The following is a 72,089-nucleotide window of genomic DNA, read 5'->3' as shown; positions in this document are numbered from 1 at the left end:
TATATATATATATATATAATTATATATAGTGCTGGGCCGAGCCCAGCACCCCTTGTAGGGTGCAGCCAGAGGAGAGAAGGGAAGGAGGAAGAGGAGAGGAAGAAGAAAGAGAAGAAGAAGAAAGAAGAAGAAAGCGTGAAATGTGATTGATAGGATAGTTGATAGAAAGCGTGAGGATACCCAAGTGGGCACAAGGGTTAGGGCGTGCTTGGAGATGATTGATCGCTCGACATAGTCGCGATCCTGTTGGCCTTACGTCTAAGGTCGTTAGTCTGTGTGCGCAGCAGACATTCGGACACATGCCGTTCGCCAGGGCATATGTGGCGAGTTATCCTCACGAGGTTTCTATCAACTATGTGGGTGCCCGGTCCGGATGGATGTTGATACCCTAGCGGGTGGCGGGGTATGGTTATATTAGAGATACTCTTGCGGGTGGCGAAGTATGCTCTGAGCCTTTGGACATGATGTTGAGATCGGGTACCGGGTATTGATTGTGCACAGTGGGCTAGTATGTTGATATTATACTGAGATGTCGGTGATGATTATGATGTTGAGAAATGCATATGATTTCATTATCATTTGATTACCTGATTATCGAGTGGTCAATATTCATCATATATGATTGCATTTGATATCATAACATGGTCATGGTCGGCATGCATCATGTGTCATATTTGAGAGAGAGTTATGATGATAGTATGATATGAAGATTTGTTTGTTCATTGTCGAGGATTATATATACTTTTATCAGTTATGACATGTTATCTACTTTTCATTTATATATTATTGAGGATACATTCATATACTCATTCATGGCATGATACTCTTTCTGATTCATATTATCCAGTATATGATTTACTCTCTGTTTGGCATCACTGATTCGGGGTAAGGTCTATTCACTGAGTCTTTTACTCATGACTCTCTTTATTTCTTTTCTAACCCCTTAGATTTGTGGTACGTATAGCGACCTGAGATATCTTGAGAAGATATTTTAGAGTGATGGTGAGGTGAGCTATTGATGCGAGATGATATAGAAGATAGTTTAACCAGACATTGAGTTGTATCGTTGTTTGTTATATTTGTGCCTTATTGTATCGAATGATGATTTGTATAGTATATATCAGAATTTATAGCACTCGTGTATCAGTTGTTTAGTTGTATCTTGATAGTTTGTTGTGGCCTGTGTGGGCCCTGCTAGATTATGTAGTGGTCTACTGTATATTATTATGAACTTGGATATTCGTATGTTAACAAGTTTATTTGGTTGATAGTATGATGTATTTGGTGATGGATTATGTGATCATGGATAGGTTAACAGGTTTTATTTGATGATGTCATGATTATATGTGCACAGAAGAGTATCTGTGTGGGACGGGCCCCGCCCGACCTGTCGCGTGCGCCGCACATGCCGTGTGGGCGCGTGGGCGTGCACGTGCCGTGCTGGGCGGGGGCGTTACAAATTCAGTACAAAAAAGGGATGAAAAATAAAGCTGTGGATGCACTATCACGCCAACCCGATACCGCCGAGCTCGCAGCCTTTTCTTCTCCCACTTTTCTTTTCTTGACGAGCGAAGGTATGCATGTACATCCGACCCAGATGTTATGAGGTTGTTAATGAGGTATTGGATGATCCAGAGCGCCATCCAGAGTTGGAGAATCGAGGTGGGTTGCTGCTGAACTATGGGTGCATTCGGATGCCTACAAATGACGAATTGCGACATAAATTGTTAGAGCACTTCCACCAAACTCCAGAGGCTGGTCATGAGGGTGTCTTGAGGACTTATAGGAGGATATCACAGAGCTGCACGTGGTCAGGACTGAGGCGAGATATGAATAGATTTGTCCGTGCTTGTGAAGTCTGTCAAAGGGCGAAGTCAACCACATTGTCCGTGCTTGCGAAGATATTTCTATGGATTTTATAGAAGGTCTTCCACTAGTATGTGGCTGTTCCATTATTTTTATAGTGGTTGACACATTGAGCAAGTATGTGCAGTTTTCTGCAATGTCACATCCATTTTCAAGCAAGATAGTGGCTGAAATTTTTGTGAGAGATATTGCTCAGTTGCATGGCATGCCACGCAGGATTATCTCCGATCGTGATCGTGTATTTATGAGCGACATTTGGATAGACTTTTTCAGATTGCAGGGGACTCGATTAAAGTTTAGTTCGGCCTACCATCCACAGATGGATGTGTTAGGTTTTTAATTGATGGCAATTGTGTACAAAATATTCTAAGTGTATTTTTACATGTATATGAGCTTTATAAAAGTCTAGAAAATCTCTGGTTTGAAGAATTGCAAGATTATTTGAGAAAAGCTGTTGAGTTCACATCGTGTTCACAAACGCCTTCGAATGCGGGTACTTGCGTTCGCACAAACCGAGAGCTGCGTTCACAAACGCGTTCGAACGCGGGTATTGCGTTCACACAGACCGAGAGCTGCGTTCACAAACGCGTTCGAACGCGGGTACTTGCATTCACACAGACCGAGAGCAGTGTTCACAAACGCGTTTGAACGCGGGTACTGCGTTCACACAAACCGAGAGCTACGTTCACAAACGCATTCGAACGCAACCTGAAGAATTCAAGCTGTCGCGTTCGAACGCACTTGGGCCCTTCGAACGCACTTGAGATCAAGTCAGGTCGTTCGAACACACTCGAGCCGCATTCGAACCCACTCGAGCTGCATTCGAACACACCAACGAAGTTTGAAAATCTTGGACTTTCGTGAGTACGGATAAGACTTGGATTTGGCTCTATCTTGGAGATCATATATAAGGATTGTGAAGCCCTAACTCTAGGGTGGTTCAAGAAGTATTATTGAAGGAGACTTCTTGAGGCTACATAGGTTCTTCAACTAACAAGGTTCTACTCATCTACGAAAGTTAATATTTCGTCTTAAGGGCTATCTAGACAAAAGATCAATCTGGAGGGCTACTGAGGTTGGACTTCAATCACGAGAAGCAGTGTATCGTGAGTTCTAGCGAGCAAGACTAAGAAGAACAAAGTCGTTTGGATCGATGGGTTGTTTTGTCAGTCAGTCTTGTAACTGCTACTATTCTAGTAATTTGTTTTGATCCGAGTTTGGATCCGTGGTTTTTTCCCGTTTGGGTTTTTTCATGTTAAAATCTTAGCGTTCATCTCTGCTTTCGTTTTTAATATTTCTTTAGAGTTTTACTTAAGCGAACGAGTGATATCATTGCCTAGTATTTAGATACATACTTGTGTCTAGGGATTTTTTCAATTGGTATCAGAGCAGGTTCTCTCACCCATAGAGAGAGATTAGATAGGCATGGATTTTCATAGAGATGGACCAGCATCTATTAGACCTCCTATTCTAGATGGATCAAATTATGGATATTGGAAAGCTAGGATGAGAGCTTACTTGAAGTCTATAGATGAACGAGTATGATTTGCTGTTGTGAACGGTTGGAGTCTACCAATATACATGGTGAATGAAAAACTTATTGAGAAACCGATTGAGTCATACGATAGGACAGACTATGAAAAAGTCGGCTGGAATAGCAAAGATATAAATGCAATTTTTAATTGTGTTTCATCGAAAGAATTTAGAAGAATTTATACTTATGAGATAGCAAAAGAAGCATGGACGATCTTAGAAACTACTCACGAAGGAACTATGGCTGTAAAACTTTCGAAACTTCAGAGATTGACTACTAGTTTTGAAACTCTACGTATGGAGTTGAATGAGATATTTGATGAGTTCTATGCAAAGCTGAGTGATATAGTCAACTCTAGTTTCAACTTAGGAGAGAAAATTCCTAAAAATAGAATTGTCCATAAGATCCTTAGGTCTCTTCCAGAAAGGTTTCACGTGAAAGTTACAGTTATTGAGGAAAGTAAGGAAATCAATTTTATGAAAGTTGAACAATTGGTAGAAAATCTACAAACATTTGTGTCTAGTCTTTCAAAACCGAGGAAGTCCAAAGGTATGGCCCTATCCACAGTTGAACAAAATTTAGAGGAGTCTGATGATGAAGGTGATTTAGATGTTGAGATGTTGGCTATGTTTGTGAAAAAGTTCAATAAATTCTTTCGAAAGCCAAACAAGTTGAATGGTGAAAAACTTGAGAAAAGCAAAGCCTTTGTGAAAAAGAAGAATACTGTGATTTCGAATACAGGTGTGAGCAATAACAATGTCAAACAAAAAAAATAAGAATTCTGATAATAAAGTTCGATGTTTTGAATGTTCTAGTTTTGGACACATCGCACAAGAATGCCCTAATCGTCTTAAGAGGAAGGGTAAAGCTATTAAAGTTACTTGGGATGACTCAAATGATATTGATGATGACTTTGAAAAAGATGAAGAAAACTTTTTAGCTTTTGGCTCTTCTCTACTTAATACTGACTCTGTTGTTGATACTGATAGTACAAATGATTAGGATACATTACCAGCTGAGGAAGATGAATCTGAAATTCAAAAGGCATATAATGACTACCTGGATAGTTTAAACTCAAGAAAAATAATCTTAGACTACTTCAACAACTCAAGGTAATCGAACCAGAAAGAATTCAATTTGAGAAGAAGTACAAATTGGAACTTGAACGTGTCAAAGACCTTTTTGAACAACTTGACAATGCGAAAAATAAAATGAAGGCTGATGAAATTGAACTAGAGCGATTGTATAAAGAAGTGACATTTCTAAAAAGGAAGAACAAACTTGACGAGATTCCAAAAGCTCAAAACTCTGGAAAAGACAGGTATGGTATTGGATACACTAGTAATTCAAATAATAACAAAACTGTCTTCGTTTCTGCAGGTATACAAAAGGAAGAATATCTGAAGTCATCAACCGCATTTATAAAGCAATCCTGGATGAATGCTTCTAAACTGAAGTTGAATCTACAAACTAGTGAATTTTCAACGGCACCAAAGGTAAACTTTAGTCACACTCCTCGACAAAAGGTGAGTAGAAAAGGGTTTGTTCCGACATGCTATCATTGCGGCATTCTAGGGCATATTCGACCTCATTGCAAATTTTTGCAAAAACCTAGAACTGCTTTCATTTATGGGATGAAAACAAAGGCCATATAGGTCAAGAAAAGTGATTTGAAATGTTATGTTGTGTATACAGCCTTGAAAGCTTTAAATTCTGATTTGTGGTATTTAGACAGTGGCTCTTCAAGACATATGTCGGGTGACAAGTCTTTATATTCTAATCTCGAAAAACATGAAGGGGGAGTTGTGACATTCAGATATGGTAATTCATCCAAGGTAATAGGTATAGAAAAGGTAAGTTCTCCGGGGGTTCCTATTCTTAAAAATGTTCTTTATGTTAAGGGCTTGAAAGCAAATCTTTTAAGCATCAGTCAATTTTGTGATGAAGATTATGAGGTAAAATTCTCCAAAACTGATTGTACTATTCTAGATCATGATGGTAATGTTATATGTTATGGATCTAGAACAATTGATAATTGCTATGTTGTTGGAACTTCACATAAATTGAAATGTAACAGTGCCTCTTTCGACATTGCAGATCTTTGGCATCAACGTCTTGGACATGTGAATCACAAGAAATTATTTACTCTGTCCAAACAAGAAGTGGTAAGAGGAATACCTAAGATGAAAGAAATGTCAAAAAGAGTGTGCGGTTCGTGTCAAATAGGAAAACAAATTCGAATCTCACACAAGAAGGTAAATGCAGCTACCACCCACCGTGTGCTTCAATTAGTTCACATGGACTTGATGAGTCCAACAAAAACGGAAAGTCTTGGAGGTAAACGCTATATATTCTTAATGGTCGATGATTACTCCAAATATACCTGGGTTGTCTTTTTACGTGAAAAGTCTGAAACCTTTGAAGTTTTTAAATCACTATGCTAAAAATTGCAGAATGAAAAATCTACTACCCTAGTTAGGATTCGTTCTGATCATGGTAGAGAATTTGAAAATGAAATTTTTTCCATATTTTGCGATTCTCTTGGTATTCAACATGAATTTTCAGCTTCTATAACTCCACAACAGAATGGGATTGTGGAAAGAAAGAACCGAGTTGTGCTGGAAATGGCTAGGGTTATGTTTCATGCTAAAAAGGTTACTCAAAGGTTTTGAGCAGAGGCATCAATACAGCGGTACATGTGATAAATCGTGTTTATCTAAGACCAGGTATAAAAATGACTGCATATGAAATCTAGAAAGGTAAGAAACCTAGTGTTAATTATCTTTGAGTTTTTTGTAGTAAATGCTATATCTTGCGTGATGGAGAATATTTTACTAAATTTGATACTAGAAGTAGCGAAGGCATCTTCTTAGGGTATTCTAATAATAGTAGAGCCTACATAGTATTTAATCTTGACACTTCTACTGTTATGGAATCTGCTAATGTTATTATAGATGAATCCATGACTGATATAACTGAAGCTAAAGATGACTACAACGTATCAGAACCATCTGCCAGGGTGAAATCAAATCATCCACTGTCACAAGTAATCGGAGACGTGAATGAACCAATTAAGACAAGACGACAAATCCAAAGTGAGGTATCGTTTAATTGTTATACGTTTTCTTTTGAACCTAAAAATGTGAAGGAAGCATTATTAAACGATTCTTGGGTTAATGCTATGCATGAGGACTTAGAGCAATTTTGTAGGAATGATGTTTGGTATTTTAGTTCCTACACCTAAGAATGTGAACGTCATTGGAACGAAATAGATTTACAAGAATAAAAGTAATGAACATGGTAATATAATTCGAAATAAAGCTAGACTAGTAGCACAGGAATATACTCAGGTTGAGGGTATAGATTTTGATGAGACATTTGCTCATGTTGCTAGATTAGAGTCTATTCGTATACTGCTTGCTATTGCTTGTTATTTAAAATTTAAATTGTTTCAAATGGATGTTAAAAGTGCTTTCTTGAATGATACTCTGAATGAAGATGTTTATGTGGAACAACCGAAAGGGTTCGAAGATCAAAAATTTTCTTTTCATGTGTTTAAATTGAAAAAAACCCTCTATGGGCTAAAATAAGCTCCAAGAGCTTGGTATGAGAAGTTAACCACTTTTTTAGTGGATGCGGGGTTCACTCGAGGGGGAGTGGACAAGACATTGTTCATTAGACGATTGAAGAAGAGTTTAGTTGTGGCACAAATATCTGTGGATGACATTGTCTTCGGGGCAACGAGTCAATCTTTAGCTAAGGAGTTTGCAGATCTCATGCATAGTCATTTTGAGATGAGCATGATGGATGAGTTGAAGTTCTTTTTGGGACTTCAAATTACTCAATTGGAAAGAGGGATATTTATTACTCAAACCAAGTATGCTAAGGATCTTGTGACTAAATTCGGTTTAGAAAATGCAAAACATGCTAGAACTCCTATGAGTACAACTACCAAACTAGGTAAGGATATTTCAGAAAAAATGTTGATCAGACACTATATAGGAGAATGATTGGTAGTCTTTTGTATTTAACTGCTAGTAGACCATACATTGCATTTAGTGTCGGTGTGTGTGCTAGGTTTCAGTCTGAACCTAAGGAGATACATTTATTTGCTGTGAAACGTATCATAAAATATGTCGGTGGCACAGTTGACCAGCTGTTTCATCCATAAAATTTCATTTCGTTTCTTTTTAGGTTTTCTTTGACTCTGAAATTTTAGTATCTTCGAGAGTTTTTGTTAATAAAAAAAACTTGATGCACTCCTAGATTCAATAATATACTCTTGACATATTAATATAATTTTTCTCTTGATTATGAGTTATTATAGTCAATTTTGTCATCTTGTGGTATATTGTATCATTTCTAATTTATTCACTCTCTCGAATTCTATGATAATTAAACTAAATTTAATGCACTCATAACGTGTGTATATTCTTGAGTGAGCATGACATCATGAAATTTTTTTAAATAGCTCACAATTGACTTTGATTTGCACAGTTTGACCTCATGCTTAGTCATCACAAATGTGTTCATAAAAGATCAATGAAAAGGGCTACAATGAGTTAGTGTGAAAGATATCTTGTTTAGAGTCCAGTTTGACTCAGTACATTACTTGCAAATTAAATAAATTTTTTTTTTGATATTTGTGAATATCTTTTTGCACATTGTTTGATATGTACTACAAGAAAAGGGCTACCTACTCATGTGTGAAAGCCATCATTGCACCTATATGGTTTAAGTATAAGAAAAAAATTACAGGAAAAATTCCTATTCTGTTATGGAGAATAAGTTGAAAAGTGCAAATTTAAATACTAAGTCGGTTTGACTACTGTGCTGTATCATTGTTTAAATAGGAAAGTTTATTTAAGAAGAATATTTCATGTTATCTATGCTCAACTTGCATATGCATAATGTTATGATCAATCAAGATTAATTTAATTTTGAGTGATGCATTAGAATTAATTATAATATGTTTTTGATGATTTAATTGATCTGTGTATGACTTATTTCATTCGATTGTCATATTCTATATCTTGAATCTATTTTGAATTTCTAGAAGTGCATCTCCAAAAAGATTTTTTTTTCTTAGACTTATTACTTAAAAATAAGGGGCGTTCGAACGCGCAGATTGGTGCGTTCGAACGCACTCGAGGGTTCTTTAAATATTGCATCCGAACCTAAGGGTTTTCATCTTCCATCTTCCAAACCCTAGAAACTCTTCATTTTCTCCCTCTCAAATCTTCAAGATCTTGGTCTTTTTCATCAAATTTCTCACTTCAAATCCTTTTAGAGGGTAGTTCTCCTCCAGATCTAGCGTCTTTCGGTCGAAACTTTTAGTTTTTATTCAATTGAGTCTCGTGATCTTGATTGATTTCGTGCGTTTTCGAGTTTTGATCACGTTAAAGTTAATATCTTGATGTTTCTTGTGCTATTGAACGTGATATCTTAGCATTTTCAGGTGGAAGATGGATTTCATTTAGGGCCTTCATTGTTTCTAGAATTTTTTGGATTTGTTGTTATCTTTTTATATGCTTTGGGCATGTGTTGAATCTTGCAACTTGTTTCTTTCTCAAGAATGCCTAGAAAAGCTGCAGTTTCCAAGAAACCAAGGCCTCCTTCGTCACCAACTTTGGCTCTAAAGTTTTCTACATCTACGGTTGTAGGGCGATATAAACATAATTTTGGCACTCTACTTGTTATCTGTGAACGGCCAATGGTCATTTTTGATTTTCTACCTTGGGGATCGATCAGATATTTACTGAGTGAGGTTGGTTGTCCGTGTGTCAGATGAACGGGACTGCATATGTGGAAGTTGTCAGGGAATTTTTCAATAATGCCACAATTTTAGAACACTATATACGTTCTACTGTCCGTGGAGTTTCGATATACTTGGACCCCGATGTCATTCGTGCTGAACTCCAACTTCCTGATGGTGAGTTCCAGTATCCATCGTTTGCTTCGCTTCCTGATGTTAAAGACTATGCTAGTACTGTGTTAATCAAAGAGGAACGTTGGAAAGGAAACATGATGCCTCATGCAAAACTGACGCTAGTGGCTCGCATGCTTCACCTATTTTGTCTTTACAATGTCACCCCCAAGACTCGACATTCTAGTATTGATTTGGCTGTGGTGATATACGATTCTATTCTGACAGCTGCACAGAAAGAAGCGCCTCGTGAAGCATTGTCGTTTGGTATTCTTATTACCAATTTGTGCACTCAGAGTGGGGTGCAAGTGGATGCCTCAGAAGCTTCGCTTACTTCTCAAAAACCGTTGGATCGGATAACTATTAAGCGGAGTCAAGCTCATGATTAGTCGTCTCCTCTCAAGCCGTCCTCCTCTTCCGCCGCTGGACGTTCATCACACCTCGACATTTCTGATGACAGTTCTGATGATGATTCATCTCATACTGAGGGGGAGTTACCACAATTCTTTGACCATTTTGATCAGCTTAGCACTCAGGTGCAGGACCTCCATTCGGTCATGAATGATTTATGAGCTGAGCAAGCTCGTCAAGGGACCGTACTCGACTCTGTGTTGTCGATTTTTCATCGTCAGTTCCCTCTGAGTTCCTAGTCTTTGGCATTTGTGTCAAAAATGGGGAGAGTGTGTGTGAGTTTAGATGTGTGTTTAGAGTTTAAGAGTTTACTGGTGTAGGGGGAGTACTGGCATAGGGGGAGTTTACTAGTTTGAGTTTACTGGCTAATAACTTTGCTTGAGTACTTGTGAACTTATGTTTGCTTGATAACTTGTGTTTGGATTGTTATTCATTTCTAGTTATTTTCACTTGATCTTGGATTGGTATATTTTTATTTGCAGGGATTGATGTGCTAAATGTACTAGACTTGTTGAATGCTCATTTTGAATTCTTTGTAATATCTTGTAATCTATATGTTTTGTCACAAATTGCCAAAGGGGGGGATTGTTAGGTTTTTAATTGTTGGCAATTGTGTACAAAATATTCTAAGTATATTTTTACATTTATATGAGCTTTATACAAGACTAGGAAATCTCTGGTTTTAAGAATTGCAAGATTATTGGAGAAAAGCTGTTGAGTTCACACCGCGTTCACAAACGCGTTCAAACGCGGGTACTTGCGTTCACACAGACCGAGAGCTGCGTTCACAAACGCGTTCGAACGCGGGTATTGCGTTCACACAGACCGAGAGCTGCATTCACAAACGCGTTCGAACGCGGGTACTTGCGCTCACACAGACCGAGAGCTGCGTTCACAAACGCGTTCGAACGCGGGTACTTCCGTTCACACAGATCGAGAGCTGCGTTCACAAATGCATTCAAACGCGGGTACTGCATTCACACAAACCGAGAGCTGCGTTCACAAACGCATTCGAACGCAACCTGAAGAATTCAAGCTGTCGCGTTCGAACGCACTTGGGCCCGTTCGAACGCACTTGAGATCAAGTCAGGTCGTTCGAACGCACTCGAGCCGCGTTCGAACGCACCAACGAAGTTTGAAAATCTTGGACTTTCGTGAGTACGAATAAGACTTGGATTTGGCTCTATCTTGGAGATCATATATAAGGATTGTGATGCCCTAACTCTAGGGTGGTTGAAGAAGTATTATTGAAGGAGACTTCTTGAGGCTACATAGGTTCTTCAACTAACAAGGTTCTACTCATCTACGAAAGTTAATATTTCGTCTTAAGGGCTATCTAGACGAAAGATCAATCTGGAGGGATACTGAGGTTGGACTTCAATCACGAGAAGCAGTGTATTGTGAGTTCTAGCGAGCAAGACTAAGTGGAACAAAGTCGTTTAGATCGACGGGTTGTTTTGTGAGTCAGTCTTGTAACTGCTACTATTCTAGTAATTTGTTTTGATCTGAGTTTGGAATTTTCCATGTTAAAATCTTGGCGTTCATCTCTGCTTTCATTTTTAATATTTCTTCGGAGTTTTACTTAAGCGAACAAGTGATATCATTGCCTAGTATTTAGATACATACTTGTGTCTAGGGATTTTTTCAGGACAGTCAAATCGAGGTGGTCAATCGAGGCAATGAGTAGTATTTGTGGTGCTTTGTGAGAGAGATGTCGAACGATGGTTGGAGTTCTTACCGTGGGCGGAGTGGTCTTATAACACCGCCCACCATAGCAGTATTGGCATGACTCCGTTCAAGGTGGTGGGCACACAGCTCTGACATTACACGCCAATGACCTAGTGGCATCTACGGATTAGAAGGAGGTTGATTTAGCATTGATGGATAGAGACGCCACATTGAGGATGTTGCGTGCCCATCTTAAACTTGCTCAAAATCGCATGAAGCAAGTTTATGATCGCAAACATCGGGAGTAGGAGTTTGACATCAGCAATTGGGTATTCAAGAGGGTGCAACCATACCGACAGGTGACCTTGTGTCCGATGTGAAACCAAAAGTTAGCACATCACTACTTCGGTTTGTTTCGGGTGTTAGAGCATATCGATCCAGTTGCGTATCGTTTGGAGCTGCCTGAGCGGTCAAGAGTATATCCTGTCTTTCATGTTTCATTGCTGAGGGAGCGGATTGGAGATCATCAGGTCGTTGGATGAGTTCTATCGGAGCCATTGGATGAGACAGAGATCATGGAGGCAGTTCATGTACTTGCTAGGCACTGACGATGTCATAGTACTTGATTGGAGATGGAGGTCCTAGTCGAGTGGCTTGGCAAACCATCCGACGAGGTGACATGGGAGCTAGAGATGGACATTTTGGAGCGTTTCCCTTCCTTTACACCTTGAGGACAAGGTGGGGGAAGCGTGGTGGGCTGATACACCTTGCTAGTCTTTTCTTATTGAATTAGTTATTTAATTTCAAAAAAATAAACTTCCTGTAGGGTCGCGTTTGAACGCCTTTGCGAACACTTACATCAGTTTACAAAAATAGAGAACGTGAAATGTGCGTTCAAACATGGTCGGGCGCATTCAAACGTCCGCGTGCAAACGCCTGCATTAGTTCGCATCAATAGAGAACGTCTTTTGTGTGTTCGAACGCAGTCGACCCCGTTCGAATGCAATGAACGAGAGTCCACAAGTATTAGGGTTAATAATTGTTATTTTGACTTATTGGCTAGCCTCTATAAAGGTGTGGATGGCAACCAAAATCATTATGATCAATGAATATTAGTTTCTACCCTCCTCTATCCTCTCTCTAGTCTCTCTACCCTAATCTCCCTCCTCCCTCTTCACCAACTAGCCACCTCTACCATTGGCAAGGTCTCATCTATCTTCTAATCTCCCTTATCTGTCGAGTCCTCCCTCCTCCTTTGGATCTCGGCCACTTCTCCCCCTTCGTGTTTATCCCTTATCATCCATAACCCTATCATCTACTTCACCCATCACCACCACCATCACCCTCACTATAGCATATTTTCATCCCAGTTTCAATTTGAATCTGCGAAGGGCGTAAATACAAAAAGTATAGATCTGGAAGTCACGGATAGATCAATCTTAGTTTCATAATTTTCTAACTACGGGAGAATATTTGATGAATATTTTTTCTCGATTACGCGGACTGCTTTCTACAATCAATCCAGATCTTGAAGGGATCGTTCCGTAACCTATCAGCAACCCACGAAGATGAGTCAACCTGCCCTAACTTGGATTTGTCTCTACCATGTCTATGAGATCCATTAGAGAGCCTCGTGGAGCTACTACAATTCATGGCAAGTATGACATAGATGATAGTATTGATGCTGATACGATCTCCCCTTTAGGCTAAGGTTCGATCTCGTACGATTTTCAGATCTGGACTAGATCTGGCATGAAACTTTGTAAATAGATCTCGAAAGATGCCGCCGTCGGATCGATATGCAATTTTGATATGTTGTAGCCCCGGAATAAAAGATTTCCAATAAATCAAGTTTCAGGTAAATCAGATGTAGGGATATCGAGATATCGTTCGATTACTGGATGAACATCCGGTGGTCTGATCAGGATCCATGGATGGAGGCACAAGATCCTAGATGATGGTGGTTGGTGGTGGACCGACGGTAATGGGGTGGCACCGGTGAAAAGTGGTGGTGGAAAGGTTTTGGTTGATAAGAAGGGTTAAGGCAAGTGTTGGATAGATTGGAATAAAGGGGAGGAGAGGGCCACCCTTAAGGAACTAGGGTGATTGGCTGGTCGAGGGAGGTTAGAAGCAGCATCGCCGAGGATCGAGAGAACGAGAGCAAAGAAGATGAAGGAGGCAAGGCAAAAACTCAATTCATCAATAATGACTCCATAGTTGTCGTCCACACCTTTAGAGGCTAAACAACAATTCAAAATTAACCCTAAACAGTGCATTTTCGCCGACCACGTTCGAACGCGCCCGATCGCGTTCGAATGCACTTATTTCTCACTTCTCTGGATTTGCGAACGCGATGTAGGCATTCGTAGGCATATTCAAACGCACAATTCGCACTCTCTGGATGTGCGAACGTGATGCAGGCGTTCACAACCGCGTTCGAATGCAGTCCACCCGCATTTGAACGCGACATACAGAAAACTTATTTTTTAAAGAATTATACACTAAAACAAGAGACAAAGACACCCCTAAAGTGTGTCCATGCTTGAGACAACATCGGTGAAGTCCGAATCGTAACAATCCACTAGGTGCTCTCGAGGAAATTCAAGTTTAGGCTGTCATAGGCTTTCTCAATGTGACGAGTTAATTGGTACATAATGGCTTCCGCAACCTTGTCCTCAAGGTTTGAAATTAGGGAAGCGATCTTTGAACTCTGACTCAAGCTCCTCCATGATTTGTTCCTCTACATTGGTTCCCCATGTATCTGAAAATAGAGGAAAGGTTGGTGCTGAAGAAGAGGCGAGCTCACTTGTGTCTGGTTGGCGCAAAAGGGCATTGGCCGCTCGATTCTCGATCCTCTTTTTGTAGACTAGTTCGTAGTTATACCCAAGGAGTTTCATGACCCACTATTACTGTGCTAGGGTGTGCACACGTTGCTCCATGAAGTAGGGTAAGCTACGCTGGTCCGTGCGGATAGTAAACCGTTGGCCAATCAAGTATGGTCGCCATTTGGTGATGACTTATAGAATTGCTAGCATTTCGCGCTCGTAGGTGGATAGTTGTCGCGACCGGTTTTACAATGCCTTGCTCATATATGCCACGGGTTTGCCCTCTTGCATCAAAACTGCTCCAATGCCCTCACCCAAAGCGTCGTATTCCACCACAAAGGGCTTGCTGAAATATGGTAGTGCTAGAACCGGAGCAGTAGACATAGCTGTCTTCAAGGCTTCGAAAGCCTCCGTCGCCTTGCTCGTCCATTGAAACCCACCTTTTCTGAGTAAGGAGGTCAGCGGGGCAGCAATTTTGCCATAGTCGGCAACGAATCGCTTGTAGTACCTCGTCAACCCAAGGAATCCCCTCAATTCCCACTGATTAGTAGGAATCGGCCAGTCCACCATATTCTTGATCTTGCTTGGATCGGCTTTCACTCCTCTTGCTGAGATTATATATCCCAAGTACTCCACTCGTGGCTCTACCTAAAGACACCTGCTCATCTTGACTTTTAACTAGTTTTGTCGCAAGATATTCAACACCTCACGCACATGTCGCAAGTGCTCGCTCCAATTCCTGCTATACACTAGAATATCATCAAAGAAAATGAGCATATACCGATGCAAGAGTGGGTGGAAAAGGTCATTCATCAGCCCTTGGAAGGTGGTCGGTGCATTGGTGAGCCCAAACAACATGACTTGGAACTCATAGTGGCCATCGTGAGTTCGGAACGCTGTTGGTTTCCATCCAAAAGTGGTTGCAATGTCAGCCCTTGCCGCGGTTGGTTTCCATCCAACAACACCCTTCAACCATTCCTCTGAAATATTAGTGTGAGGTTTGAAAAATCAAACATTACGGGCCCCAATCTTTGAAGCCATTGGGTCCCCAAGACAATGTCGACATCTCACAAGGCCAACGGATAAAGGCCCATTGTGAAACATTGGCCTTGCACCTCCAACTCCACCTCCACAAATGAAATATGCCCGCAATGTAGTGTCGTCTCCAATCATCACATCAAACCCTTCCATGGGTTCCAACTCAAGCCCAATCTTCCTAAGAAGCCTTTTGTCAATGAAGTTGTGGGTTGACCCGGTGTCGATCAAGATTCTCACTATGGTTGTCTTGATTACACCGTTCACTCGCAAGGTCTTTGGCGCAACTATCCCTGAATAGGCGTGGAGGGAGATTTTGGCTATCATGTCTTCCACGGGTTGCTCCTCAGCTACTTCTCCTTGATGTCTAGCCACCCCTTCATCTTCTGCTGCAAACTCATCCTCCACATCCTCCAATCCATCTATTAGCATCACCGATCCCATCGGTTTAGCGCAGCGATGTCCGGGTACAAACTTCTCATCACAATGAAAGCATAGACCATTGGCCCTTCGTTCCTCCACTTGAGCAGGTGTGAGTGCTCATCCCAGTCCTCTAGGTGCGTACTCCACATCTTAGGATGGCTTCAGGGGTGCTCGACGAGGTACCATTGCAGCAGCAGTCCTCGGTACGCCGGTAATATTTCCTGCTGCTATGGTTGGTTAAGCTTGATTGCGGTTCCTTGGCTTGTCTAATTCTGATTCAGGTGTAACTTAATGGCCCTGTGTTTTTCTTCCATGAGCACCGCATCTTCGAAGGCCTCCTTTAAAGTTCTAGGCCTTAAAGCCCTCACGTCGGCTTGTATGTCTCCCCACAGCCCGGAGATGAAGGTGTTGCGAAGTTGCTGATCCGTCCATGGGGGTTGACATTAGCTACTTATCCTCTCAAACTCTTCTTGGTATGCCCCAACCGTGGTCTTTTGCACCATCTTTGCGAGGAGAGCATCGAAGTCTTCATACCCTGATGCTCCAAATTGCCGCGTGATATTAGCACAAAATTCAACCCAAGTTTCGATAGCCTCATTGGCATTGGTTGCTCGAAACCAATGAAGCGCCACATCTTCAAGGTGGAAGCTCGCAAGCATCACCTTATATTCTTCCGCCGTACCTTGGTATGCGAAGAATTGCTCCACCCTATACAACCAATCGATCGAATCGCCACCTTTGAACTTGGGGAATTCGAGGCGCAGGATTTGTCCACGGATGTCGTTGTCTCGTTCTGCATCATGTCCAAGTCCTTGTCTAACCGAAGGTGGATGCACCATGAATGGTTGATGATCCCTCCTTCGGTTTTGATTAACTCACCATGGTTTCGGGTCGTATTGCCCCGCCCACGGATCTTGATCTCTAAGGTGATCTCCATAGTGGTTTGCTCGTCGGATGGGTTCATCTGCAATCGGACCTAGTGGAACCATCCTTGCTTGCCTTTGCCCATAGGGTGGTGGCAGCAGCGGCTCTTGTGGTTGCAAATTCTGAACCGGTGGCTGTGGGTTCATGGGAGTAGACATGTCATGTTGACTTCTCTGGGCCTCGCTTGAACCCACCATCATCGAGCCAACCCACCATAGTGCCATATGCCGACCTGACCAAGCAGTGCCACCAAATCAAATCAAGTTGTGGCCCTGATAGCTAACCCTGCACTAGCTACAATCCATGGAGTGCCACAACCCTATTGTCTATCTAGACCAACATGCACCACCACCAGCCAACTAGACACATGCTGAAGAGCGGCTACCACCAGCAGAGTTGGCTTGTCACGATCCTCTACTAATCGCATCAGTAATCCACCTCTTTGAAGAGATCCATGTGGCTGACAAAATACGTTAAACCGCACCTTGGGGAAGATGAACCATAGGCAAATCTCAATGATCCAGCTGTAACGCCCCCACCCAGCGTGGGCACATGCACGACAGCGACGCGACAAGATAGGCGGGGCCGCCACGCTCAAATACACTCGTGTGCTCACAAAATCCATCAGAAAATAAATCATGACATCATCAAGTTAACCCTGTTAACATATCCATGTCTATATCCATAACAATTATACTAGAAAGCTACATAATCTGGTAGGGCCCACACAGATCACGACAAACTATCAAAATAAAACTAAAATCACTAATATATGAGTACACTATATTCCGACATGTATTATACAATTTATCATCTGATACATGAGTACCCTACAATCCGATATATATTATATAATTCATTGTCTGATATAATTGAGTACAAATACCTAATAATGTTACAACTCAATATCTAGATAAATTGTCTTATATACTGTCTCATGTCTATAGCTCACCTCATCTTTATTTTAAAATATCTTCTCAAGATATCTCAAGTCGTTATCACGTAACACATATCTAAGGGTTAGAAAAGAAATAAAGAGAGTCATGAGCTAAAGGCTTAGTGAATATACCTTACCTCGAATTACTGATACCAAATAGAAAGTAAATTATGTACTTGGATAATATGAATCGAAAGGAGCATGATGTCATGTATGAGTATGTATATATGTATCATCGATAACATATATATAAATGAACTAAATATTATCTCATGAATGGGCATATTATATCAACCAAAAATATATCTCATAATGAAGTTATAATATAACATCACCGAATATAATAACATATGATGTATAACAATCATGATCAAATGATAATAGTAACATTAGTAATGATGCATGATGCATGCCAACCACTCGATATCATATATATCAGAGTCAGATATAATCCATATAACTCTCACCATCATAGTCATTCGTCTCAACTCTAAATATCATCTACCATACTAGACTATGGTACCTGGCCCCAAACTCGATACTCATCATGCCAAAAGCTCAAAGCATACCCTGCCATATGCTAAGAGTATCTCTAAAGATAATCATACCTTGTCATACGCTAAAGGTATCTCTGATGATAATCATACCTTGCTAAATGCTAAGAGTATCTCAATAATAATCATACCCTGTCATACGCTAGGGCATATTAATGATAGTTGTACATCGTCATACGCTAAAAATACAACCATCAGCCATCACCATACTCTGTCATACGCTAAGAGTATGTCTAGTACTAGTCCGGACCATATACCATTCCAACCATCACATCACATATACATGTATTTTCATAATTTCGTTATACATGATAGATCATATGCATATATCTAGTACTATAATAAATCATGCATATTAGGAATTTATGTGGTAAAGAAGTCAAAAGAAAAATGATGCAATATAGTTTCCAACTATGTATCTAACACATGCATACCCATACTAGCCTATCACATGCATCCTCATGCTAGAGATAATCTCTAATCATCTCTATATATCATTAGCATACCCATATATTATATCAGTCTAATCAAATGCATGATGAAATAAATTCAACTTAAATTATCTCTAGATAAGGTTATATAATCATGCTGGAGGCCAAAACAATCATATACATAATTATATTATATATCCTAATTTGAGAAATACGTCTAGGGGATAAGACTACTCATAGTCTAATCAGAAGATATAACCTATATATTCCTCTCATTCATCAATCAAACGTCAACCCATCACTAATTGGGTCCATGGGGTTGCAAATATAAAGTTAGTCATTTATCTGATTATAATCCGTTCGAGTAAAATATGATAGTTTACAAGGTTTAAAATTAATTAGATTCATAGAATGATTTTAATTGTGATAATATTAATTTGCTATTACCATAATTTATATTTATTTAATAAGAATCCCGGTTTGCTAATTATAGAGTAAGTAATAAATATATAGTAATTTATCTCTTTTCTGTATATAACTAACAACGGCCATATATATATATGTGATTTATGAAAATATAATTACAAATATAATCTTATTAATAATTATTTTGTGATATGTCCTCTTATTTAATTAATCATTAACTATATGAAAATAGTCATCATACAAGTATATAAAAATAATATGTAAACCTAATATTTCATAGAAATAGTGGACAATAATAAGATGCTAAAAGTAATTATATAAATATGAATATGAGATTATTATCAATATAACGATGCATTAATCTAATAAATAATGGCTAAACCATAGATAAATTTATATGCAAATATTTATAATTATAATTAATAAATTACTATGCTAAAAATCTTACCTAATAATTATACTAGTGAGTATAAATTATCAAAATAATTAATTATCTAAATAAACTAATTTACCTTAAATTATATAATTAATAGGAAAAAAAATAATCCTCTTTGCTATAGTGCTGGGCCGAGCCCAATGTTATTGCAGAAAGAGGAGGAGAAACCGAGGAAGGAGGAGAAAAGAAGAAGAAAGAAAGAAAGGAGAAGAAGAAGATAAGAGAAGAGAAGAGAAGAGAAGAAGGAGAAGGGAAGGGAGGAGAAGCCGAGCTAGCGGGGAGGGGCTCGGCCACTGTTGGCCTACTAATGGCCGGCCTCTCACTGGCGGCTCGGTTCCAGCAAACCCAAGAGAGAAAGGGGAAGAAAGGGAGAGAGAGAGAGAGAGAGAGATAGAGGAGGAGGGAGGAGGCTCACCGGCATCGGTGGAGGTGGTGGTGGTAGGTTCCAATGACGGCAGCAAATCGATGAGAGAGAGAGAGAGACAGAGAGGAAGAGAGTCAGATAGAGAAAGAATGAGAGAGAGAGGTTGAAAAAGAGAGGGAATTTGATGTGATCTTGGTTTCAATGGGAAATATTTGGATGTAAGGGAGAGTAAAAGATGAGGGCCTTCCCTAAGTGATATGAATCGTGCATCCGTTCGCAATCATGCTCGGATGTAGGGAACCCAGTGGGGCTCATTCCGTATCTTCCTGATCTACATTTTTGATATTCACACCCTTCGTAGATTTTGGCTCAACCTAAGGCGAAAATATACAATATTGCGGCGGAGATGGAGATGGCGAGTGATGGTGATGATGATGATGGAGGTGGAGATGGCGAGTGATGGTGACGATGATGATGGAGGTGGAGATGGCGGGTGATGGTAATAATGATGATGGAGGTGGAGATGGTAGGTGATGATGATGGATTTGGTGGCACAAGGTGCTGAAGGGATAAGGATGAGGGGGGAGAATTTGGTCGAGATACCAAAGTGGAGGGAGGACCCGACAGTCGAGGGGGATTAGGGGTAACCAGCGTTGAGAGGACACATGGCTAGGGCTTGAGTGAGGAGGGAGAAGAGCTAGGGTAGAGGGAGAAGGGAAGGAATCTCAATATTCATTGATAATCCTAATTAGGTTGCCATCCACATATTAAGAGGCTAACCTAACAAGCCAAAGTAACAAATAGTAAACCTAGAAGCAATGCATTTCCGTCGAAAGCATTCGAATGGAGTCGAGCGCGTTCGAATGCACAATTTGCATCCTTATATGTGCAAACGTATATAGGCATTCGAGCGAGGGCATTCAAACGCGATCTCCCTGGTGAAGCATCGCAAATATTCCTCAAGGCAGTGATTAACCACTTCGGATTGCTCGTTGGTTTGCGGACAATACACCGAGCTCATTTTTAGTTCAGTACCTTGCTGCTCGAAGTACTCTTACCAAAAGTGACTCATAAAGATCAGATCATGGTGTGAAAATATAGACCTCGACATTCTATGCAACTGGGCTATTTCCTTCACAAAAATTTCTTCTACCTTTTTTGCGATGTATGGGTGCACTAGAGGTGAAAAGTGCGCACCGATCGACCACCACCATTATCTCACCATATGTCCTCTGACCTGTGGAAGTCCTTCAATGAAATTCATCACCACATCTTCCCAAATTTTCTCTGGAATGGGCAGGGGTTGCAGCAACCCCATCGGTTTCGTCAAGTCTACCTTGGCGCATTTATAGATTTCACAGGCTCGAACATTGGACTGCACTTCTTTTATCACTCTTGCCCATACACAATTTTGTGTTAACCTCTTATAGGTTCTGAAGGATCCTTTATGCCCCACCATAGGAGTGTCGTTGAAGTGGCGAATCAAAGTCACTCACAGTTTGGGTTTGGCCGGTACCCATACACGACCTCAGTCTAGTAGTAGATCGTCCTTCATTTTTAACCCGGGATAGCTTGCTAGTTCTTCCTCTAATTTCTTCATGAGTTCCATCATCTCTGGATCTTCTACACATGCCGCTCTAATCTCTAAAAGAAAGGGAAAAATTGGGATCGAAATCATGGCTAGGTCGGCTGGTTCGAGTTGCTGTGATAGTGCATCAACGACCCGATTCTCAGTTCCCTTCGTGTACACCAATTCATAGTCGTAGCCCAACAACATTGTCACCCACTATTGTTGTGCCAATGTATTAATCTGTTGTCAAAGGAAGTAGGGAAGATTTCGCAGGTCACTACGCACAATGAATCGCCGCCCGATGAAATATGGTCTCTACTTGGTGATGGCATGGATAATGGCTAGTCATGGTGGGTGATGGTGATGATGATGATGGAGGTGGTGGTAATGGTGATGGATTTGTTGGTACAAGGTGCTGAAGAGATAAGGATGAGGGGGGAGAAGTTGGTCGAGATCCCAAGGAGGAGGGAGGACCCGACAGTCGAGGGGGATTAGGGATAACCGGCGTCGAGATGACCCACGACTAGGGCTTGAGCAAGGAGGGAGAAAAGCTAGGGTAGAGGGACAAGGAAAGAAAACTCAATATTCATTGATAATCCTAATTAGGTTGCCAACCACATATTAAGAGGCTAACCTAACAAGCCAAACTAACAAATGGTAAACCTAGAAACAATGCATTTTCGTCAATCGCATTCGAACGGGATCGACCGTGTTTGAACGCACAATTCGCATTCTCTGTATGTGTGAACGTATGCAGGCATTCAAACGCACAATTTGCCTCCTCTGTATGTGCAAACACATGCAGGTGTTCGCACAGGGCATTTGAACGCAACATTCAGAATTCTTATTTTCTAAAGAAAACAAATAAACTAAAATAAGAAATAGGGTTAATAGGTTGTATCCATGCACGATATGACTCAGTGTGGTCCAAATCACATTACTATGTGTCTATGGGGATAAGCTAGTCGAGAAGGTTAGAGGCGGCGTAGCCCTGGTAGGAGAGAACGAGAGAGATGGAGAGAAGAAGATTTAGGGAAGAAACTCAATTCATTCAATAATGATCATAAGGTTGCGTTCCACATATTTAGAGGCTAACCTAACAAACAAAACAGTTAAAAGACAGCCCTAGAAATAGTGCAGCGTGTTCGAACATGCTAAATACATCCTTTGTATTTGCAAATGTATGCAGGCATTCAGACACGCTAAACACATTCTTTGTATTTGCGAACGTATGCAGGTGTTTGAACGGGGCATTCGAACGTGACTTCCCTACATTCGAACATGATAGTCAGAAATTTTAATTCAAAAAAAAAAAGAAACTCAGCTCGAGATAACTAGGTCCAATCCCAGTCATAACAACCCACCATGCTTCCGCCACCTTGTCCTCAAGGTGTAAAATTAGGAAAATGATCAATGATGTCCGACTCCAGCCCCCATGTAGACTCGTCGGATGGCCTGCCAAGCAACTCCACGAGGATCTCTATCTATAGTCGTCCTGCTCGCCATCTCCTACACCTAGCCAGCACATGAACTGGCTCTAGAACTCTCATCTCTTCAAATGACACTAGTATATCTGACCCCACCATCCGGTCGATGCTTACTCGAGCCCACAGCAAAGACACGTGGAATACGGCATACACCCATGACCCCTCCGGAAGCTCCAATTTGTACGCGATGGGGCCAACTTGCTCCAATACACGAAAGGGCCCAAAGTAGCGATGCGCCAACTTTTGATTGCATACTAGTCTCAGCGTCACTTACTGATATGGCTGAACACGCACAAACACAAGATCTTCGATCGCGAACTCCAACTTGCGGTGTTGGCAGTGGTAGATTTGTTTCATGTGATTTTGTGCCAATGCCATGTGAGTCCTTAGTCTCCATAAGGTCGCATCTCGATCAACCAACTCAAGATCTGCCTCCATCCACACTGCTGTCACCTCTAGGTCATATGTTCGTAGGGAAGGTGGGGTCTGCTAAACACTGCTTCAAATGATGTCATATGCCATCCGTTTGAGGGTGGTTGGCCAAACTAAGGTCTAACAGAGTCCCCTGAAGTGTGAAATACTTTGTCTAGAACTCGCTGATGAAGGCTCTATCACAGTCAAACACGATCGAGCTCGACATTCCCTGAAGCTTGGCCATGTCGCGCACGAACACCTCTGCAACTGCTTTCGCCGAATATGTGTGCACTAGGGCTGAGAAATGAGCATACTTGCTCAACCTATCTACCACGACGAAGATGACAGAATACCCCCTCACTAGCGGTAGTCCCTCTATGAAGTCCATGGAGATATCCTCCCAAATGTTGTGGGCTCGAGTAAGCGTCGACCAGATGGTGGGGCCAGATATACTAGTGTCATTTGAAGAGATGAGAGTTCTAGAGCCAGTTCATGTGCTGGCTAGGTGTAGGAGATGGCGAGCAGGACGACTATAGATAGAGATCCTCGTGGAGTGGCTTGGCAGGCCATCCGACGAGTCTACATGGGGGCTAGAGTCGGACATCATTGATCGTTTTCCTAATTTTACACCTTGAGGACAAGGTAGAGGAGGCATGGTGGGTTGTTATGACTGTGATTGTTATCTCGAGCTGAGTTTCTTTTTTTTTTTGAATTAAAATTTCTGACTATCATGTTCGAATGTAGGGAAGTCACATTCGAATGCCATGTTCAAAGGCTGCATCATCCCTGGGTACTCAGATGCACCCGCAATCTAGCAGTAGTCCTCCTCTGCACTCGAGCTTAGGGTGGCTTATGGGGTCGCTCTCTAGCTCGTGTATCAACCTGGACATCTCTAGATCCGTGGTGCCTGCAGTCTTCAAATTAGCAAGATAGGGAAATATGATGTGATCTTGGTTTCAATGGGAAATATTTGGATGTAAAGGAGAGTAGAAGAAGAGGAAGAAGGGAAGCCTAACCTAAGGGTCTAGGGGGATAAGTTAGTCGAGAAGATTAGAGGCAGCGTAGTCATGGTAGAAAAGAATGATAGAGGAGAAAAGAAGATTTGGGGAAGAAACTCAATTCATTCAATAATGATCATAACATTATCTTCCACATATTTAAAGGCTAACCTAACAAGTAAAACAGTCAAAAGACAGCTCTAGAAATAGTGCAGATTTGACGATCATGTTCAAACGCGGTTAAGTGCATTTGAACGCGCTAAATATGTTCTCTCTATTTGCGAATGTTTGCAGGCATTCGAATGTGACATCGAATGCGCTAAACACGTTCTCTGTATTTGCAAACGTATCCAGGTGTTAGAATGAGGCATTCAAACGGGGCATTCAAACGCAACTTCCTTGCGTTCGAACGTGGCAATCAAAAGAAATTTATTCCAGAAAGAAAATGAAAGAAACTCAGCTCGAGATAACTAGGTTCAATCCCAATCATATCAATCCATGATGCTTCCACCAGCTTATCCTCAAGATGTGAAATTTGGGAAACGATCAATGATGTCCGACTCAAGCTCCCATGTAGACTTGTCGGATAGCCTACCAAGCCACTCCACTAGGATCTCTCTATCTTTTCAATCGGCTCTAGTATATCCTACCCCACCATCTAGTCGATGCCTACTCAATCCCGCAGCAAGGACACATGAAATATGGGATGCACCCGCAACCCCTCCAGAAGCTCCAATCTGTATGCGACGGGGCCATCTCGCTCAAATACACGAAAGGGCCCAAAGTAGCGATGCGCCAACTTTTGATTGCGCACCAGTCTCAGCATCACTTGCCGATAAGGCTAAATGCGCACAAACACAAGATCTCTGACTGCGAACACCAACTCGTGGTGTCGGTGGTCGTAGATTTGCTTCATACGGTTTTGTGTCGATGTCATGTGAGTCCTAAGACTCTATAAGGTTGCATCTCGATCAATCAACTCTAGATCTGCCTCCCTTTGCACTAATGTCGCCTCTGGGTCATATGTTCGTAGGGAAGGTGGGAGTCTGCCATACACTACTTTAAACGGTGTCATCCCTATGCTGGTGTGAAACATAGTGTTGTATGACCACTCTGCCCAAGGAAGGTAATCGCGCCATCTCCTCCGACACTCTTTGACGAAGCACTGTAAATACTGCTCAATTGCCCGGTTAACCACATCGGTCTAGCCATCCGTCTGACGATGGTAAGCCGAGCTAAGGTTTAACCGGGTCCCTTGAAGTATGAAATACTCCGTCCAAAATTTGCTGATGAAGACTCGATCATGATTGGACACGATTAAGTGCAGCATGCCATGAAGCTTGGTCGAATTAATGAGAGAGTTATATTGGGTATTTGGATTGAAGGGAGTTCTTGATGTGATGGAAGGGATGGAAGAGAGATGATATAAGGATAGGGATACTTGCGATTTGAGAAGAGAATAGGACGAAGGGGAAGAAATGGGTCGCTCCTAGAAGAAGTAGGGTTGCGACAGATGAGGAGAAGGATCTAACCAATGTAGGCTAGGGGACGATATGAAGTTAGGCAAGAAGAAGAAGAAGAAGATGAAGATGAGAGAGAGAGAGAGAGAAAGAGAGAGGGAGATAGGGAGAAAAAAGATGGATTCATAACATAACTCAACTAGGGTGCACTCCACAATACCTAAAGGCTACCCTTTGGACCTAAGACAAAAATAAGGCCCTAAGAACCAAGCGTTCTCGCCGTGGCGCGTTCGAACGCGCCAGAGGCCATTCGAACGTGCAAATCCCGTTCTCTGTCTTTGCAAACACATGCAGGCGTTCGAATGAGTGCGTTCAAACGGGCTCGAGGCCGTTCGAACGCACAAATTCTGTTCTCTGTTTTTGTGAACGTGGTCCCTGGCATTCGAACGCCCCCTAGTAAAAAGCCTTATTTTCCGAAGCAAATTTATTTCTTCCAATACAACTTGATCTAGCTCTAGTTGTATCAATCCGCCACACTTCCATCACCTTGACCTCAAGGTGAGAAATCCAAAAAGCCTTCCATGATGTCCTCCTTAGACTCCCACGTCACCACGTCACCTCATCAAAATGTCGTCCGAGCCACTCCACTAAGATCTCAGTCTCTAGTCGACCTCCCTGACATCGCCTCCGTCTCGCCAACACATGCACTAGCTCATATGCCTATATCTCCTCCACTAGATTGGGTATATGTGTGCTCACTACTTGATCTACCCCTACTCTCACCCACAGAAGCGATACATGAAACATGAGATGAACCAGAGATCCCTCCGACAACTCCAATCTATATGCTATCTGTCCCACTCGCTCCAACGCGTAGAATGGTCCAAAATACCGATGAGCTAACTTGGGATTGCGTACTGGACGTAGGGTAACTTGCTGGTATGGCTAAGCTTGCACTAATACAAGATCCCCAACCTCAAACTCCAACTCCCGATGCCGGTGATCATATACTTGTTTCATGCGGTTCTAGGTCGTTGTCATGTTCTCCCGTAACCTCCATAGAACCACATCCCGATCTGCTAGCTCTGCCTCTGTCTTCGTCCTCATTGCTGATGCCTCGAGGTCATATGTCCTCAGGGTAGGTGGTGGTCTACCATACACTGCCTCGAATGGTGTCATCTCGATGGTGGTGTGAAATGTAGTATTATAGGACCACTCCGTCCACAGTAAGTAGTCGAGCCATCTCCTCGGTCTCTCGCCCACAAAGCACCACATGTACTACTTTATGCCCTAGTTCACCACCTTAGTTTAGCCATCTGTTTGTGGGTGCTAAGCTGAACTATGGTTCAATCGACTTCCCTGGAGTGTGAAGTACTCGGTCCAAAAGTCACTGATGAACACTGTCTCGGTCGAATACAATCGAACGTGGCATGCCGTGAAGCTTGGCACTGTTGCGCACGAACACCTCTGCCACCATCCTTGCTAAATATGGGTGCGCGAGGGCTGAGAAATGAGCATACTTGCTCATCCTATCTACCACAATGAATATGACTAAGTACCCCCTCACAGAAGGTAAGCCCTCAATAAAATCCATAGAGATGTCCTCCCAAATCCTCTCTTCATTGCATAGAGATGTACATCACTCTTCATTGCAGGCCTACGTTCGTAGGTATCCGAATGCGCCCATGGTCCAATAGCAATCCGCCGCGGCTCGCAATTCCAAGATGATTCGTGGGGTCATCCTCCTTCTCCTGCAAGATTCTCAAGATATCTAGATCAGTAGCACCTGTGGCTCGTATGTCATCTAAGAAGGGAAAGACAGGCACGGACAGGACTGCCAGTTCGGCCGATTCGGGTTGTTAGGATAGTGCATCCGCAGCCTTGTTATCCGCTCCTTTCTTGTATTGCAGCTCGTAGTCATACCCTAATAGATTGGTGACCCATCTCTACCGTGCGGGTGTGTGAATCTCTTGCCCCATAAAATAAGGTAAGCTCCTCTGATATGTTCGGATAACAAATTTCCTCCTGATCAAATAGGGTCTCCATCTCGTCATGGCATGCAAGATAGCGAGCATCTCTCGCTCGTAGGTGGATAGCTGCTATGACCTCTCGGTCAAGGCTTTGCTAAGGTAAGCAATGGGTCTGTATCAATACAGGTCCTATGCCTGCTCCCAACGTGTCACACTCGATCACGAATTGCTTGGTGAAGTCGGGTAGTGCCAATACCGGTGCGGTCGCCATTGATATCTTTAGCTCCTTGAATGCCTTTATCGCTGCATCAGTCCATTCAAAGGCATCCTTCTTCAGCAAGGCTATCAGTGGTGCTGCGATCTTCCCATAGTTGACCACAAACCTACAATAGTAGCCTGTTAAACCAAGGAAACTGTGTAGCTCCCATACCGTCCTCGGTTGTGTCCAACTGAGCATGCACATTGCTCGGGTCGGCTACGACTCCCTCCGCTGAAATGATGTGCCCCAAGTACTCCACTCGTCGCTCGCCCTATAGGCATTTACTCCACCTCACCTTGAGAGATTGGTCCCTCAAGAGCACCAACACGGACCGCAGATGAACCAAGTGCTCCTTCCAAGTCTTGTTGTACACCAAAATGTCATCGAAGAATACTAACACATACCATCGTAGGAGTGAACGGAATATGTCGTTCATCAGCCCTTGGAAGGTCGTCGGTGCATTTGTCAACTCAAACATCATCACCCGAAACTCATAGTGTCCATCATGAGTTCGAAATGTCGTTCTGTGGACGTCCTCAGCATGCACTCGGATCTGGTGGTACTCTGCACGAAGGTCCAGGTTGCTGAAGTATGAAGCTCCCGTCAGCTCGTCCAACAACTCTTCTATGACTAGTATCGGGTATCTATCCTTGACGATTATGGCGTTCAGTGTGCAGTAATCTACACAGAAACGCCAACTACCGTCCTTCTTTCTCATTAACAGAACTAGTGAGGAATAGGAACACTGGCTTGGTTGAATAATGCACTGCTCCAACATCTCGACAACTAGCCTCGAGATTTCTTCCTTCTGGATGTGTGGATAGTGGTAGGGCCGTACATTGGCCGGTTCGACCCCCAGTACAATCTCGATCCTGTGATCAACATGCTTGGCAGGTGGCAGCCCTCATGGAGCCTCAAAAAATCCAAAAAAAATTAGCTAATAAGCAATCCAAATCAAGACGAGTACCTAAGTCAGAGACGACCCAAGGCTCCGTGGGTGCCAACTAAAAGAAGTAGGTAACTTCGCCTATCTATGGAGCTCCAACCGACGGCTGAAAGGAGGGCTCATTTGCAAGTGAATTCCCTTGAGTCGTACCACATGTCCATCTCTCTGAAATGTGAGTCTCATCTGTGAAAAATCAAATGTGACGGGACCGAGACTCTATAGCCACTGGGTGCCTAGAACGATGTCATCTCCTCGAAGTGCTAGTAGGTACAAGTCCAAAGTGAAGCTATGTCCCTGCACTTGTACCACCACTCCTTGAAAAATGTTGTTAGCTCTAAGGCGGGTGTTATCACCGATGTCACATCAAATAAGATAGTAGGCTCGGCCTTGAGTCCTATACTCCATACCAATCTCTCATTCAGAAAGTTATGTGTGCTCCCCGTGTCAATGAGGATGTGTACACATTGCTTTCGGACGAGCCCATCCACCCATAGGGTCTTTAGGCGCTAGTGCCGGAGTATGCATGCATCGAGATCTCGGCTTGCATATCCTACTCCACTATCTCCTCAAGCTCCTCAACGACTACCTCCTCTATGAAAACTCCCTCAGCCTCTTCATCATAGCCATCGATCAACATGACACTGGTCGTAGCCTTGGCGCATCGATGCCTCGGTGTGTAGCGCTCGTCGCACCAAAAACACAAGCCCTTAGTTAGGATGCAAGCACAGTCATATCAAATTTATAGAGAGAGAAAGCGGTAGAGGATGAAAGGTGGCGGTTGCGGCATGACACACTTAGTTAGGATCTTTTCTTATTCGAACGCCTTGTGAATGCCTTGTGAACGCCCGTGTTCGAACGCTTCTGTTGCGTTCGCAAATCCAGAGAAGGGACTTTTTGAGTGCATTCGAACTCGATCGGGCGCGTTTGAACACAATCGACGGGAATCCTCTAGAATTAGGGTTTCATATTATTTTAGGACTTGTTGGCTAGCCTCTATAAATATGTGGATGGCAGCCAACTTCATTATGCTATTAGATTATTGATTTTTTGCCTCCTATCTTCTCTCTAGACGTCTCCCTCCTCCCTCTTCACCATCCTTCCACTTCTACCGTTGGCAAGGTTTCTCCTCGCTTCTAATCTCCCTCGACTGTTGAGCCACCCCTCTTTCTTTGCGATCTCAACCACTTCGTTCCCCCTGTCTACTTCCCTTAATCACTTCCACAATCCACCCTCATCTCCATACCCATCCATAACCCTAATATCCACTCCACCCATCACCACCACCATCACCCACGTTATTCCATGTTTTCATCCCTACTACAGTTTGAATCTGCAGGCATAAATATGAAAGTTGTAGATCAGGAAGTTAGGGATCCAACTCAATTGGTTTTGTAATTTTTGGACTACCAAATAATATCTGACGAATATTTTCTTCCGGATACACGGACTGCTTCCTACAATAAATTCAAATCTTAAGGAATTGTTTTGTAGCCAATCTTTTGGTTCCAGATCTCATCATTTGGTACAAGAACCTATCATTTAGTATCAAAGCCTATCATTGGTATCATAGCCTACCATTGGTATTAGAGCCTTAATAATCAGCATCGAGGCTCACCACGGCTAGCTGGCATAGCCAGTTGGCAGCGGCAGCGGCGTTAGGGGGTGCGTGGCACTCCCATGCTCCATGCAAACAGCATGGGCACAAGGTCAGCCATGTCGTGCCCATAATAATAATATTTATTATTATTATTATTATTATTATTATTATTATTATTATTATTCTGAGGTTATGTTGATAAATAAGATCAGGGTGAAGTCATGATCTAGAACATTCATATTTAAAGTTTCTTCAGATTCAGATTCTATCTGCAGGGAAAAGGAGAATTGATCCAAGAAATTTGAAGAGACTGGTTTAGTTAAGTTTATTAATTTATTTATTATTCAGCTTAGGGTTAGTCTCTATATATATGTGGAGTGTAGTACTAATTTACATTAATTAATCAAGGAATCAAGAATCATTTGCTCACATCTAACTTTTTTCTTTCCCCTTCTCTTTCCTCTCAACTTGGCCGCCAACCCTTCTCCCTCCTCCCTCCTCCCTCTTCACCAACCGTCATTGCCTCTCCTGCCATATCGGTCTTGTCTTGCTTCTAATCTCCCTCTTCTCTCTCTAAAATTCTTCTTCTCTCATTCGTCACTAATCAAAATCATGGACAACTTAAGTTGCTGAACAAATTAACCATTAAAAAGAATTGAAAGGTACTACCTAATTCTACCATGAAATCTGGGTTTCATCATCGAGACTACAAAGTTCACCATTTTCAACTATTGTATGATAGTCAGTTGCTTAGTCGACGGGAGTAAATTCTCTAAGGTTTGATTTGCTAGGGCTCAATCCAATTCCTTCATAACTTTTGTCGGCTTGCTGCTTGTTTGTTACCAAGTGAAAGTAGGACTTTGGTATCCAAATTCACCAAAGGATTGCTGCCCAAAAACTCAAGAAAATCCTAAACATATTTGGAATATACAAATGGTTTACCCCATTTTTTCTCTGATAGTGAGGTAATCACATTAAAGTCACCAACAACCAAACGAGGAAAGCCAACCAATAGAGAACTAGAAGTGTATCCCAGATGGGCACTACGGGGCCCACAGCCACAGCCACAGCCACAGCCAACACCCCCCCTCCCCCCCTGCCCCACCGCCTCTTTCTTTCTCTCTCCCTCTAACTATCTTTTTCCTCCTCCCCGCCGGCGCCGGCCTACAACTGCCGCCGCTATCAGTGCCCCACTAAAGCCACCTCCACCAACGTTGGTAAGCCTCCTCCCTCTCCCTCTCTCTCTCTCTCTCTCTCTCTCTCTCTCTCTCTCTCTCTCTCTCTCTCTCTCTCTCTCTCTCTCTCTCTCTCTCTCTCTCTCTCCATAGGTGAGAGGCTGGCCGCTGGCTGGCCAACAGTGGCCGAGCCCCTCCCCGCCAGCCCGGCTCTCCACCTTCCCCTCCTCTCTCTCTTCTCTTCTCTTCTTCCTTCTTCTTCCTTTCTTCTTCTTCCTTCTTCCTTCTTCCTCCTTCTTCCTCAGGTTTCTCCTCCTCCTCTTTCTGCAATAGTGCTAGTGGCAATCCTTTTATTTACTTATTTATTTATTTAGGTATTTCTTTCTTAATTAATGCAAATAGATTATTTAGATATTAATTATTTTAATAATAATAATATATATCAATATGATTATTATTAATTATAATTAGTACAATTAATGATTATACTGTTATAAACCATTACACATAAATATAGGTAATACTTTTATTTATTTATTTATATTTCTATAGATTAATAGATAGATTTGTAATTTATAATTATTAGATTTATATACTAATATTCTTATGATATACATTTTAAGTAATTCTAATAATTTATTATATATTTCTAGGCTTATTTATTTATTTATTTATTTATTATTTTATAAAGTAAAGACTACAAAGTCCTTAATTAAGCAAGATAGAGCGAGAACCACAACTTAATTATAAGTAGGTTTCTATCTATATTTATACTTTTATTTAGTGATAAGTGACGATTGATTAATGGACATGAGGAATACATGTTGGGCCTTCTGATCTGAGGTGAGTAGTCTTTCTCAAATTAAGATATATTATATAATTATGTATATGTATGTTTTGACCTCCAGCAATATTATATGACTTTATCTTGAGATAATTTCAGTCGAACATATTTTATCATGTACTTGATTATGGTGATCTAGGATATGAGTATATTGGTGATATATAGAGATAATTAGATATGACTATACTGTTATAATTTTATGTCTACTCTCTAGCATGAGTATGCATGCGATAGACTAGTATGGGGATGCATGTGTTAGATACAAGGTTGGAGATTACATTGCATTATTTTTCTTTTGGCCTCTTTTTCACCTAAATTCCTGAGTTGCATGATTTGTGGTAGTACTGGATAAAATGCATATGATCTATTATTTAGAAGGAAAGCATAAAATCTGATTGATATGATAGTTGATAGAAAGCATGAGGATACCTGAGTGGGCGCGATAGTTAGGACGTGCTTGGTGGATGATCAATCGCTCGACGTAGTCGCGATTCTGTGGTCTTATGTCCGAGGTCATTAGTCTATGTGTGCAGCAGATATTCGAACACATGCCATTCGCTAGGGCATATGTGGCGAGTTATCCTCATGTAGTTTCTATCAGCTAGAAGGGTGCCCGGTCTAGATGGATATTGATACCCTTAGTGGATGGCAGGGTATGGTTATGTTTGAGATACTCTTTGCGGATGACAAAGTATGCTCTGAGCCTTTGAGCATGATGTTGAGACCGGGTACTGGGTGTTGACTATGCATAGTGGTCTAGTATGATGATATTATACCGAGATATCGGTGATGATCGTGATGTTGAGAAATGCATATGATTTTATGATTTTATTATCATCTATATACCTAATTATCGAGTGGTCAATATGCATCATAAGTGATTGCATTTGATATCATAGCATGGTCATAGACAGCATGCATCATATGTGTCATATTTGAGAGAGAGTTATGATGATAGTATATCATAGAGATTTGTTTATACATTACAAAGAATTATATATTTTGATTAATTATGACATGATATCTACCGTCCATTTATATATTATTGAGGATACATTCTTATGCTCATTCATGACATGATGCTCCTATGTGATTTATATTATCTAGTACATGATTTACTCTTTATTTGGCATCATTAATTCGGGATAAAGTTTATTCACTGAGCCTTTTGCTCATGACTTTTTTTTCTTTTTCTCCTCCCCCCCCATCCTGAGTATAACACCCACAACCCTAAACTCGTGCGTGGCACCTGACTATTTGGTTAGTTACTAACAATCAAATAAACTTGTATTTAAATTTATCCACAACAACATCTAAACTAAGGATAACAGAAGTCTAGCTATCAACAGTACATGGATAACCCTACTTGGGCCCCACACAGGCCACAAAACATCATCAAGAGCTTTTCACCATAACATATACACAATGGTGATATATACATAATTATACAAGTACAAAGTCACCTGCTAGAATATAAGATAAAGATAAAGACACACTTTGGAGGATGTCCACTAATACATCAAATAAGATAACTATCTAACGCATAACACTAAACACACACTACCTTTCACCCACTAACAAGATCTCTAAGGGAGTACCCTGCTCCACTCGTTCACCTGAGTTTTTGGAAAGGAGAAAACAAAGAGAGTCATGAACTAAAGGCTCAGTGAATAGACCTTATCATAAATTAGTGAAGCCAAATAAAGAGTAAATCATGTACTGGATAATATGAATCAGAAAGAGCATCACGATATGAATGAGAATATGAATGTAACATCAATAATATATAATTGAAATGTAGATAACATGTCATAACTGATAAATGTATATAATCCTTGATAATAAGTAAATAAATCTCTATGTCATAATATAATCATAACTCTCTCTCATATATGACACATGATGTATGCCATCTATGACCATGCTATGATATCAAATGCGACCATATATGATGTAAATTGACCAGTTGATAATTAGGTATTCAGATGAGAATAAAATCATATGTAGTTCTCAACATCTCAGTCATCAATATCATCTCTATATGTCATCATCATACTAGACCATTGTGCACAGTCAACACCCGATACCCGGTCTTAACATCATGTCTGAAGGCTCAGAACATACTCTGTCATCCGCAAGGAGTATCTCAAATATAATCATACCTTGTCATCCGCTAAGGGTATCAACATCCATCCAGACCAAACACCTTTCTAGCTGATAGAAATCTCGTGAGGATAACTCGCCACATATGCCCTAGTGAATGACATGTGTCCGAATGTTTACTGCGCACATAGACTAACGACCTCGGACGTAAGGCCAACAGGATCACGACTATGTCGAGTGATCAATCATCCATCAAGCGCGTCCTAACCCTCGTGCCCACTCGGGTATCCTCACGCTTTCTATCAACGATCATATCAATCATCTTTCATGCTTTCCTTCTAAATGACAAATCATATGCATATATCTAGTACGATAATAAGTCAATGCATAACAGAAATTTAGGTGGAACAGGAATCAAGAGAAAAATGATGCAATGTAGTCTTCAACCATGTAGTCAACACATAATATAATTAAAATTAAGCATAATATATTAGGCATAATAATTAACCTCTTTAAGCATAAAAGAATCGGATATACAATAATATAATTAAAATATATGTACATAAAATAACTAACTATAATTCAATTATTTAGCAATTACTACTTTTACTTAACTAGTTACTAATCATACATATAATAATCATTATCCATAAATATAAAAATAATTATTTGAGCTCAGCATTTTATTGCATAGAAAATAATATATAATAATAATAAGGTGCTAGAAACACATTGCATATTCAAATATATTAAATATATGCATGTATAAGCATACATAAACATTAATAGAAACTTATATAATTTAATTATTTTTAATAAAACTAACTATATAAAATATAAGATTATTATCAATATGATTACATGTATTAATCTAATAAACAATGGCTAAACTATATATAATCATATGCAAGTGTTTATAACTATAATTAATAAATTATTATACTAAAATACTTAGCTAATACTTATACTAGTGAGTGTAAATTATCAAAATAATCTACCATCTAGATAAATTGATTTACCTAAATTTTAGAAATTAAATCATATAATTATTGTAACAAATTAAAAAGGAGCAATTCCCTTGTCATAGTGCTGGGCTCGGCACTGTCTACTACAGTGCTGGGCCGAGCCCAGCACTGTTGCAGAGGGGAAATAGTTGAGGAAGAAGAAAAAGAAGAAAGAAGAAGAAGAAAGGAGAAGAATAAAAAAGGAAAAGAAGAAGAAAAAGAGAAGAGAAGAGAAGAAGGAGAAGGGAGGAGAGAGCGGACCCACGCTGGCGGGGAGGGGCTTGGCTGCTGCTGGCTAGCCAGCAGCCAGCCTCTCGCCGACGGCTTGGCTACGGCAAGCCCGAGCTCAAGGCAAGAAGGAGAGAGGAGAGAGAGAGAGAGAGAGAGAGAGAGAGAGAGAGAGAGAGAGAGAGAGAGAGAGAGGAAGAAAAGGAAAGAGAGGGGGAGTGAGAGATCTCACTGGCGGCGATGGCTCTAGGGAAGGTGTCGGCAATGAGGAGAGAAAGGAGTGCGAGAGAGAATAGAGAGAGAGAGTAGAGTGAGTGGGTGGAGAGAGAGAGAGAGAGAGAGAGAGAGAGAGAGAGAGAGAGAGAGAGAGAGAGAGAGAGAGGCGGTGGAGGGGAAAAGAGTGGCGGTGTCAGGGCTTGCCACGACCAGTTGGCCGCAGCTGGTTGGCTGCGGCAGCTGTGGTGGGTGTGTGGCACCTCACCATGCTTGCATGGGCACGAGGCCACATTTTCTTCCTTTAAGAAAACATCTGTATCCGAATATGGATATGAGTATAACTAATATTATTGGATAACGAATATCTATTTACCCGCTATTTAAATACCTAACTCATCTAATTACACCCTAGCCCTACCCTCTCCATCTCCCCTAAATCCCAATTGAACCCATAGCCACTTTCACCCCCAACTCTAAAATCCCCCCTCGGCGTCCTTGCCATCATTGATCACCGGACGTCGTCACCTCATGGAGTCACCAACCTCGCCTCCTCCTGTCCTCCCTCCTCGAGCTCGGCATCACAAAGCTCCACCTCCTCCGGTCCCTCCTCAAGCTTGGCAGCTTGCCAACCTAAGCTCTCTACCACCATCGCATATCCGTCTGTGACCAAGCTTCGCTGCCATCACCACTCTGTCACTTCAACAAGCTCTGCCTTCTCCCCACACGAGCTCGCCATTACCAAGTTCCATCACCATCACCACTTTGTCACTGTCACCAAGCTCAAAACTAGAAGCCATGCATCTTGGTCGATGGCAAAATAGATCCACTATCATCATCAAGGGTTGATTGCAACCAACTAAGTGATTGAGCCAACGAAATTGCTAGTCCAACATACCAAAGTTTCCATGGCATAAGTGATTCATCCATTTAGAACCTCACATTCTGTATACATAATAAAATTACAAAACAAAATATACAAGTATTCAATAACTACAAATTCTATAATAAAACTATGAAACTCATAAAAATATAAATGTTTAATAACTATGAATTTAGTAAATAAATTATGAATGAGAAAATAAAGTGTTCAATAACTACGAAATCCATAATAAAACTACAAAATACAATTAAATTTTTATTCAAACTTATTGATTGCAGATGCTTCAACTATTGGCCGCATCCCATGGAGCAACTTGGAAAGAAAAGTAGAAAAAAAATCTCACTTTCAGGGGAAGACCAAAAGGGGCCTCAAGCCGCTCAGCTCAACTCGAGCCTAATGTCATGATGCAATCCTATTTGACCCAGTTCATATCAGGAGATGGCTTGCTGAAGGAGGAGGAAGCTAGTTGACAGTGGAGACGAAGGATTAGAGCGACCAAGTGAGTGAGGTCTGATGGAAAGCTAGGGAGAGTTGAGCAACTGTGTTTGGGAATTGGGACTTGTGAGTTGAGGCTAGGGTTTCTAATTTGTGAATCCCTTATATACCGAGCCTATCGAGCCGGCTCTAGCTTAAGCTCGGCTCAAAATTGATTTCGAGCCTTCTAAGCTAGCTCGGGCTCGGCTCAACTCTTAGTCAGGCCTAGCTGAGCTTGAGCTTCAATCGACCCAAGCCCGAGTTGAGCCTGAGCCACTCGTTTATTTTGATAGCCCTAGCTACTAGTCTAGGGTGGAAGAGCTGCTAATGTTACCCTGTAGTGTAACTCCTCTACTCTATAGTTTCTCTTCTGAGATATTAAAAGCTCTATTTCTGTGGTGAACCAGCAATTTGGTAGATAAATTTATGATTTTCCACAAAAAAGCGAATCGCTCTCATGGTCAGCAAATTTTTGCACGTAGTTACAACCTGATATTATCAGATATAGCATTGAGAGAATAGTTTTCACAAAAAGCGGTTTAACTTTTACCTTTTTACGTTTGGCAGACCTACTGTGCAAGCAAAACAAAAACTTAAAGATTGAGCCACAAATTTTGAGTTATGTTATATATATATATATATATATTTTTTTTTTTTGTTAGAAACGATAGCCGGAGAGCTATCGCAAACCTCTCTGTACAAAGGACACCGATCTATCCTCGGAGAGGATTATAGATAGATCAGGTGGCAAGTCACTACAACAGTAAATATAATTTTGGGATTTACAAGCAAAACCAGCTTAACCCTCATTAGCCATCAATCTATTAGCTTCCCTATATATACAGCTGCCAACAACAAAATTTCCTTGATGATGGAGTCGACGATCCATGGGCTTTCCAGGTTCTTTACGATGATGTCAATAAGGTTTTTGGAGTCACTCTGAACGACAAAATTTTTATCACTTCGCCCCCCAAGCTTTCTGCAAGCCTTCCCTCATACCCATACCCCTGCTTCACTAAATAGAACAGATCTTAGCTACAACCGGACACCCACCTGCAAACAAAGAGAATCCACCTGAGTTTCGAATTATAAAACCTGAACCAGCTTTGCCATTGGCGAGACAGGACTCATCCGAGTTTAATTTAATAAACCCAACACACCCATATAGATTCAGAAGTGCCAATAGAATAAGCAGGGCTACTGTAGTAATCATGGGGCAAATTGCAAAACTTTTCTGACTCACCAACTGAGGTTGTTCATCTTGAAAGACTAGTGCATTTCGCTGCTTCGAAAGATGCCACGAAGCGTTAGCAATAAGAGCAGGAATAAAATCGTTATCATTACCGTCTCAAAGGTCCGATCTTCATTCACCCAGTTATGAGCAAACTGGAAGTGAAGGTCCAAAGACTGCACAAGGCAGACCCAAAACCTCTTAGCAAAGGAACATCTTTAGAACAGGTGAGCCACTGATTCAGTGATTCCTCTTCTAAAGAGCATAAATGACAGAGTAAAAAGCCCAAAGTAATGTGGTATAAATAGTCCGCTGTAGGAAGCCTAGAACATATAAAAGTTTCCAAATTGTGAAAGATTGCATACGGGGTACAGTGTGGAGTTACCAAATTTGTTTTCAACCAGAAGCTAAGGGGCTTCATACAACTAAAATGAACTTAAAAGGAAGATCAAGTTCTACCCTTAGAGAAGTTCTATATTTCTCCACGGGGCATGTCATATCTATTATGAGGAGAGCTACTACCATATGCCCGACTGCTAAGTCTTTAACGGTTGATCATCAAGAGCATTTAAGGATATCGATACCAACATACACATGCAAGGACTTAAGAAGCCACCCAAAGAGACATACATGTATATATCTCTTTGTGTATATGATTGATATGAAATAGATTAATTCAGTTTGAATAGATCTGTAATATTTTCTCCTTAGAGAGGTTTTCCACGTTAAAAAAAAAATAAACATGTATATATCTCTTCGTCATGTATTTACTTTTTCCACTGATACTCGATTTTAATTTTATAGTACAAGTAGTATTCAATTTTTCTAGTCCTTAGTAAGATTCTACTTTTCTAGTTCAAATAAGATATGGTGTTGACTTTGACTTTGACTTAACGTATCATTTTAAGCTAGTCAAACTGATTCATATCTCTCATCCAAAATTTCAGTTAAATGTTGTACATTCTGTACTGCAGAAACAACAAACAAAAGAAAGTTGAAAAAGAAAGAAAAACAACCACGACATAAAAGCAGTACCATCTCCCACTCAAGAAAATAAAGGAAGGAAGAATTGAGTACAATTTCCAGATGAGTACAACTGACATTAAAATGATTACTAGTTGAAACTACAAAAGAATTGTTTTATTTTTTGTTAACAGGTAGTAAATCGTAATTTAAGTCATAGTAAAACATTGCATGTCATAGACAATGCACCTATAAGTTTTATAAGTTATATAGTAATGGCAGATGACATTTTTAGTTTATGAAGAGTACTTAGAGATGAGCTTATCAACATGAATAATTATATCATTAATGTGAGGACGAACAGCAGGCTGAGGCTGAAGCATCCAAATTACAAACTGTCGGAGAGGCTCCGGGTACGGAGGGTCTGGTCCAAATGGCCATTTAATTTGTCCGTTCATAATGGCCAACTGTAAACTTCCTCCAGATTCGCCAAGAACATACTCAAAAGGAGATTCACCATACCTGTGAGGTCCAGAGAAAAGTGAATTGGAATAAAAGAAACTCGATAGTTCTTCTCAATTTCCCATGTTATAGATTTGTTTCATGAAACTAAGAAAGTTTGGTTACGTCATGTAGCAGATTAATATTTTGCATGATCAATGTAATGTAATCTAGATTAAGAGAGGACTCAGCAGGACTACAGCTAATGCACATGACAAATGAGATATCAGTGCGAATTGTATATAATATATATAAGCTTTCAGCTAATACCTTGCAAGCATTTAGTATTGAAGGTATCAGCATACGTGTACAAGATGGGTGTTACTAGCAAACAGTATGTTGGTTTTTTTCCGGTAGAGAAGGCATTTAGAAAAGCAAAGTTGTTATATATCGTAGCTATAAATTCGACAATCTCTTTTATGGGTTAGAAAAAATTTTCTGAAACATATTGATTTCGGTAAGACTTCAACCAGATCTTGTCATATCTTCTCTACTCTAACTAAGACTTCAACCAAAGAGATCTACAGGCACAACCAAATATCCGAAATACTTCTATATCAGTCACATTGTAAGATTTTCCTTCAAATTTTAGGAGTATATGAGAGTCCCACAAAACGGTGAGTCACTTTTCCATAATTCAATGTTTTTTGCTAAGTTTCTTCTTCAATAGAGTGAAAGCAGTCGTCGTATTTATGATATTTAACAGCAGCTTCCTTGTTTTGATGCTTAACTTTCTTAAAGTTTCATCCAATATACTCAAATTGAACCAAATAATCTAAAACATCAAATTCTCCATATTATAGAGTTTAATGCTGACATAGATTCTTTACATGCCATTACCAAATAACATACACATATCTCATTTTGATAGGTTTAGATTGTTCATCCATCACCGCAGAAAGCAAGTTCTTACTGATCCTAGATGTAATTAACCATAACAAGCATAGGAAACTATTTGATCTCTATCAGCTGATCCTACATCATATTGTAACTATGTCAAATGAGTCAATCATATCCAGGTATTAGTCCACCAAGAACATTATCACAAGATTCTTATAAATCAACAACGACCCATGAATAAGAAAGCATATCCCCACCCCACCACCACCACCACCTCAAATTGTCTGAAACCAAGCAACCTACAACAATGGTATAAGATGATGATGCAGATTGGCAGTTTCCTCCTAGAAGGTTTTGTCCAAATTCTTCACAGCAAATTAAGAGGTTGCAGGTTCTGTAGCTTCACATAGTTCATCAGTGAAAATTGTAAGCTGTATCTTTCATGGATGATACACTGTCATATTTCTGGGAGGGCGATAGTGTAACTATCCATTTAATAATATGACTATACTACTGAGCTACTTCATACTAGAACATCATATCAGGCTTTATTATTGTCCATCATTCTCTTAACATGATAAAAGAGTATGAGACCTCTAAGGCATGACATTATGATCTTCTAGAGTTTTCAAATCTTATAGCATGATCAATACTTGGAATTTTAACTTGACTGCAAGGATTTAAGTTCGGAAGTAACAAGCATTCTGCCTACAAAGGAGGGTAAGATAGAGGGATGGGTGGGGGAGGGAGAAAGGAAAAGGAAAAAGGAGATAAGATGAAGAAAATGAGAAAAAGAGAAATGACATGTGATACGTTCCGACCACGAGTCAAATCAGTTAGGTTGAGTCTAGTTAGTTATTTACTTATTGCTTTTAAATTTAAGGAATAATTCTCTTTTCACTGCCTGAACTATCACTTTTTTCTATAATAACCCCTTAAACTTTTTTTTGATACACAATGATCCCTTAAACTATTAGAAATACCATACTTGACCCTTTCCTTTAGAGTTTTATTAAGACCCGCCTACTCCGTGAGCGTCAAATCTACGAGATGCATAAACGACCAGAGCTCAAGGCTGCCGTCTCCGAGCTCGAGCGCCCATGGGAGCTCGTCAAGATGATGAAGGAGAAGACGACGATTCAGGAGGGGGGTTTGACATGTGGAAGTAAAGGGGTGGAAAGTAAAGGGATAGGCCCCAAGTATTACAGTCATAGGAGGGTTGCTGTTAGCAAGGTTTTTCTCTAAGGGTGTGGTGCATAGCATGAAGCTGTAGGAGATATAGGAGATGAAGACAACAATGGAGAGGACTTGAGGTTTGATGATTGGGTCGCGAGAGGAGAGTTAGGATGAGAAGAGAGGAATTCAAATGAAGGAGGCCGAGTTGGATAGGATTGAGAGTGTAAGAACTGAAAAAATGGTGCACGTGCACCTCCTCTTCCCTCTTCTTCTCCGATGCGTGATGAGAGAGTAGCCACGGGATATTTGTCCACTTTGAATCCAAGTCAGATCCTAAATAAAAATTTGAAACCTACCCTATAAATCAAAATCCTAGCCCTGTTCTTTTCCCCTTTTGCCATTCTTTCTCATTTTCTCTCTTTCTAAACTTGTCGGAGCTTGCATAGTGAGATCGAACTGCCAGAGCATCGCCAGAACAATCGAAGACCACTTCGAGACTCATCCGTCAGCCTTCTCCCACCCCTCAAATTTAATTTATGTTTAATTGGTTAAAATAGAAATACCTAATTTTGTGGGGTTGCGGCTTCGTCGGTAAATCTCGTCGACCGACGACTTCGGGTCACTATCACTACTTCACTGGAAATTTCGTATCGTCGGCCTCATGCCATGAATACTCTCTTTAGAGTCCTCGTGACTCTGATCGCCGCTGGCCATGGAGAAAGAATGGTCATTGGCAGTGAATACCCTCGACAACCTTCCTCCACTCTATGAGATCGCAAGGTCATGGTAGTGTCAAAAAGGGACCTTAGGTGGTGGTGATCGTCGGTGGCTCTCTCTCTCTCTCTCTCTCTCTCTCTCTCTCTCTCTCTCTCCTCGGTCTCCTTAATTAAGGAGATGAAGTTGGGCTCGGGCTTAGCCCAAGCCAACCAACTTAAATTTGGGTTCGGGTTTGGATTTCGAATCCAGCAGACCCGACCCAAATAGTGTTAAGGGATTGGGCCTTTAGCCCAATCTGTTTAAGTGGATTTCTAGGTGAGCTCGGGCCAAGTGCAGCTCAGTGCAACCTTTTTGGGCTTATTAGCCCATTTAGCCCTTTTATTAGCTTTAAAATTCAAAAATTATGATATGGGTTAAATTAAATTTATTTTTGTTATTTATTTATTATTAAAAGTGGTGATTTTAGCACGTGGACTATAATTTTCAATCATTTCACCTAGATTTAGGTGAGTGTGTTTACTCACATATTTAATCGTCTTATACTTCGTGTTTCTTTTTTTTCAAATCACATATTTATCTATATGCAAATTTAAATATTATATTTTTGTGTGCAATTTAGTTATTATATTTCTGTGTGCAAAATATATGACTTAGTGCATTGCTACACTTCATGCAAAATAGCAATTTAAATGTAACAACCTATCTAAAAAAAAAGTTATTTAGTGCATGGCATGACATGGGCGGCCTTGTGCCATGCAGCGGCGGGCGGACTAAGGGCGCCATGCCCGTGGGCCTTGCCAGATTATGCAGCTATCTAGTATGGTTGTTGTGGATTTAGATATGGATATGTTACAGATTTATCTTGATAATGTCATAATTTATTTTATAATTAAGTATGTGAGCACATGGGTGTATCTATACGCCGGCCTCGCCCATCCTATTGTGTGTGTCGCGTGTGCCGCGTGTGCCATGTGGGCGCATGGGCGAGCACATGCCCATGCCGGGTGGGGGCATTACAATTCAGGTGGTATTAGAGCCTAGATTTAAGAATGATCTAGCAAACCATTAAGAATACTAGTTGTCGATTTTGTTTAGGGTTGCGCTAGTAGTCGATCTCGATGAGTTTAATATTAATTGATTAAGATAGAGGTCTAGATTGTGATGTTAAGATTATTAAGTTTTGATACCTGACGACATTGTTAGAAATAATATGAGATATTGGTATATTGAGAATTTATCAGAACGACTAATGAATAGGAAGAAATATTACTAAATCATGTATTGATGTTATTGATATCGAGGTCTTATAGTCGGTGGAGTATAATATTGGAGATGTAGACATGTTCATATGATGTGATAAAGTGTAGAAATTTGTAAACATATATAGATATGTAATTTGTGCAGAAGGATTATTACTAGTAGATTTGAGGTTATTCTGAATAAATATAGCACATTTTGGATTTTTGATCTTTTCATGAATATGCTTGAGATTAGGAAATGATTTAAAGGACACAAATGGAGAGAGACTATTTTGATTCTTTATGTGAATTATAATTATTAATTGTGGATGGATAAATAAGACATGCGATGATTTTGTATAGTGAAAAAGATATTAGGTGATGTGATATATGTTAGATGATGTGATATAGATGATTGTAGATTCTATATAGAAAAGAATTTTTGGGATGACTGATATAATAAATTATGTACTTATCTTAGTAGGTATAAAATTTTAATTGTACTGATAAGATGGATGATTTAATAGGGATATGTTTGTCCAATAATATTGTTAGAGAATTAACGTTTCTTTTAAATCTTTAAGTTGACGATTACCAAATAGGGTAATGAGCATAGAAAATATGACATGGATACAGTTATTGGATTATGAATGATTTCAATAGTTGAGACTTAATGTATATATTTCTAGATGACATGATAGTAAGTTTAGTTTAAAAGTTGCTAATTATGTGAATTTGATTAGATAGAAAAGAATAATAATAAAATGATTTATATAGGGTGACTATATTTGCTAAGTTGATAGCCTCATGACATATCTTGTATGACAAGTGAAAATATATTTTGATTATTAATTTAGTTTTGGACATTGATTTAGAGGATAAAAATATTATAGCATAATGATGGTGTGTTTTGGGTGATGAATTTCAGTTACAATTATACAGACTTATTTTTAGTATAATTATTAGATGATATTAATGATGTTATAGAAGAATTTTGATGATGATGCTATAAGATTAAATTGTTCAGCATATGTGGTGGATTTTGTATAGAGAATATGGTAGAATATTAAGTTGGGACTCCTGAGGAAGTATGAGGTTTAAGTGATTTAATTATAAATGAGATATATTGGTTTTTAATCATAGCTATTAAATTGAGATATCATGTGTTTGTCATGTTAATTATTTTGAGAGTACTAATTGGAGAGATAATTTCATAGAGTCATTCATAGAGCCTATAGATATGTTCATTTATTATGATTGATAGATTTTTTTGAAAGTTAGATAAATTGCTTCATAAGACGATAATAAAGGGAATACAAACGACTATAATCTTTCATATAAAGTGTATTGATGGATGTTTATTATATTGCTAGGCGATAAATAGATAATGATGTACAGAAAGTGATCCGTTAGCATTTATATAATCGTTGGCTTACATGTTAAATTATTACCAGAAGTTATTAAACGAGCTTTTTGAATGATGAGATTGAGCTTAATAATTATAATAACTTACAAGTTTGCATTTGAGTTTGAAGATAAAGATATCTGATTCGGAAATGATGATTATAGGATTGATAATTCTATTATAATTTGTGAATTTTTTATTTTTAATAAATTACAAAATTGAGGATATAAATTGATTTAAAATAAAAGAGAAGATATGTTACTAAGGTTGATAATTACTATTCTGTTATCCATATGAATAAATTAGTTTCAGTTGTTTTATTGGCATATCAGATCATAATAGCATGAGTAACTCGGGAGATTAATCTTAGTAGCTTATTAGTTCATGGACAATACTTTTGTGAATTTATCTAAATTGTATGTATGTATTCTTAAAGATCGAGTATGATAGATTAGTAAGTACTTAGAATTGTATTCGTTACCTAATGCTATGTTGATATCATTGAGTATATGTTAATAGCCATTGCATATGGATTGGTATTATGAACGGAGTGCTATATTGTCAAGTTATTAAAAAGATTGTTGGATTATTTGGCAGAATGTACTAGGAAGATATTGCTTTAGCAATGATTATTGAGTTGATCATGATTGGATTGGAACTATATGGATTATGAGTTATGGATCTAAAAAAGTGAGATTAGAAAATTATCAATTTGATTAGAAGATAGTCGAACTAGATATGTTGATTTTTTCTTACAATACTAGTGTGATTTAAATTTCGGTCTTTTTTGGTTTATCTCTTACTCGCCTCTCTCTCTCTCTCAAACTCTCTTTCTCTCTATTTCCCTCGTGCTTGCCGCCGACCGCCGCCACCAAGGTGAGACTCTCTCTCCCTACCCCCCCTCTCCCCTTCTCACTCACTCCCTCTTTCGCTCTTAGGTTCACCAAAACCGAGCCACTGGCTGGCCGACAAGCAGTGAGCCCATCCCTGCCGGCCCGATCCCCTCCCTTCCCTTCCTTTCCTTTCTCTTCTCCTATTTCTCTTCTCTTCTTCCTTTCCTTCTTTTCTCCTTCTTCTCCTATTCTTCTTCTTCTTTTCTCAATCCTTCTGCACCTTAGCTACAACAGTGCCGGGCGGAGCCCAGCACTATTGGCAATAATCTGTTTATTATTTCTTTAGGTATTTCTTTCTTACTTAATGTAAATAAGTTATTTAGACATTAATTATTTTAATAATAATACATATTCATCAATATGATTATTATTGACTATAATTAGTATAATTAATGTTAATTATGTTATAAGTTATTACACATAAATATAGGTTATACTTATATTTATTTATTAGATTTATATACTAATATTGTTATGATATGCATTTTAAGTAATTCTAATAATTTGTTATATATTATTATTTTGTAACAAATGAAATACTATGCTTATTTATTTATTTATTTTATAAAGTAAAAACTACATAGTCCCTAATTAATCAAGATAGAGTGAGAACCACAACTTAATTATAATTAGATTTTTTATCTATATTTATATTTTTATTTATAATTATAAATATAACTAGTTATAAAGATAAGTAGAAATTCTAAAACCTAATAAATCATCATATTTTATATGAATGGATTTTAATTATATAAATGGTTAATTTCATGTTACCTAAAAATTTCATATCCCGAACCACTTATGTGAGACTCCGTGGACCTTATTAGCGATGAGTGACGATTGATTGATGGATGTGAGGTATACGTGTGTTGGGTCTTCTGATCTGATATGAGTAGTCTTATTCTCTAGATGCCTTTCTCAAATTAAGATTTATTATATAATTATGTATATGCATGTTTTATCCTCCAGGATGATTATATGACCTTATCTAGAGATGATTTCAGTTAAGCATATTTTATAATGCATTTGATTAGACTGATCTACGATATGAGTATACTGGTGATATATAGAGATGATTAGAGATGACGATACTATTATGAGTTTATATCGAGATGATTCTAATATGAATATGCATATGATAGACTAGTATGGGGATACATGTGTTAGATACATAGTTAGAGACTATATTGCATCATTTTTTTTTGGCCTCTTTACCATCTAAATTTCTGAGTTGCATGATCTATTGTAATACTGGATAAAATACATATGATCTGTTATTTAAAAGAAAAGCATGAAATATGATTGATAGAATAGTTATAGAAAGCATGAGGATATCCGAGTGGGCACCAGGGTTAGAACGCACTTGGTGGATGATTAATCGCTCGACGTAGTCGCGATCCTATAGCCTTACGTCTGAGGTCGTTAGTCTATGTGCGCAGTAGACATTCGGACACATACCGTTCGCTAGGGCATATGTGGCGAGTTATCCTCACGTAGTTTCTATTAGCTAAAAGGGTGCCTGGTCTAGATGGATATTGATACCCTTAGCGGATGGAAGGGTATGATTATGATTGAGATATCCTTTTGCGGATAGCAGAGTACGCTCTGAGCCTTTAGGAATGATGTTGAGACTGGGTACCGAATAATAACTATGCACAGTGGTCTAGTCGGATGATGACATTCGGAGATGACATTGATAACTAAAATGTTGAAAACTATATATGATTTCATTATCATCTGATATACCTGATTATCGAGTAGTCAATATACTTCATATGTGGTTGCATTTGATATCATAGCATAGTCATTGTCGGCATGTATTATATGTATCATATTTGAGAGAGCGTTATGATGATAGTATGATATGGAGATTATTTATACATTGTCGAGAATTAGATACTTTAATCAGTTATGACATGATATCTATATTTCATTTCTATATTATTGAAGATATATTCATATACTCATTCATGATATGATGCTCCTATGTGATTCATATTATCTAGTATATAATTTACTTTTTGTTTGGCATAACTGATTCGAGGTAAAGTCTATTCACTAAGCTTTTAGCTCATAACTCTCTTTATTTCTTTTCTAACCCCCCACCAAGATACTATGATACGTGATAACAATTAGAGATATCCTGAGAAGATATGTTAGAACAAAGATGAGATGAGCTATAGACATGAGATGTTATAGAAGATAGTTTATCTAAATATTGAGTTGTACCATTTTTTGATATTTGTAATCATTTGTATAGACGATGAATTGTATAATACAGACCAAATTGTAATTTACTCATATGTTAATAAATTTAAGTTGTATCTTGATGGTTTGTCATGGCATGTGTGGGCCCTGCCAGATTATGTAGCTGTCTAGTATGGTTGTTGTAGATTTAGATATGGATATATTACAGGTTTATTTTGATGATGTCATGATTTATTTTCTAATTAAGTATGTGAGCATAGGGGTGTATCTGTGCGTGGCGGCCCTGCACGTCCTATCGCGTGCGCCGTGTGGGCGAGCACGTGCTCATGCCGGCGGAGGCATTACAACTAATCATGGATGACTATGCTGATCGGCAAGTGCCGTGCCAATTTGCCTCAGTTTTTGAACTATTACCTGAATGAAGCTTTTTGTAATTGAAGCAGCTAATTAATAAAAAAAAATTCCTTTTAATTTATTGATAATTCATATTCTCTTATATGAAACTTCTTAATTAATTATCATACTATATTTTAGTCACCTTTTATATACTTCTAGTTTTAAGTGATGAGAAAAGTAAAGATATTATTTGCTATGTACTATCACAGATTATCACAAGTAGATTGAATAAAACATAAGGCATTGCTCCAACAGCCCTTTATCATAACTATTAATCTATGTCATGTTGATCCTTGTTTTTCCAATAAATTAATATCAACACACCAACATAGGAGCATTATTTGACATAGAATTATGAATCATCAATAATATAGTAGTTAAGACTCTCGAGTGCTAAATAATATGGATTGCTGTTTTATATTGATTCCTGCAGAATGGTATTTTAGCAGATTGAAAATGAGATGTAATAGATTTTCAGAATCTATATCTTATAAGAAGTCATCTTTCTTAACTAAAAGGATAAGAAATAAAACATCTTAACGTAATGTCCAGGGTGTGATAACATGATCAAAACCATACTAAGAAAATCTAACAATACATAAGGGCTGTGAGAAGAGGATATGCATTGATTGTATCCAAGAAAGCATATTAGTACACAACTTAAAAATAGAATCTGTACAGAAAGAAAAAGAAATAAAAACAAACAATAGATTGGGATGAGAAAATCTCACATTATTGCATATAAGGTGCATCCAAGGGACCATATATCAGTTCTCTCATCAATGTCCGCTTGGCTTGGACAATCCCACAACTCAGGAGCTCGAAATGGTGCAGAACTATGTTCCGAAGCCCATTCCTATGCACAGTTCATAGGGATAAATTGCAAATTTACCAAAAGATTAATGAGAAAAGATGATAATGAAATTAACTAGAAAGGGAACTTACATCAAAAAGTCTATTCATATATCAATTTGCCTTTTGATACTTGAAACTACTACTTAAATCTGATAATAATTGACTTTTAAGTTTGAAAGAAAGGACCTGGATACTGATCTACTCTATGACTAGATGGCAATCCTATGGAAAATAAGTTCAAACGAGCTGAGTTTGGTAATAACTGGCAAACTCTTTTTCATCCTACGACAACAACAGCAACAACAATAGTAATAACCAAGCCTTTAGTCCGAGGGTGGGCTGCACGAATCCTTCTTCTCCATTTACCCCTATATAGCACATCTGTTTGTAACTTTGTATCAAATCAGATGTTATCATATCTTTGCTTACTAACTGCCCTGATCTTTGTTTCAGTCTTTCCCTCCCTCTTAGGAACTTTTTCTATGAATAAAGGATCCTTTTCATCCTCAGCTATCATACTTTGCCAAAAGAAAAACAAAAGATCTTAGGAAGGAATGGTGAAAAGATCAAGATTCAAGAGAAATAAACAATACTTCGCAGAATATGCATCCTTTGGGTCCTCTTAGGACTATAGAGAAGAAGCATAGACATAGACTTGGGATATGAATACGATATGATACGGACACGGGAATGTGACAAATCTTGGACATGAAATGTTTAGGATATGAAAAAATAAATAAAAAACATAATATGTGTGTGTATACAAATATATACATATATATTATTGATACACTTTAAAAAAACTTTCGCTAACATAAAATGTAAATACACAAGCATGCATAATCTATTCATGAGAGAAAATCAAAGAGTGCACAATACCACAAAGATATCATAACAATCACAAATGATAAAGATAATAGTCTAATACGTGACAATACAATAGAATATTATGAGTGAATATTTTAACAAAAATATTTTGAGAATGAATAACTAAAGTTAATTTTCTCTCTGCATATAACATTTGCTAGTTGTAAGGTTGCAACGTACTACTACAATAGATGGAGTAGGCAAATCTATAACTTTTGCACTAATCTGCACTAAGATTAATTTTCTCTGATGCACTAATTTGTGACTTTGCATTGCATTTCTGCAACATACACAGAAATTTGTTACAATCCGACCACGTAGATTAAGTCGAGTCGAGTCTATTTATCTTTTAATTAATTTATGCTTATGTAAACCTTAAGGCAAATCTAATTAAGTCATATAAGTCTCTAAAGCAAGTCCTAGTTCAAATCATATAAATCTTTAGAGTTAGTCTAATGCAAGTACTAGTTCAAGTCGTATAAGCCTTTAGGACTAGTTTGAGTAGAACTCATTGTACCACACCTCTATATATAGAGGGGCAGGGTTTCATTATTAAGCATCCAAGTATTGAGACTTAATTGAGTTTAGTTATTTTCTTAATACCATATTTACTGTTTTATAGTAGCCGTTAGATCATCTTTACCTTTTTAGGAGTAGATCATATCTGTAGAACCTCCAAAGCTTCCAAACCCTAGCCACCAACCTCCTCCAACTGCCACCCTACCCTACGGCCATCCACCACCAACCTTGGCCGTCCGCCACCCCCCGACGGTCACTGTAACGTCGGATATTTACTATTCTGCCCCGTTCTGACTTATCTCCACTATTTTATTTTTAACTTTTCATCCCGACCTCTGATTTAGGTGAAACTAGAGCCATTAGAACCCTAACTCACGAGGCTACCACCACATAAATTTTCATTATTTTCTTACGTCCAAATCAATCCATATTTGGTTCGTAGCATTGGTATCAGAGCTAACGTTCCTCAGACGATGGTTAACACGCAATCCAAGACGAACGAGGAAAGAGCAATCATAGAGGACCGGGAACTCATCTCTGTTCCTATGGGTATTTCATCGACACCACCGCCATCTCCAACAACCGTCGGTGATGAGCCACTGACGTAGCCGAAGGCACAAGTAGAGTCCATGGACTTGTTGCAAGAATCATCGAAGAGAGCCACGGAAAGCTCCGAGAGGGTCCAGAAGGCAATCCAAGCCTTAACGACCATTCTCCTAGCCCAGCACAGTCACCTTGCACTGCCAACACTGCTAGCCACAATGGAATCCGACCACCCACGGCAGGGAAACCCAAGCCGTGAGGGAGGGATGAGCCGGCCAAAACAATGGCCTTGACCCTTCCTCCGATCACGGTGGAGGTCCCTCCGCCACTGCCGCATCGTAACAGTCGCCATCGCAAAAGCCAAGGTCTTCTTCCCCGAAGCTAGGGCAGAAAACCCGAGCTTTCCACCGGCGACAATCCAACCCCCCCCCCCCCCCCCCTCCCAGTGTCAAACTCCACGTCCGACACCTTCCTTAGACCATCTGCACCCGAGCCCAGGCCACCATTCACGCCGCCATCGACTGGAAGATCGGCAATGACGGCAGTTTATGCTATAGCAAACCTGTGGCTGGTGGCTGCGTGTAACAACCTATCCTTAAAAAAAATAAAAAATATAAAAAAACTGTGTTATGGGTACGACGTGACTATGGCCAGCCTCGTGCCCATGCACTGGTGTGTGGCTTCGGGGTGCCACGCACCCCCCAGCTGGCCGCGGCAGGCCCCAGCGCCGCCGCAACCACCGCCAACCCTCCACTGCCTCTCTCTCTATCTTTTTATTCTCCTCTCTCTCTCTCACTCTCTCTCTCTCTCTCTCGTTCAGTCTCTCTCTCTCCTTCCCTTAGACTCTCTCTTTCTCTTTCTCTCTCTCCCTCTCTCTCTCTCCCACCACTGCCGACCTGCCGCCGTTGTCGTCGTGCTGCCACAAGTGAGCCTCCTTCTTCCTCTTTTTTTTCTCTCTATCACTATCTCTGTCTCTCTTTTTCTTGCTTTGGGCTCGGGCTCGTCGGAGCCGAGCCGCCGCTGAGAGGCCGGCAGCTATTTGGCCACCAGCTGCCGGTGCCCTTCCCGCCGGCCCGGGTCCGCACCTCCCTCCCTTCCTCCCTTCCTCCCTTCCTCCCTTCTTCTTCTCCTCCTTTTTCTTTTTCTTTTTTTTTTCTTTTTCTTCTCCTTCCTTGACTTTTGCTCCTTTTTCTGCACAGTGCTGGGCTGAGCCTAGCACTGATGGCAGTGTTTTAATTAATTAATTATTTATTTATTTATTTTATTGGTGTTATTTATTTAGGTTTTTCCTTCTTAATTAATGCAAATAGATTATTAAGACATTAATTATTTTAATAATAATATATATTCTTCAATCTGATTAGTATTAATTATAATTTGTATAATCAATGATTAATTAGGTATAAATATAGGTAATACTCATATTTATTTATTTATTTATATCTCTATTAGATTAATATATATATATTTGTAAATTATAATTATCAAATTTATATACTAATATTCTTATGAGATACATTTTAAATAATTCTAATAATTTATTATACATTATTATTTTATAACAAATAAAATAATAGGCTCAAGTATGTATTTATTCTTTTATAAAGTAATGACTACATAGTCCCTAATTAATCAAGATATAATTTAATTATAATTAGGTTCTTATCTATACTTATATTTTTATTTATAATTAAAAATCTAGCTAGTTATAAAGATAAGTAGAAATTCTAAAATCTAATAAATCATCATATTTTACATGAACGGATTTTAATTAAATGAACGACTAACTTTTTAGTACTTAAATATTTTCAGATCCCGAACCCCCTTATTTGAGACCCCGTGGATCTTGCTAGCGATGAGTGTCACTCAGTTAACTGACGGACGTGAGAAATGCGTGGTTTGTGTCTTCTGGTCAAACGGTGAGTAGTCTTATCCCCTAAACGCCTTTCTCAAATTATGTTATATTATATATTATGTACATGCATGTTTTGGCCTCCAGCATGATTATATGACTTTATCTAGAGATGATTTCAGTCGAGCATATTTTATCATGCATTTGATTAGGCTGATCTGAGATATAAGTACATTGGTGATATATAGAGATGATTCTACTGTTATGATTGTATACTGAGATGATCTCTAGCAGGAATGTGCATGTGATAGACTAGCGGGAGTATGCATGTGTTAGACTACATGATCGGAGACTACATTACATCATTTTTCTCTTGACTTCCTTACCATCTAAATTCCTGTTATGCATTGACTCGTTATCGTACTGGATACATACATGTGATATGGCATTTAGAAGGAAAGCATTAAATGTGATTAATAGGATAGTTGATACATGCGTGAGGATGCCCGAGTAGGCGCCAGGGTTAGGGGTGCCTGGAGTGATGATTATGGTCGCTAATATGCGATATCTCGTGGCTCATGTCCGAGGTTAGTAGAGTCTGTGCGCACGGGCAATCGGACACATGCCGTTCGCCAGAGCATATGTGGCGAGTTATCCTCACGAGGTTTTCTATCAACTATGTGGGTGCCCAATCTGGATGGATGTTGATACCCTAGCAGGTGGCGGGGTATGATTATATTTGAGATATTCTTGCGGGTCACGGAGTAAGCTCTGAGCCTTCGGACATGATATTGAAACCGAATACCGGGTGTTGACTGTGCATAGTGGTCTAGTGTGATGATGGTATACCGAGATGTCGGTGTTAACTGTGATACGGAGAATTTCACCTGATTATTAAGTAATTAACATAATTTATACACCGTTGCATTTGACATCATGACATAGTTGGCATGCATCATGTGTCATATTTGAGAGAGAGTTATGATGATAGTATGACATAGAGATTTGTTTACTCATTGTCGAGGATTATATACTTTTATCAGTTACGACATATTATCTATATTTCATTTATGTATTATTGAGGACACATTCATTTACTCATTCATAATATGATACTCTTTCTGATTCATATGATCCAGTACTTGATTTATTCTCTGTTTGGCTTCACTAATTCGGGGTAAGCTCTATTCACTGAGCCTTTTGCTCATGACTCGCTTTATTACTAATTCGGAGTAAACTCTATTCACTGATATCGACGTGAGATATCCTGATGAGATATTTTAGAGTAAAGATGAGGTGAGCTATAGATGCGAAACGGTATAAATGATAGTTTATATAGAAATTGAGTTGCATCAATATTTGATATTTGTACTCTTTTGTATTAGACGATGATTTGTATAATACAAGTCGAATCATAGCGTACTCTTATATTAGTTGTTTTAGTTGTATCTTGATGGTCTGTAGTGGCCTGTGTGGGTCCTGCCAAATTATGTAGTAGTCTAGTGTATATTTTTATAGACTTGGATATTCATATGTTAACAGGTTTATTTGGTTAATAGTATGATTTATAAGGTGATGGATTATGTGATCATGGGTAGGTTAGCAGGTTTTATTTAATGATGTCATGATTATATGTGCACAGGAGAGTATCTGTGCGTGACGGGCCCCGCCCGACTTGTCGCGTGCGCCGCACGTGCCGTGTGGGCGTGCACATGCCCGTGCCGGGCGGGGACGTTACACTGCGGGTCCGACATTTCCACGACCACCGATGGCCACGGCTAGCTTCCTCGGGCCAATTGCCAACTAGTGGTGGCCGCCGAAGGCTGCGGCGACCGTCGAGTGGCGGAACTCGACAACCACCGCCTTGGGAAGCTACCACCGCATCTTCCGGCCACCGCCGCTCCCCTGTAGTGGGGCCAATGGTCCCTTTCGTAGCCGCTAAGGACCGGTGGACTTGTCGACGACGCACCATGGCTGCCACTGCACCGCCTAAACCCGAGCTCAAATTTCGGCTGAGCGGACTCGACCATTCAACTCTTGGAGGACTTTGCGGACACAATTTGTGCTCAGTTCAGTCCGACCTAGTACGAAGGCTTTCAAGCTATGTTGACTAAGCTGACTCAGTCAACAACAGTTCGAGCTTACCAGGAGGAGTTTGAGCAGATCTGCAATCGAGTCACGAACTGGTCAAACTCAGCCTTGAACAAACCTGACATTCAGGCTGAGGTCAAAGCTTTGAGGCCTACTACTTCTGATGAGGCATTCTCCTTAGCTATTCTGATGGAGTCCAAATTGGATCGATTGAACTAGATCCGCAAGAAGGAGAGCAGAAAGATAGCCCAAGCCCATGGCCCACTAGAGACTGCATCTACCCCAACTAAGCCCCACACAGACGGTTCAACCCAACCGCCAGATGATTTCTCGCCGTTTGTACTCAATGACTTAGAGGAGCACAGAAGGAAAGGCTTGCATTTTCACTGTGACGATCGATTTACCCCCAGTCATAAATGCAAGCGCTAGCCAGTCCACGTCATGTTCCTAGGAGGACTAGAAGAGGATGAACCTGAGTTCACTGATAGGTATGATAAGCTGTATGAGTACAAGGATATGAGAAACTAGGCACCTTGAGGACAAGGTGTCGGAACCGCGGTGAATTATTACGATCCGATAACATGGGTTAAGTTGAGTCAAGTCGAATCGGGTCTATTTATCTTTTAATTGATTCATGCTTATGTAAGCCCTTAAGGCAAGTCTAATTAAATCATGTAAGCCTCTAAGGCAAATCCTAGTTCGAGTTATGTAAGCCTCTTAGGCAAGTCCTAGTTCGAATCATATAAGCCTTAAGGTTAGTTTAAGGCAAATACTAGTTCAAGTCGTATAAGTCTTTAGGGCTAGTCCGAGTAAGACTCATTGTACCACACCTCTATATATAGAAGGGCAGAGCTTCTTTGTTAAGCATCCAAGCATTGAGAATTAATTGAGTTTAGTTATTTTTTTATTATCGTATTTATCATTTTATCGTAGCCGTTAGATTGTCTTTACCTTTCTAAAAGTGATCATATCCGTAGAACCTTCAAAGCTTCCAAACCCTAGCCACCAACTTCCTCCGGCAGCCACCTTACCCTATGGCCATCCACCACCACCCTCCGACGACCGCCGCAATATCGAATATTTACCGTTCTGCCCCATTCTGACCTATCTCCACTGTTTTATTTTTAACTTTTCATCCCAACCTCCGATTTAAGTGAAACTAGAGCCATTAGAACCCTAACTCACGAGATTACCACTACCTAAATTTTTATAATTTTCTTACGTCCGAATCTGTCCAGATCTGGTTCCTAACAAAATTCCTACAATAGATGATCTTTTGCTATAGATATTTGTAACATATGATAAATCTCATGTTCAAAATGTGTTCCAAGAGTATCTGAAAGTATCTAAGTATACAAATTTCTTTCATATTTTTTAAATACCGAATACTTCATAGAAGTGTCCGACACTTGTCCAAGGAGTGTTCGACGAGTGTTGGTATTGAAAGTTTATCGGGATCACTCCAATCCCATGAATATTACATGAATCAACTTGATTCTCTTCCCTTAGAGTAAGACTTTCAATCTCAAGTTTCACAGAAAGGAGATTTTATAAGGAGAGGAGGACGGCATTTTAGTCATAGAAGAGATAGAAGCAATGGCAAAAGAGGCTAAGAAAATGAAAATAGCAATGCATTCTCATCTACTTTAACTAGAGATAGAGATAGAGGATGAGGACGGTAGGTAGGCCGACGTCCAATATCTTCATTGTGGCAAATATGGCCACATAAAAAGAATGTGCGGAAAAAGCTTGCCTGAAAATTATGCAACTTGCACTGTTTTGACTTGTTACACAGTTAGATCGTAAAGTTCATAACTTCATTGGTATTCAACCATCCACTAGATTGCAAGAAGTTGATCTAGATTGGCTGCAGAGACATCAAATGTGCTTGGACTGAAAAGATATAGAAGTAGCCTACATAAAGATTCTCAATTTACTCTTTGTTTAAGATATTGTATGGCTGATGATATAAGTAAATCAGGTAAGATCTTCGTCTCCTTACGTTGTATACTGTCAATAAATAAAAGTTATATGCAAAACTTTTACCTGAAGGTTTACATATAAATTTAATCAAATATAAAGTTATATGTCAAGATTTAATATAGCTCAGATGTGATTTTAACTGAATAAAATTCGAGCTCTGATTATTCTTCCCTTCTTGTTCTCTTTTCTCTCTTTGGCATTCTGCCCCATTTCTCTACAAAATCCTAATTTCTTCCTCCAAGTCAAAATAGATCTTAGTGTTCTATCAGATCTAACTGGATATACCTTTAATGTAATCCATGGACTTAAGTTATGTAAAACAGGGTTCACTGGTCTATTGGCAGGATATGCTGTGAGACATACACTATCAACACATGGCATATGATGCCGCCCAGCAGAATTGCTTGGAAGTCATCTGAGAAGAAGAGAAGATAGAGAGAAGAGAGGCCATTAAGCGTCAGAGAGGAGACATAGTGGTTAGCTACTACCATGGTTTAGGAATTTAAGGATAAGAAATATGGCCACCCCATATCTTGGATTCTTGGTTTGTTGCTTAGACCAATCTTAACCACAAGTTTGAAAAAGCAAACATGGTATAATTACATTTACACCCCTTAAACTATAGCCAATTTTCAATTACACTCCTAAATTTTTTATGTTACAATGTACACCCTCAACTATGGATTTGCAACATATTGACAGCTTCCATTAGTTTGCCATCTACCTTTTTGACCTACGTTGCTGATGTGATGCTCACAATAATGTTCATATACCAAAATATCCATCTTTGGAGAATAGCTTATAAAATTAACACTATTAGACAAAGAAGCCCTTGTTCCCTCCCCTACATCATCTTCCCAAGACCTCCTATCTCTTACACTTCCCTCCTTCAGACTTTTTTCTCTCCAATGTTAGACTTTCCTCTCCATCTTCCCAAATTATTATGTTGTTTAATGGCATATAATGCATTCTTTAGTTCTAGGTGATGTATTCCTTAATAATGTGGGTGGATTTGAAGTAGAACATAGAGGAGCTATTGGGGTGAAGAGATGGACAAATTTTGTCATTAAGCCAAGAAGACATGGATGAATTCCCCGGGCAACAGGTTAGGGAAAATAAAGAAGGAAAAGAAGAGAGATGGGAGAGATGAGGATGAGTAAAAAAGTAGACCCATGGAAAAACTACTTTTCTATGTTTTGGCTTATATTATCAGGTAGGCCTGTTTTCTCTATATTATGTGTTTTTTCAGTAACAAGGTTAAAATCACCCCCAACTCTGAAAAAAGGTATTTAGTCTCAACGAAAATCCATTAAGAAAGAGAAATTTTGGAAGAAGGGATATCTATGTAATTGTAGCATCTATTGACATGGTGGTCAAGAATGTACTATTTTGGTATAGGGGTAAAACAGTAACTTGTTCATTTTCGTCAACATTGTTACAAGTTAATCCATAATTGAGGGGGCACATTGTAACAAAAAAAAGTTTAAGGGGTGTAATTGAAAATTGGCCATAGTTCAAGAGGCGTAAATGTAATTAACCCAATCGAACGCTTGGATCCTTGATCTAGTCCACTTGTTCACACAGTGGAACTTTAGATCTGAATCAGGAAAACTAGACTAAACTAAAGTTATTAACTATATGAATCAAGTGTCCTAGGTGTTACCTGACATATAACTGGAAAGAACACCAAACAGAGTTGCCAAATGAAACTACTGGCATGTGAGCTAAACCACAATGTAGAGAGCCGACTCCAGATATAGAAAAGTATCAACGGATACTTGTACAGATCCTTATTTTATATTCTATCACAAGAAAAAAAGGAAAAATTGTTAGGGGATGAGGGCATTCTTGCAGCAATAAGAGAAAAGGGAGGATGGCAAATTTGAGCCCCTGTATCTATTGTAGCCTTTCATGCATTTTCTTTCAGAAGGATTCATTTTTCAACAAAGTACAACAAAAATAAACTGAAGTATTCACTATAGAAAACATACTTCCATTAAACCATCTACAAGACCAAACTAAAAGGTACTATGCCAGAATCAATTACAGGTAACAAAGTCTTGTTCAAAGTTGATTGTAGCAAAACCTAGAAAAGCTTATTAATATTATCATCTTTTGGTCAAATAAAAAGATACCACATCAATGATTAACTACAAGTAAGAAAACTGGTTTCATATAGCAAAATTTATTATTATTCCAATCATAAAGGGGTTAGTCATGTGGTAAAACTCGATATTCAGAAGCAACAAGATTAAAACAATTGTTAAATAATAGAACATTACTGCAAAATACATAAATTTTCTTTTAAGTATTCTATGCTACAGAAAATTAAGCGTTAATCACCTGCAATTGCAATGCCTCAGAGCGAGAACAGATGGCTTTTCTTGCTGGGCGAGCACTACCAAAATCCATTAAGATTGCCAGAGGTGGTTGTCCCTTTCTATGGGTTATGAGGACATTACCAGGCTTGACGTCATTATGAGCATATGGAGGATCAAAATTGTGCATATGCTTCAAGCCTGCACAAAGCTACATAAACCCTCAATTAAGTATCAAAGATCCACAATAATGACTCACATATTGTTAGTACATGAAAATAAAGCTAGTTATTTAACAAAACAAAGGCTCAGCAAAATAGAATTATATGAAAATATGTCTTACAGGTTACTGTTTCAGTAATATTAATCAAGCAAGTAGAATTATGGATTAGGTATATCTCACTCCATAATTGTTTTTCCACATTAAGCTACAGGTTAGAGGTTTTATTGTAAGAACTGAGAAATAAAAAATTGAGAGAAGAGGGTGCACGTGCAGCGCACGTGCACCCCCTCCCCTCCCCCTCTCTGACACGCGACGAGGTGGTCGCAAAGATCTCGCCAAATCCAAATCTAATTTAGATTTGAATTTTTACTCTATAAATTAAACCCTAATTCTCTCTCTCTTCTTTACCTAGCCTCATTTCCCTCTTCATCTTCTTCTTCTCTTTCGTTTTCTTCTTTCTTGCCGTCCAAGTCACGATGTGGGTTCGAACCGCCGGAGCATTGCCGGAGTAACAAGGGACCGTCACGCTCCTCCTCGGTAAGCCCTCTCCCATCCCTCAAGTTTAATTTCAGTTTAATAGGTTAAATTAGAAATACTTAATTTGTGAGATTTCAGCTTCGTCGGCAAATCACGCCGGCCGATGGCTTTGGTCGCTACCATGGACATTCGCCTTTGAAGCCCTCATGGCTCCGATCGCCATCGGCTATTGAATCGATGCAGTCCAAGTGGTTACGGATAATGCACCTATTTGTGAGGCAATAGGGATGCTTCTTGAAGCAAGGTTTTCTTACATTTTTGGACTCCATGTGTAGTTCATATTCATATATGCAGCAAAAAATACTGAGACAAATGAGATTGTGTTTGATGAGTGTAGCTGGATTTCAGTAATTGTAGGGGATGTAATGTGCATAAAAAATCTCATCATACAACATTCAATGAAGTTGGCTATTTTTAATGAATTTGTCAACATAAAATTGCTTGCTATTGCGGAGACTCGCTTTGCTTCGGTGATTATAATGTTGAAAAGATTCAGAAAGATTAAGAAGGGTCTTTAATCAATAGTAATCAGTGATAAATTGAGTTCTTACAAGGAAGATATTGGTAAAGCACAATTTGCCAAAGATAAAGTTCTCAATGACATTTGGTGGGATAAAATTGAATATATACTTGCCTTCACAGAGCCTATATATAGTATGCTACAGGTTGCAAACACAGATAAACCATGCTTACATTTGATATATGAAATGTGGGATACAATGATTGAAAAGGTGAAGACAATCATATTTATGCATGAAAATAAGAAGGCGAGAAATCTATTTTTTATTCAATGGTGCACAAGATCCTAGTGGATAGATGGGACAAAAGCAATACACCATTACATTGCTTGAATCCAAGGTTAATTTAATTTCTATAGTCCTCTTTCTTATGATTAAAAATTTTATTGTTTTTTCATTGCTATTGTTTACTAATTAGATGTTATGTTAATAGGTACTATAGCTCATCATGGATTCAAGAGGATCCAAATCATGTACCACCGCATAAGGATTTGGAAATTTCTAATATGAGAAATAAACACTGAAAAAGGTTATTTTCAAATGCAGAAGAACGAAAAATGGCATACTAAGAGTATACTAGTTTCTCCACATCAATCAAAAGTCTTGCTGAGTATAATTCCATAGCGGATAGAAATGAGTTTGATCCAAACATGTGGTGGGTTGCAAATGGTGCTTATGCTCCTATTCTTCAGAATTTAGCACTTAGGTTACTTGGGGCAACCTTGCTCTTCTTCAGGTTGTGAGAGGAACTGGAGCACCTATTCTTTCATCCATTCATTGAAAAGGAATAAGATAACTCCACAGAAAGCTAAAGATTTAATATATGTGCATACTAATCTTCGCTTTCTATCAAGGAGGTCTCCAGATTATTTGAGAGAGGAGACCAAGATGTGGGATATCGAAGGAGATTCTTATGATTTTTTAATGGTGCAGAAATGTTGGAGATTGTTGATCTCTCAATTGATGAACCGGATTTGGAGACTATAATGTTTGTTGATGAAGGCAATAAGGCAGCTGAAGATGAATGATCTACCTTATGTTGCTATTTTGTAATGATTGTTAGTTTTTAAACTTCTGTGGAACTCAGTTACTTGGACAGTTGGACATGTTTTGTACTTTTGGGGCCTGTAATGATAATCTAATATATTTTTAAAATTTTGTACACTTTTAATTGTCTTTCAATTTGTTCATATCTTTAAATTACTTCTTACAGCTTGATGTATACTTCTTAGTTCTTTGAATGATACTTCTTAATTCTTATAGCTTGATGTGTGTATTTAACACTATTAGATTGCAAACTTTTACTTTAGATGTATCAATAATATATATTTATTTATTTATTTATTTATTTATTTATTTATTTATTTTGCCATGCCCTATGCCGTGTCCGTGTCCTATATTTTCAAATTTTGCCATGTCGTCGTGTCCGTATCGTGTCGTGTCCATATCCGTGCTTCATTGGCCTCACTAAGCTTACCAACTTGCATGGATACATACCCAAGAAGGCTAGTGTGCACCGCTTCTAGAAAACTTGCATTGCATGTAGCCCGCGGCTACGTAAGCTCGGTGCACACTAGCCCTAGTCTGGTGCGCCTGCATCCAAAGAGACAGTGAGGAACCCGTTTTCTATCTAGGGCCGATTCGATTGCGATCCTTCATGGGATCGCATCAGCTGAAGGCTTTCTCTTTTAAAAGAAGCAAGCCAAAGTGCTCATATTTCATCTTTAAAGATGAATCCACTGAAGCCCCGATGTTCAAAATGAATTCAATTGAGTCCAATTCCTCAGGCAAGCTAGTGTGGCACCTAGCAATTCTCTAGCTCAAGAAGCACCTCCATCTACATCACTGATGTTGTGTCTCTTCTTATGCATGTTGCATCACCTCCACCACCCAACAAAAAGCATAGTGTTCCTCGTCAACCACCATCAAAGCCTTCCTTTCCCTCTCATCATCGACCATCAGCAAATAAATCAATGTTCAAAACTGTGGCCCTCACCTGGGTTGAGACCATCAGAGAATGCTATTTTCCCACCAGGATGAAGTATTGATCCCCATGCACCAAAAAGCCAATCTGAAGCCCTTTTTGGGATAAATTTCTTGGCTTCTTGCAAATCCTAATCAATCCATGGGGATAAAGTTCTTGGCTATTTTACAAACCCTAATCAATCCATGGTCTGAGATCATGTTAAGTTGTGTTTACTCCAGTAACCTTCTCAAGATGAATCATCTTGTCATTCCTGCTTCCTAGTATGAACTACAGGATTTGTTAAAATTTTGATATCCTAAACTATGCTGGTCAACAGATTGAGAAAGGAGATGACCCAAAGATTACAAACTCTATTGGGCTAAAACTTGAATCAGAAAATTTGTGAGATTGGCGAGGAGTCAGCATTCAAGGATCTTTACCCTATGCATGTTATTACATATTTGATTACAAAGAGTCACAGAATTTGGCAACTAAGGTTAAGGCAGTAAATTGTGTGTGAAATGCAGGTATGAGAGGTAATTCACAGATTAATCTGTTCATGTGCAAGCTCATTCTTGAAGTTCAGATGATATATTAACAAAAATCTGCAAAAGGACTTTTATCTTCAATGCCCTCTATTACAGTAAATGTCTATTATCTCTGAGTTTTAATAGAATTAATACCAGTGTTGCATGGCTTCACTCTCTTAGAATAAGTCAACTCATCAAAGCTAGTTCAACCAGGAAGTGATAAAGTTCAAATGACGAAAAATAATTTGACAAAATTCACAATACATTCCCTCTAAAAATTTAAAATCTAATGAAATCTTCATATTGTTATCATCCAGAAAGAACAAAGGAAAGTAACCAAAGAAATGACTTCAGCAGATATAAGTACCTGTTGGAATATCTGGAGAATTGTGATTGTTGAAAAGAACTCTTTCTTTGCTTGCATAATTTTTGCAATGTCTAATAAAGTTCCATCTAAATGTACCGGAAATAACAAGTAAGCTTCATGAATCCGCGATCCATCTTGCTTATTCTATACAAATACAATAAAGTATTAAAGTATAAAATTAAGCTGGTAATAGCACAAATGTTGACAGAGATAACTTAGTAAGATATTAAATGATTACTTGCATGCAATGTCCCCTAGGAAGTAGGAACTATTACAAATTTTTAGGAATAAACTGTTATCATGCTGAATGTTAATCTCTGCAAAGGAAGATCCTCAAAGGATGGTACATATAAAGAAGAATGATCATCTTTACGATCATAAATTGTTCCCAACATTGCACATAGTCAAATGTTTCTTTTCACTGGACTCTAGGCTTTATGCAATGGTGGAGAAAATTGTTTTATTTATCTCTTTGGCTTCTATGAATAACAGCTCTCTCATCCTCGTACCATAAATAGTACTTAGCTCTCTAATTAACCTCTCAGAGATCATATATGAACTTTTGTCTGGTTCTCCTTGGATGAATTTGCATTGGTCAAGAACTCAGCAACAACTAAATGGATAACTGCAGATTGACAATCAGGCATAAGGTTTCTTTAATATTTCTTTCAAAAAATGGAAAAAGCCAAAATACTCACACAAGACATCCATTCTGCGGCAATCCTATGCTTTTTTGGGCATAGCGTTCTTTGATAATGAAGAAGCCCCTGTTGTCAATAAATGATCTTCCTTGCCTTATGTAAACATAATTGACTGGGAATAAATACCGAAAAACAACAGAAATATGTTGTGTAAGCAAGTAGTGTGGAAATTAACATTTTCCTAAAGTATGATTTCTTGTTTGTCCAGATCTCCACATGGGCCACGTACTAAAATTTCCTCTAAATCTAATATCTTTGCTAGACTAAGCCTGTAGCCTGTAGGCTTCGTTCAAAACATCAAATAGTTTCATGAAGTGTCACTCACGTATTGCGATTATCTAAAATGTATTGCATTGACGTAAACAAGGAACTCTGATGCTAGAGAATTAAGTTGAAAACATTTTAACTTGTTAAATACAATCACATTTACAAAAGCACAAGAAGTTCTTTCTGTCATCTCAAGATCAATCTACTTAACAATAACAATAAACAAGAACGCTTGCACAATTTCATGAGTACACAGATGAGACCAATAAAAGAGACTTTTTAGGATACCTTAACTGGAATAATCGCATGATCGAGAAGAGGAAGCAAATTAGGATGGTTAAACTGCGACGAAACACTGATCTCCTGCCTAACCAACTCCAGCTGCTCCGCACTCTGTATAATCACTTTCTTCATAGCATAGGTCCCATCATCTGAATCAAATGCAGGCCAACAAAACTTCACACAAATTTGTACATCTAACAACCAATTTCAACCGATACGGGGATTAAAGAAAAACTCTGACACCAATTTTAGACGACCCAATACTATTCATGACCAAACACATTAACGCAGCAGGCATTATAGCAAGCAGCTGGCGCGCAGATCTAAAGCACGCTACCTGAGATGTGGGCTGGGTTGATGGTCTTCTTCGAGGCAAACCCACCACTTCCACCGTCGGAAATGACTTCCTTGACGAGGTAGACGAAGGCGAAGCCACCTTCTCCGAGCTGCCTCACGATCCTGAAACGGTTCTCGTTGATCCAGACGTCTCCTCCACTATTAACGGCGTCGTAGAAGGCGTTGAGCCCCGAGAAGGAGCAGCCCATGTTGTAACTTTCTTGTCTTCTTCTTCTTCTTGTTCCTCCCTCGACTTCGATGCACTTTCTCTTCTCTTTTCGACAGTTGATTGATTATATATATCACAGATATGTTGTTGTAGAAACTAGGAAGGGGACAGATCTTAGCTGTCTCTTTCTGATCTCAGTTTTATCAGAAGTCGGTACACTGCTTTGTGACTTGAGAGTTGCATCACAATATTAAAATGTCCATTGTCATCGATTTTGACCAAACAAGGCACCCTGCCACGTTTCAGCTTCTTAAAATAATAATAAGAAAAAAATTTGTATATAACACCCCGCTTTATAATATAATTATGATTTGCACCCTATATTTTTACTATTTATAAATCTGAGTCCTATGATTTATCAAATATGTGCAGCAAATACATTGGATTAAATTTGAACTAACATTATGAGAATATTTCGTTAAGTAGAGATATATTATTTCTAAAATAAGTAAAATACATTTATTTCTAGAATGACTAAAATACCCTTAGTTTAGTTAACTTGACTTAAAATTTTGGTTAAGTTTAATTGACAGATCTAACGGTAGAGTATTTTCTGCATATATTTACAAAATTATAGGGCTTGATTTGCAAATAGTAAAAATGTAGGGTGTAAAAAAACTATAATTTCATTAACAAACAAGGTATTATATGCAAATTTCCCTAATAATAAAGACGAGTTTTTGACCAAAATATTTCTCAAACTAATACTACACGGAAATCACTTTCTTGGACAATGATTATTATATGTGTAATTGCAACGCTCCCACCCGGGCACGGCACGTGCACGCCCACGCGCCCACACGGCACGTGCGGCGCACGTGACAAGTCGGGCGGGGTCCGTCACGCACAGATACTCTCTTGTGCCCATACAATCATTACATCATCAAATCCTACTTGCTAACATATCCATGCTCACATAATCCAACACCAAATAAAACATACCATCAACCAAATAAATCTGTTAACATGTGAATATCTAAGTCCACAATAATATACACTAGATAACTAATTAATCTGGTAGGACCCACACAATCGATACAAGAGTACACTATAGTCTGACCTGTATTATACAACTAAACAACCGATACAAGAGTACACTATAGTCTGACCTGTATTATACCAATTATCGTCTATACAATGAAGTGCAAATATAAAATAATAGTACGACTCAATATTTGATTAAACTATCTTTTATACTATCTCGCGTCTATAGCTCACCTTATCTTTCTAAAATATCTCATTGGAATATCTCGAGTCAGTATCACGCACCATATTATCTATGGGGGTTAGAAAAAAAAAAGGAGACTCATGAGCAAAAGGCTCAATGAATAGACCTTACCCTGAATCAGTGATATCAAACAGAGAGTAAATTATGTACTGGATAATATGAATCGAAAGCAAGCATGATGCCATGTATGAACATATATATATATGTATTCTCAATGACATATATATGAATAAAATCAATTCTCATGAATGAGCATATTATATCCTCAACCAAAAATATATCACATAATGAAATTACCATATAACATCACCGAATATAACGACATATCATGTATATCAATTATGATCCAATGATACTAGTCACATCAATGATGATGCATGATGCATGCCAACCACTAGATAATCATATATGTCAGAGCCAGATATAATCCACATATCTCTCACTATCACAATCATCCGTCTCAACTCTAAATATTATCCACCATGTTGGACTACGGTACCCAGCCCCAAACTCGATACACATCATGCCACAAGTTCAGAGCATACATTGTCATACGCTAAGAGTATCTCTGTAGATAAATCATACCCTGCCATACGGTAAGGGTATCTCTGTGGATAAATCATACTCTACTATACGCTAAGGGTATCTCAGAAGAAAGTAATCATACCCTGCCATACGCTAAAAGTATATCAATGATAATTGTACACTGTCATACGCTAAGAATATAACCATCAGCCATCACCATACTTTGCCATACGCTAAGAGTATGTCCAATACCAGTCCGGACCAGATACCGTTCCAGCCATCACATCATATCACATCACATCACATACACATGTAGTTTTATGATTTCCTATATATGATAAATCATATGCATATATCTAGTACTGCAATAGATTATGTAACTCAGAAATTTAGGTGATAAAGAAGCCAAGAGAAAAATGATGTATGCCGACTCTACCCATGTATCTAACACATGTTTACTTTTGCTAGTCTATCACCTGCATACTCATAATAGAGATCATCCTGACATAAAAACTATAATAGTATAATCATCTCTATATATCACTAATATACTCATATATCAAATCAGTCTAATCAAATGCATGATAAAATATGCTTGACTGTAATAATCAATAGATAAAGTCATATAATCATGCTGAAGGCCAAACACATGCATGTACATAATATATAATATAACATAATTTGAGAACGGCGTCTAGGGGATAAGACTACTCACCACCACTGCAAATATCAAACAACCACTCGTTTACGTTGCTACAACAATGATCAAGCCTCGATAGCCAAGTCCACGGGATCCTGAACAGAGAGGTCAGAATTTGAAATTATTTAAGTAGTATGATGTTAGCCGTTTATCTGATTAAAATTCGTTCATGTAATATATGATGATTTAGAAGGTTTTAGAATTTCTACTTATCTTTATTACTAGCTAGATTTTTAATTACAGATAAAAATAAAAATAAAAATATAGATGAAAACCTTATTATAATTATATCTTGATTAATTAAAGATTACTTTATAAAATAATAGATAAATACATAAGCCTAGTATTTTATTTGTTACAAAAATAACAATATAATAAATTAATAGAATTACTTAAAATGTATATCATAAGAATATTAGAATATAAATCTAATAATTATAATTTACAAATCTATCAATTAATCTAATATACATATAAGTAAATAAATAAATAAATATAAGTATTACCTATATTTATGTGTAATAGTTTATAACCTAATTAATCATCAATAAACTTTAATTAACAATAATCATAATGATGAATGTGTATTATTATTAAAATAAATAATGTCTAAATCTATTTGTATTAATTAAGACAGAAATACCTAAATAAATTAATTAAAAAATTAAAAAGGATAATGAATCTCTAGTACTAGTGCTGGGCTTGGCCCAGCACTGACCTGATATAGTGTTGGGCCGAGCCCAGCACTATTGCAAAAAAATAAGAAGAGAAGAAGCAACTGAGGAAGAAGAAGAAAAGAAGAAGGAAGAAGAAGAGAAGAGAAGAAGGGAAGAAAGAGGAGGGAGGTGCGGACCCTGGCCGGCAGGGAGGGCACTGACAGCTGGTGGCCAGCCAGCTGCCGGCCTCTCGCCGGCAGCTCGGCTCCGACGGGCCCGAGCCCAAAGTAAGAGAGAGAGAGAGAGAGTGTGTGTGTGTGTGAGAGAGAGAGAGGAGGCTCACCATGTTAGTGGAGGTGATGGTGGCGACGGTCGTAGGCCAACGTCGGCAGAGAGAGAGAGAGAGAGAGAGAGAGAGAAAAAAAGAGATATTTAGAGGGGGAGAGAGAGAGGTGGTGGTGGGGGGGTTTGGCGACGGCTGCGGCGGCGCTGGGCCCGCCACGACCGGCTGCAGCCATGCTAGGGGGTGCGTGGCACCCCCACGCCATGCCCAGCTGCATGGGCACGAGGTCGGCCACACTATGGCCGGCCACATCGTGCCCATGCAAAACTAATTTTTTTTTAATTTTTTAATTTATTATTTTTTTAAGGCTAGGTTGTTATAGTAATCAACTAAATCTTACCTCTAAGTAATTGGTGAAAGCGATTCATAACTCGCTCTATGGGAAAACAATTCATGAATACAATCCATCAACTTATTATGCAGCCACCAAATGTGTCATAAATTGCATTCGGAGAAAAGACATAGGCTTTCGCCAAAGGCCACTTAATAACTACACTTTCCCTAAAGGCAACTTAATAATCTCTTTTCGAGAAAGCGATTATGATACAAATGTGTATCAAAACCTACAAAATCTAAAACTTTAACATGAAATAAAATGTGTACCAAAAAGTGAGTCACACTAGAAATTGAAGATTACAAAATAAAATCTTATAGCTAACAAGATAGCTCTAACCTCACCTCTCCAAATGTCTCATATCTATATTGTTTCTACAACCTCAAAAAGATCCATCTATAAAGCTTAAATCCTCACGTACAACCATGTGCTCACAACTATATGAAATTACATTCATAAGTATGTTAAAGATTATAACAGAAAAAAAGTATTATGATGGCATAAGATAATAAACATGCTAAATATTTATGAAAGTGCAAAATTATTACATTTAAAGCAGTGTCTATGTTTAACTCTTCATTTGTAACATGACAAGTTTGTCGATTATGGTCTTGTTGTTTGCAACACCCTATATGAGTTTGCTTGACGACCTTCCTTTTTGTCTATCTCATTATGGATCTTTATCGATTTTGGCTGCCCTTTACTAATCCATTTCATTAATAAATCAGGTAACAAGGTTGGACCATCATACTTAGGCCAATAACTTTGATCACTAAGTGGTGTACGCTTAGGTCCTCATGTTTTCATATATGCTTCAATTGTGTATATCTTATCAAGAAATTGCATCCAATCAAGCTGAATAGACTTGCAAGTAGCAAGTACATGCATGCAAGGATAATGGTATTGTTGTCATTTTCCACAAGTGTAAGTGTAGTTGCTCAGATTAACTATTTAGTCATGTTCACCTCTTTTTGTACTTCGTAAAGAACATGTAGTAGTAACATCAAAAATATCTCGTTGGTGATGAAACTCATGCATAGTATGTAAGTTTGCTATCTCAAAATCTACACTTATAGTAGCAATGATGTTAGGCATGAATGTACTTCGTAAAGAACATGTAGTAGTAACATCAAAAATATCTCGTTGGTGATGAAACTCATGCATAGTATGTAAGTTTGCTATCTCAAAATCTACACTTATAGTAGCAATGATGTTAGGCATGAATGATAAGTTCTCGAAGTAAAGATAGGCTACGCAACTATTCCTTCAAGATCTGAATGTATTATAAGAATCAGTCCGCACAACCATAGGAAAATATTCGTCAGATATTCTCCGATAGTTAGAAAATTACAAAACCAATTGTGTTAGATCTATAACTTCCTGATATACAACTTTTATATTTACACCGTTCACAGATTCGAATTGTAGAAGGGACGAAAATACAGAATAACGTGGGTGATGGTGGTGGTGATGGGTGGAGTGGATATTAGGGTTATGGATAGATATGGAGATGAAGGTGAATTATGGAAGTGGTTAAAGGATGTAGACGAAGGGAACGAAGTGGTCGATATCCCAAAGAAGAGGGGTAGCTCGACAGTCGAGGGAGATTAGAAGTTAGGAGAAACCTTGCCAATGGTAGAGGTGGAAGGTTGGTGAAGATGGAGGAGGGAGAAGTCTATAGAGAAGATAAGAGGCAAGAAATCAATAATCCAATTGCATAATGAATTTGGCTGCCATCCACATATATATAGAGGCTAATCAACAAGTCATAAAACAATATAAAACCCTAATTTTAGAGGATTCCCGTCGATCGCGTTCGAACGTGCCTGATTGCATTTGAACGCACCAAAACACGTTCTCTATATGTGCGAACGCGATGCAGGCATTCGAACGTGGGAGTTCGAACTCGCCCGACCGCGTTTGAACGCACCATATGCGTTCTCTATATTTGGGAACCTAATGCAGGCATTCGCAAGGGCGTTCGAACGCGATCCCTCTTGCGTTTGAACTCGATCCCTCCTGCGTTCGAACGCGACCTACATGAATTTTATTTTAATAAAAATAAACACCAAATGCAATAATAAAAAATCCTAACTAAGTGTATCAATAAATTGTTGATTGATTCTTAAATAATCATCTCCTTGTTTCTTGCACCAAAACTGGGCTATAAAATGTTTCTTGCACCAAAGCTGTTATTGGTAAGAATCAAGCATTGGGTAATACATTATTAATTACTTTAGACAAATTAGTAGTCTTGGGCCTTAATGATGTCCACCATCGTGAGCTAGAGTCCACTTTTCAACTGAGATGTCGTCAAGCCATTTCTTTGCATTTGGATGTAATCGCTCAATTCATGACATCCGAAA

General features: G+C 39.0%; 1 protein-coding gene across 1 annotated transcript; it reads right to left on the bottom strand.

The window, feature by feature from the left end:
- Positions 1 to 39,685: 39,685 nt before the first annotated feature.
- Positions 39,686 to 66,126, bottom strand: LOC140793274 (uncharacterized). Its single transcript, XM_073144656.1, has 6 exons — positions 65,710 to 66,126; positions 65,379 to 65,521; positions 64,123 to 64,266; positions 60,007 to 60,192; positions 49,685 to 49,809; positions 39,686 to 40,101 (listed from the first exon to the last, which is right to left on the bottom strand). Exons 1-6 carry the CDS (start codon positions 65,915 to 65,917, stop codon positions 39,876 to 39,878), a joined length of 1,032 nt encoding a protein of 343 aa, XP_073000757.1. The 5' UTR covers positions 65,918 to 66,126; the 3' UTR covers positions 39,686 to 39,875.
- Positions 66,127 to 72,089: the final 5,963 nt, after the last annotated feature.

This window comes from Typha latifolia, chromosome 8 (assembly GCF_019914945.1).
Source record: "Typha latifolia isolate L0001 chromosome 8, TyphaL0001v2, whole genome shotgun sequence".
In the NCBI taxonomy this organism is placed as follows: Eukaryota; Viridiplantae; Streptophyta; class Magnoliopsida; order Poales; family Typhaceae; genus Typha; species Typha latifolia.
Note: the sequence above shows the minus strand (reverse complement) of the source record. Positions and strands in the feature narration are given on the sequence as shown.

What these genes read in the sequence shown, in the direction of transcription:
- LOC140793274 (XM_073144656.1), bottom strand. Translation starts at nt 65,917, where the DNA reads ATGGGCTGCTCCTTCTCGGGGCTCAACGCCTTCTACGACGCCGTTAAT. An exon ending in ATGCGATTATTCCAGTTAAG is followed by an intron (nt 64,267 to 65,378) that starts GTATCCTAAAAA and finishes GTATTTGTATAG; the next exon opens with AATAAGCAAGATGGATCGCG. An exon ending in TGCACCTTATATGCAATAAT is followed by an intron (nt 40,102 to 49,684) that starts GTGAGATTTTCT and finishes TGGACCTCACAG; the next exon opens with GTATGGTGAATCTCCTTTTG.